The 72089-nt window shown below is 41.3% G+C and overlaps 2 protein-coding genes across 8 annotated transcripts; one reads left to right on the top strand and one right to left on the bottom strand.

Moving 5' to 3' along the window:
* Positions 1-36237: 36237 nt before the first annotated feature.
* gcm2 (glial cells missing transcription factor 2) lies at positions 36238-41327 on the bottom strand. The gene is made up of 5 exons (XM_021562632.2): positions 40709-41327; positions 40032-40284; positions 39232-39344; positions 38575-38700; positions 36238-37553 (listed from the first exon to the last, which is right to left on the bottom strand). The coding sequence occupies exons 1-5, from the start codon at positions 40802-40804 to the stop codon at positions 36633-36635; spliced, it is 1509 nt and encodes a 502-aa protein (XP_021418307.2). The 5' UTR covers positions 40805-41327; the 3' UTR covers positions 36238-36632.
* A 1586-nt stretch (positions 41328-42913) lies between these two features.
* Positions 42914-67011, top strand: sycp2l (synaptonemal complex protein 2-like). 7 transcript variants are annotated; one of them, XM_036944030.1, is made up of 32 exons: positions 42914-43067; positions 43307-43426; positions 43629-43745; positions 43856-43960; positions 44525-44546; positions 44645-44730; positions 44964-45052; positions 45234-45268; positions 45358-45500; positions 45652-45704; positions 45854-45899; positions 46112-46204; positions 46358-46418; positions 46547-46695; positions 46817-46877; positions 47767-47803; positions 47893-47926; positions 48097-48140; positions 48241-48301; positions 52207-52259; positions 52479-52524; positions 52913-53197; positions 54989-55121; positions 57123-57199; positions 57737-57791; positions 58098-58211; positions 62941-63050; positions 64578-64672; positions 64900-64999; positions 65432-65490; positions 65617-65692; positions 66393-67011. In XM_036944030.1, exons 1-32 carry the CDS (start codon positions 43062-43064, stop codon positions 66405-66407), a joined length of 2580 nt encoding a protein of 859 aa, XP_036799925.1. In that variant the 5' UTR covers positions 42914-43061; the 3' UTR covers positions 66408-67011. The 7 variants fall into 7 exon arrangements, with proteins under 7 accessions (XP_036799925.1, XP_036799926.1, XP_036799928.1 ...); XM_036944031.1 differs by lacking the exon at positions 42914-43067 and adding an exon at positions 43091-43162; XM_036944033.1 differs by lacking the exon at positions 42914-43067 and having other exon boundaries at positions 43169-43426; positions 52913-53030; positions 53148-53197; positions 58101-58211.
* The last annotated feature ends 5078 nt before the right edge of the window (positions 67012-72089 follow it).

Here is a 72089-nt window from a genome sequence, read left to right as displayed (position 1 = left end):
CCTGGCACACCGGTTTGAGTGTGTCAAGAACTACAAGGCTGCTGGGTTTTTCATTCACAACAGTTTCTCGTGTGTATCAAGAAGGGTCCACCACCCAAAGGACATCCAGCCAACTTGACACAACTGTAGGAAGCATTGGAGGTAACATGGGCCAGCATCCCTGTGAAACGCTTTTGACAACTTGTAGTCCATGCCCCGACGAAATGAGGCTATTCTGAGGCCTGAAGAGGCTGCAACTCAATATAAGGAAGGTGTTCCTAATGTTTTGTACACTCAGTGTATAGTCCCCCTCTATACTGGTTCTCCGGTCAAGGCGACATTGGGAGAATTGTCGTAACTCCGTATTGGAAACACTTCAGTGTCTCAGTGTTTGTAATTGATGAATGCTGTTCAAACTGTTGATTTAATGAGGTTGTTGTAATAACACTTCTTGGGAGAGATGGTCATGGGTCATCCTCACCTAAAAATATTTTTTCCTACTGTTGATAATCTATTCCTTTTGGCACAATATACCTGCGCAGAGCTATTATTGAGTATTATGATACATTTGTAACATTTATTAGCAGTGTATAACTCCCCTGATATTATTTTTTCCCCTAAGAGCAGTCTTCCCTCACTCCCCATCCACCCACATGAAACAACACCTCTGATAAGGGCGTCTATGTAAGCTTTTCTATTCACTTGTATATTATTTCCGTCTTATATGCTTTAAACAAAGTGAAAAATGTAATCGAATTTAAACATCTATAATAACTAAATATATCCTGGATTTCAAGAGTTCAAGTTTAGAGTTCAAGTTTAAATACTTATTTGGGTTGTTCCATTTGATTTCAATCACTTTATGACCGCACCCCGTTCGATGTGGACAAAACATTCCATACATATTTGCCCATGGTAGAAGTGGTCAGAAAGTAACTTTTTGGACCTGAATGCCAAAACATTTACGAGATAGAGCTACTCAAAGTTGACCCATTTTGCATACCCCACCCTACCATCAGACATCAATGTCTTCATCACTGGAAAATATAAACTGTTGAGTTTTATATTATTTAAAAGCTTACAAACAGGGTTGTCTTTAACCTTAAACGTCAATTATCTAAAAAAAAGCATAAACTCCGATTTTTTGGGGTTCACATACGTCACGTGAAAAAACTCATTCCATAGAGGGCCGAGTGTCTGCGGGTTTTCGCTCCTCCCTGGTACTTGATTGATGAAATAAGGTCACTAATTAGCAAGGAACTCCCCTCACCTGCTGTTCTTCATTGAATGGAAAAACTAAAACCAGCAGACACTAGGCCCTTTATGGAATGAGTTTGACACCCCTGGTATATGTTGTAGTTTAGGCACTATTTTACATAATCTGAGGTGTTTGTGTTGTGCCCTCCATCAGCTGAGACACAGCATACTCTTGAATAAAGGGTGGGTGTCATTTCAATCAAATAAATATAAATGGACCTCAATCAAATAAATATATATGCCTTCAGACCACTACAATTTAACTTGGACATTATTCAATTTGAATAAAAATTGATGATCTATATTTCTATCATTCCTATTGAAGATTGACAGTAAAAATGTAAAACGACTCCTATATTCTCATTCATGTCAACATTCTCTGATGTGTGGGTCTCCAACCCTCTTTGTGCTACCATTTGAATGTTGAAATTTAAATTGTATCCCCATTTTAGTACATTTATCAGCCAAAACATGACACCCACCCTATATTGAAGAGTATGCTGTGTCTCAACTGATGGCGGGCACAACGCAAACACCTCAGATTATATTAAATAGGGTCTAAACTACGACATAAGCTACAACATATGCGTGTTTTAGTTTACTTGTTTTTAGAAAATTTACGTTTGAGGCAAAAAAATGTCAATTTTGATTTTAAAATATTTTTTTCATGGAATTATAAAATAGTTTGACAACCTTGTTTGTAAGCTTTTAAATAATATCAAACTCAACAGTTCATCTTTTCCAGGGATGAAGACATGGATGTCTCATGGTATGGTGGGGTATGTAAAATGGGTCACCATTGAGCACCTTTATCTATTATGTTTGGGCATTCAGGTCCAAAAAGTAACTTTCTGACCACTTCTACAATGGGCAAATATGTATAGAAAGTTTTGTTCAAATCTAAAGGGGTGCAGTCAAAAACTATTCTCTCTCAAATATATTATTACCTTGGTTTTTAAATGACAACTTGGCAAGCATACACCTGTAAATTCTACTTAGTGCTACAGCTGTAGGATCTTAATTTGATCACCCTGTTGCAGGATAACTTTACTGCAATGCAGGAAATTGAAAACATGTAGTGTATTTGAGGTTTAAAAAGGCTTCAGTTTGTAATTTACACTTTGACATTTCACACTTGATTTTTCCCTTAAGAAAAATGTGGCAACCCCTACAAAAATGTCCATTATTTATAATCCATGTAATAATTCACATTTCCTGTTGCTGCAGGATTATTTTCTTTCTGTAACACATTTGCTCAAATTAAGATCCTACATATGTACTAACTAATAACATATATTAGATTACTTAAACAGTTGATTAACCTGTCTTCTGATAAGCCTGGTGCCTCCATAACACTCTATTAACCAGCATGCAATTTGGCAAACACCGGAGCTGCATGGGGTGAATAAAAGGATGAGCACGTTTTCATCTGCTTTTTCTCTATGCAGGAGTAATCCATCAATCGGGGAAATGTTCAACATGATTTGGTTTTGCATTGGTATTCATTAACCATTACAGTCAAGGGGGGGATATCCTGCAGATGTGAGGATTGGGTTTCATAGGGGCATACTTTTCCTGGGCACCTCCATGAGACACTGGGGTTTTAAGGGCCACACACACAACATAACCTTAGCATGACTTACATGGAACCTACAATTCCCTTTTTTGTTTCCATGCTCAAAGGAGCAGAATAACTCACATGTAAATTCCCTGTAGCTTGTAAAAATCTGGATTGGACAACAAATAGGGAAAGGAACAGTCTGTGAAAATTGTTTTCAGTAGTGTTTGTATTGCTAATTTGATTAAAGTCTGAATAAAACTTACTTACACTAAATTAATTTGGATTTATTTAATTGGTTACTCTTGTGTTTCTTATTTTTAAAAAGGCATCACACATTACCATAAATAATTAGACTAGTGGAAATCTGGTGGGGTATTTATTTACTGTCACAGGAAAAGTAATGATGTTTTGCCATAGGTGATTTTTGCACTTGCGTAGGAGAGGAGACGGAGTGATTCCAACGGCACTTGACACCCAGCGGGGCAAGGTGGTCACTGACTTGGATGACTTTCAAGCAAAAGGTACAGCACCTTAAGCAAAGCAAACAGTGTTTGGTTCATAATAAGTCAACATCTTCAAGCATGAAATGGACCACGTTTGTTTCCCCAACAAAAGCCATGCAGTGAGAAGGTGTCTGCATTTTACAGCCTATAGCCTAGCGCATATTCCGCAAGAAGTGTTTGACTAGCAGTACCCCAAAAACAGGTAATCTATCCACCATCTCTATCCACCAAATAACAGGACGGATCATAATAAAAATTTACAATTGTCCCCAAAAAACAACTTTCCCAATGTTGGCACTTTCAAATGTAATGGTCTGAGGGACATCAAGTAAAATAAAGATGGTTGACAAAAAAATTAACAATGAGATTGTTTGGAATAGGTGGATATTTCTCCCACTTTAATCTCCATATGTGACAAGAACTTAAGTGTAAACTTACCACATTTTCACCTGCTGAAACGCCCCAAAAAGATGAAAGAAAGTAAAGGTTTTGACTTGAGAGGGGGGCTGTTTTTTGGGGTAAAGGGGTAAAGATCACCCCTGCAGAGGGTAACACCTGAGATACGTGTTATTACCCACAAGGGAAGCACTCTCAGGGCTCAGTGACAAGCACTTCACACTCTACAGCGCTCAAAGGCCTCTGCTTGCAGTTGACAGCACACACCAGTGGTGAAGAATAGCCCCCGCCCGATGCTTATCTATTCACCCAGTTCCTCCACCTGCCTGTAGTAGTGGGCCTTCCACAGCTGCGTGGGGCTTTTTGTGTGTATGTGTGTGTGACTGCGTCAGTGACTATGTGTGTTTGTGAGTGCGTGTCAGACTGGATCCAAAAGCGCTGATCCTAGTGGGTTTTCAACACACACCCGTGGGAATAGAGCTCTCAAGGTCTGTATCCCAAGGCGTTTTCCGTTTGACCTCTAAACCCCCATATCTAACATGGCTGTGACTGTAGTAGCTATGTGTCACTGGTTCACACAGTCATTGTTTATCAAACATTGGATTTACTATACCTCTCGCTACAATTTTAGATATGTTTTGTAAGGACAAACTGAGAATGTTATTGTGTGCATAAGAAGTGATGTTTTGGGATAGATTTTAATTTCTGCTTTCTGACCTCGGAAACATTTATTCCTGAATATCTGTATTTATTTATCTAGGCAAGTCAGTTGAGAACAAATTCACAATTACGTCCAACTCCGGACGGCACTGGGCCAATTGTGCATCCCTGTATGGGACTCCCAATCAATCCCAGCCAGATGACATTCAGCCTAGATTCGAACCAGGGACTGAAGTGTCACCTCTTGCACTGAGATGCAGTGCCTTAGACTGCTGTGTCACTCGGGGGATACTTCAATGGTGTCTCCTATTTCAGCTCTGAATCTGTAAATTAGACGCAGTAGATGTAATCGTTTTCAATTAAAATGGTCAAAAATGTACAGAAAATAGCAATTTCTCAAGCAAGAACTTAGCTAGGACTGTCTGGAAGTGGTCTGAGTGGGGAGAGGAAAACTGAGAACTAGCTGTTATCGGCAGAGAGGTTTGGAACTCTTTCTTATTGGTCTATTAACTAATTTAACACCAGGTGATGTCACCAGGTAGGCCAAAACTCCATCCCACCAAAACAGGCAGAAATTTTAGGCAGTCTTTTCAAACACCTCATTCACTAAAAAGACATTATCATAATTTATGCAATTTCACACTATTATTCCAACCTCTAGTGTGGAAATATATATAAATCACATTGTTTGACTGCACTGGGCCTTTAAACAATACAATAACTGAAATCTAATGACTTTAAAAAATGTCTGAATGAAACTTAATCACAAAATTAATCACATTGCCCAGAGTTCATTGACATTTAGCTTTAGTAGTGTCAGCCAGGCAGGTACTAAGTGACAGGCTGAGGTAAATATCAGTAGCCAGGTGTGCCTAATCCTGCTGAGTTTGGCAGTGTTTATGATGCGTCTCACATTACAAAGGGTAGAATTAAGGTCCGTTGGTTGAGCTCAGCAGTAATCAGCACATAGTTTGCACTGAATACTTTCCCCTCCCGTGTTTGTATGGGTATCTCTGGTTATTTTCTTTTTTTCTCCCTCATTACACCCGTCCTCTAAACACTTGCTGGAGGACCTAGGAGTGGTCACAGACTCTTAAAAGGCTCCTGTGCTTGTTTACGTGCAACACTGAGGATCCACTGGGCACAGACGTCAGTTCAACGTCTACTTTTGATTTACATTTGGTTGAGTTATCAAATATCTCACAAAAAAATGTCACCATGTCATGGGATTTAGGTTAAAAGTTTGTTGGAAAAAATATGAAATTCCCTTATGCTGATGACTTTTTTCAAATCCAAACAGTTTTTCACGTTGATGCAACATCATCACATTTTTTGGTTGAAATAACGTGGAAGCAACGTTATTTCAACCAGTTTTTGCCCAGTGAGGACTGACTTTTCTGTAAGAATACTTTCCGCACACTGTTTTAATGTTAAATGCCCTTTTATGGACTAATATTGGTCTCTTTACAGATGTACGTTTGTATTACTTGTTATCAGGGCCAAAAGTAGATTTAATTTCTTCCCGGTACAGGACCTCCTATGTGTGTATGTGCTTTGAATATTTTTTAAAGGCCAATTAGAATTACATCTAGAAAACCTATCATTTTAAAAGGATCTCTGTGGGCCATGTAGTAAGAACTGATAGGATTTGCAAAAAGTCGTCAACATAAAAGCATTTCATGACCCCCCCCCCACACACACACACCTAAATCCAATGACATTGTTGGTTTCACTTTGAATTCACATTATTTGAAAACTCAACCAAATGTAAATCTAAACTAGAGGTTGAACTGACTGACGTCTGTACCCAGTGAGATGTAGGCTACCCGCGCATCTTTGTCCACTCAAAAATGAATTCCAGCAGACAAAATGTACTCTGTGCACCTGCCATTTGATGAAGCAAACACTAAAAAGTGTAAGGACATATTAGCGATTGTCATTATGCCTACACTTGTAGCCTGAATTGATGTGTCTACTGCTGTCCATGTGCATCAGTCTCTGACAGTCATCTCCCAGCCAGCACATAATGTTCTGAGGACCATATGTTTCTTAGAACTTGGTGAGAGCATGGTTGTCCTATGGTTATTTTGCATACAACCTTCCCACAACTTTCTGGGAATGGTGCAGGATAGTTTTCTTAGCTTTGGTACATTTTCAGCATATTTAAGGAACTTTTTTTCTTCTTGGTATTTCAATACTTTAACAGAACGTTTCATACAAGTTCAAACACGGTTACATTTCATTTCAATTTTCGTAATGTTCTAGGAACCTTCTCCAACTGGTTTGACATTGGGAATGTTCTCAAATAGTTCAGAGAACGTTCTTCTGTGGGAATTTCAGTACTTCAGCATAATGTTTCCTACAGGTTTCCTCATGGTTCTATTTAAAGTCATGTTCTCAAAACCCAACATTAGTAACGTTCATTCTAAGAATGTTGTTTAAAAACATATACAGTGGGGAGAACAAGTATTTGATACTGTCGATTTTGCAGGTTTTCCTACTTACAAAGCATGTAGAGGTCTGTAATTTTTATCATAGGTACACTTCAACTGTGAGAGACAGAGTCTAAAACAAAATCCAGAAAATCACATTGTATGATTAAGTAATTACTTTGCATTTTATTGCATGACATAAGTATTTGATACATCAGAAAAGCAGAACTTAATATTTGGAATAGAAACCTTTGTTTGCAATTACAGAGATCATACATTTCCTGTAGTTCTTGACCAGGTCTGCACACACTGCAGCAGGGATTTTGGCCCACTCCTCCATACAGACCTTCTCCAGATCCTTCAGGTTTCGGGGCTGTCGCTGGGCAATACAGACTTTCAGCTCCCTCCAAAGATTTTCTATTGGGTTCAGGTCTGGAGACTGGCTAGGCCACTCCAGGACCTTGAGATGCTTCTTACAGAGCCACTCCTTAGTTGCCCTGGCTGTGTGTTTCGGGTCATTGTCATGCTGGAAGACCCAGCCACGACCCATCTTCAATGCTCTTACTGAGGGAAGGAGGTTGTTGGCCAAGATCTCACAATACATGGCCCCATCCATCCTCCCCTCAATACGGTGCAGTCATCCTGTCCCCTTTGCAGAAAAGCATCTACAAATAATAATGTTTCCACCTCCATGCTTCACGGTTGGGATGGTGTTCTTGGGGTTGTACTCATCCTTCTTCTTCCTCCAAACACGGGGAGTGGAGTTTAGACCAAAAAGCTCTATTTTTGTCTCATCAGACCACATGACATTCTCCCATTCCTCCTCTGGATCATCCAGATGATCATTGGCAAACTTCAGGCGGGCCTGGACATGCGCTGGCTTGAGCAGGGGGACCTTGCGTGCGCTGCAGGATTTTAATCCATGACGGGGTAGTGTGTTACTAATGGTTTTCTTTGAGACTGTGGTCCCAGCTCTCTTCAGGTCATTGACCAGGTCCTGCCGTGTAGTTCTGGGCTGATCCCTCACCTTCCTCATGATCATTGATGCCCCACGAGGTGAGATCTTGCATGGAGCCCCAGACCGAGGGTGATTGACCGTCATCTTGAACTTCTTCCATTTTCTAATAATTGCGCCAACAGTTGTTGCCTTCTCACCAAGCTGCTTGCCTATTGTCCTGTAGCCCATCCCAGCCTTGTGCAGGTCTACAATTTTATCCCTGATGTCCTTACACAGCTCTCTGGTCTTGGCCATTGTGGAGAGGTTGGAGTCTGTTTGATTGAGTGTGTGAACAGGTGTCTTTTATACAGGTAACGAGTTCAAACAGGTGCAGTTAATACAGGTAATGAGTGGAGAACAGGAGGGATTCTTAAAGAAAAACTAACAGGTCTGTGAGAGCCGGAATTCTTACTGGTTGGTAGGTGATCAAATACTTATGTCATGCAATAAAATGCAAATGAATGACTTAAAAATCATACAATGTGATTTTCAGGATTTTTTTTTTAGATTCCGTCTCTCACAGTTGAAGTGTACCCATGATAAAAATGACAGACCTCTACATGCTTTGTAAGTAGGAAAACCTGCAAAATCGGCAGTGTATCAAATACTTGTTCTCCCCATAGTAAACCATGGTAAAATGTTCTCAGAACCTCCCTGCAACCTAAACATTTACATTACCAGAACAGGTACAATTTTCACTTCCATTCTCAGAACATTGAAAAAACGTTCAGTTTTACAGATCAGACAAGTTATGGCTTCGTTCGCAGAACCAATGGGAAACCAAAAAGATACGTTCGCATACCTTCCAATTAACCAAATGTGCTAGCTGGGCTCTGCCTTGGAAAATGTTCAGTGTTCTCATCTAACCACACTACATTTTGGAGCGTATAGGCTACCACCTGTTTAAGTCCATTCGCAAATGTTTAATGTGGCTGACATGATAATGATAAATAATGTTGTAATATCCTACAGTATCCTTTTATTTTAATTATTGTTATAGGCTCATGTTTTACCGGTACGGCGTAGGCTACCCCCACTATTTATTTTGCCGGGACGCTCTGCCTTTTGTACGTTTGCCCACTGACAAAGAAATGATCAGTCTATACTTTTAATGGTAGGTTTATTTGAACAGTGAGAGACAGAATAACAACAAAAAAATCCAGAAAAACGCATGTCAAAAATGTTATAAATTGATTTGCATTTTAATGAGGGAAATAAGTATTTGACCCCCTCTCAATCAAAAATATTTCTGCCTCCCAGGTGTCTTTTATACACGTAACGAGCTGAGATTAGGAGCACACTCTTAAAGGGAGTGCTCCTAATCTCAGTTTGTTACCTGTATAAAAGACACCTGTCCACAGAATAAATCAATCAGATTCCAAACTCTCCACCATGGCCAAGGCCAAAGAGCTCTCCAAGGATGTCAGGGACAAGATTGTAGACCTACACAAGACTGGAATGGGCTACAAGACCATCGCCAAGCAGCTTGGTGAGAAGGTGACAACAGTTGGTGCGATTATTCGCAAATGGAAGAAACACAAAAGAACTGTCAATCTCCCTCGGCCTGGGGCTCCATGCAAGATCTCACCTCGTGGAGTTGCAATGATCATGAGAACGGTGAGGAAGCAGCCCAGAACTACACATGAGGATCTTGTCAATGATCTCAAGGCAGCTGGGATCAAAGTCACCAAGAAACCAATTGGTAACACACTACGCCGTGAAGGACTGAAATCCTGCAGCGTCCGCAAGGTCCCCCTGCTCAGGAAAGCACATATACATATCTGAAGTTTGCCAATGAACATCTGAATGATTCAGAGGACAACTGGGTGAAAGTGTTGTGGTCAGATGAGACCAAAATGGAGCTCTTTGGCATCAACTCAACTCACCTTGTTTGGAGGAGGAGGAATGCTGCCTATGACCCCAAGAACACCATCCCCACCGTCAAACATGGAGGTGGAAACATTATGCTTTGGGGGTGTTCTTCTGCTAAGGGGACAGGACAACTTCACTGTATCAAAGGGACGATGGACGGGGCCATGTACCGTCAAATCTTGGGTGACAACCTCCTTCCCTCAGCCAGGGCATTGAAAATGGGTAGTGGATGGGTATTCCAGCATGACAATGACCCAAAACACACGGCCAAGGCAACAAAGGAGTAGCTCAAGAAGAAGCACATTAAGGTCCTGGAGTGGCCTAGCCAGTCTCCAGACCTTAATCCCATAGAAAATCTGTGGAGGGTGCTGAAGGTTCGAGTTGCCAAATGTCAGCCTCGAAACCTTAATGACTTGGAGAAGATCTGCAAAGAGGAGTGGGACAAAATCCCTCCTGAGATGTGTGTAAACCTGGTGGCCAACTACAAGAAACGTCTGACCTCTGTGATTGCCAACAAGGGTTTTGCCACCATATACTAACTCATGTTTTGCAGAGGGGTCAAATACTTATTTCCCCCATTAAAATGCAAATCAATTTATAACATTTTTGACATGTGTTTTTCTGGATTTTGTTGTTATTATTCTGTCTCTCACTGTTCAAATAAACCTACCATTAAAATTATAGACAGATAATTTCTTTGTCAGTGGGAAAATGTACAAAATCAACAGGGGATCAAATACTTTTTTTCCCTCACTGTAGAAATGGAGTCACGGTGTCCTTTTAAGTGGTAATGAAATGGCAAGGACAGGAAAAAATGAGCTATGTTTTTTTTAAGTAATCTGTTAGCCCGGATACAAATAAATAAATAAAAATATTGGGAGCAAGACAAAAAGTTTCACAATTTATGCTAAAAAAATTACTTGTTCGACATGCTACTTTTAAGAAAAACCTTGAGCCATGCTTCATTTTTTTCTATGGAAAACATTGTGGGATTCAACAGTACCATTCTTACATATGTTATGCCACGTCCTCATTCTGAACTGTAACCATCGCTTCACCTTGTCCCCCTGTATTTCCTACCACCGTCGATATACAACTTCCCCTGTCCACCCTACTACCGTCGATATACAACTTCCCCTGTCCACCCTACTACCGTCGATATACAACTTCCCCTGTCCACCCTACTACCGTCGATATACAACTTCCCCTGTCCACCCTACTACCGTCGATATACAACTTCCCCTGTCCACCATACTACCGTCGATATACAACTTCCCCTGTCCACCCTACTACCGTCGATATACAACTTCCCCTGTCCACCCTACTACCGTCGATATACAACTTCCCCTGTCCACCCTACTACCGTCGATATACAACTTCCCCTGTCCACCCTACTACCGTCGATATACAACTTCCCCTGTCCACCCTACTACCGTCGATATACAACTTCCCCTGTCCACCCTACTACCGTCGATATACAACTTCCCCTGTCCACCCTACCATCACACTACCGTCCTCATAGACAGCTTTCATCCTTCTGACTGTGCATTAGGCATCGACGTCGACTTTCATCAGAATGAACAACAAGAAGAAGATCACAACGGATGCTTATCACAATAGGGGAGAAACCATCACAACGGGTCCATCAAAGGCCTTCGAGTTGAAATCAGCCAAGGTATCTCTGGCAATCAGCTATCTGTGGGTCGGCAGGGATAATGTGGAGACTGACGTGTGCAAGGGGCCACGCAGGAAAACATCATCTAAGCAACTGTGCAAATCAACAAAACATATCAAAGCCCAGTTCCATAGAAGTGGCTCTTATTGTGGGATCAATTGTATGGTCTATTGTGCATGGGAAAAATAACATTGTTCAATGGACTCCTTTTACACCTTTAGGGTAGTTATAAGCCCCTGTTTATTTAGAAAATCTACCACAGTGTTAACATATTCATTGAATTTACAATTTACATGGAGTTACAGTATGGACATATTCTATCAGGTTTATTGCCTGCATCTGATTCTGTTGTTTCTTGTCTTTTAGTTGGAGTCCCCCTGCACAGCTGGTATCTGTGCTCTCCCTTCATCTTGAAGTTCTTAATGGCCCCTATGGCTGGAGAACTTACCCAGACGAATAACACAGTCCTCATCCATACACCCAGTACAGCCTTTTGTGTCCTAAATCTAAGAGCAGTCTATAACGGCCCAACCTAGTCTAAGGGTATCCATTACAAAACAAGGGGATTGTTTTGCAGGTTATTTTTATCTTCCCGCTTGTAATGTTGATGAAACGTGGCAAGGCTTAATCAGCAAATCTCTATTTTTCCTCATGCAAATTATTTTCTGTCCATGCATATAAATAAATCACCATATTGGGATGAAATGCATCCTCCCTCTTGCCTGTGACTCAGATGTGGCTCTGCACTAATGGCTGTTTTCCTTTGTGGGCCACTTGGTGATGATCAAAAACAGAAGGAGGTCTGAGAGGGAGGGTGCAAGACGGGGAGAAATCAAATGAGCCTAGTGGAATCCATGGTGCATGGCAGCTGGCAGATTGCTTATCGGGAACGATGCACAATATCCTGACTTTAAGATGTCTATCTGGGAGGCGGTGGCTTAAACCAGCAGCTTCATGCCTCTTAAAGAAGACAGTACATTTTTGGCTTTCGCTTCCTTCTCAGATAAGGATTCTCACGGAAAGGTGTCCTCTTTGGCCTTATCACCCCACTGCATCGGGCTGTCTCAGAATTAGTTGCCTGAGCTGAGCTATCCTGAGGGTAGGGTTCGTGGCTGGGGGGCGCTGGTGTCCTCTCAGGCAGCTAGCTACAGCAGAAAATCCTAACAGGACACATCAGTATGAAATGCAGGGTGTACAGTATATCAATAGACTAAAGCTGTCCCCTCTTCTCGTCTTCTATCCCTCATCAGCACTGATCTGAAAGCAGGGTATGTGAAAGCAATATGCTGGATGGATAGGCTATCTATTGCTTACTGGGGAGTTGCTTTCATTTTTCAATGTCTTTTCATATCAGTGCAAATGGAAAGAATACAAGGAAAGGAAGCCATTTTAGATCATTGAGATGCACCCCTGGAGTGCCAAACCAAAATATTACCCAATAGTTCCAGGAGCACAGGGGTATTTCCTGTGTGTCAGGTTTTCAGTGGAAGCAAGTGGCTGTCATGCCATCATTCAAAATAGTTCCCTGTACATGTTTTCTTTGCCTTTTTTGTAAATAACATAATCATTGTTTGAATCATACATCTCTGGGAACGCACAAGCTTCAGTGTCCATCAAACTATTCAGAGGCAGTGATGCATTTATCTGCTGACTATCAACAAACTAAAACAATTCTATGTTTCATTTGTTTTATGAATTCACATTAACTACTGTATATCTTGTTCAGATTTTTGGAAGTATACAACCAGCTAGCACATAAAGTTCTGAGAATCATATGTTTCTCAGAGCTTGGTGAGAGCGTGCTTGTCCTATGGTTATTTTTCATACAACCTTCCCACAACATTCTGGGAATGGTGTAGGATAGTTTATTGGCTTTGGATCATTCTCAGCACATGTAAAGAACTTAACCAAACAACATTATTTGCTTGGTATTTCATAATTTTAACAGGATGTTGCCAAATAGTTCAAAACGGGTTACATTTTTTTCTTTAACTGTCATGTTCTAGGAACGTTCTCCAACTTGTTTGACATTGGGAATGTTCTCAAATAGTTCAGAGAACATTCAGTACTTCAGCATAACATTTTTAGTAGGTTTCCACATGGTTCTATTTAAAGTCATGTTCTCAGAACATTAAGAAAACATTACATAAAAAACACAAGAAAACCGTAACATTCTAAGAATGTTGTTTAGAGAGTTTTGTTTTGTATAAACATATGCATTCTGTTCTCTGCATCAACAAAACTCTCTATCTTCTAAAGTGTGTTGGTCATCACATCTGATCTTAATAAGTGCGTCTTTCCTTTGAAATGGGGTCTATTTTATTTATAATTGAACTAGGTAAGTCGGTTAAGTCGGTTAATTCTTATTTACAGTGACGGCCTAGGAACAGTGGGTTAACTGCCTTGTTCGGTGGCAGAATGACAGATTTTTACCTTGTCAACATGGGGATTCGATCTAGGAACCTTTCGGTTACTGGCCCAACACTCTAACCACTAGGCTACCTGCACCTTAATAGACTAAAATTAACAGCTTTGAGTGAGTATCCTGGTGGCGCAGTGGCCTAATTCCATGGATAGAGAACAGAAAATCATAGATTAGAATCTTACTGATGTCGTACCACAAGAAACATGTTTGCATGATTAATGCCTAAGAAAATTAATTCCCATGTGTCATTTCTGTGCTTGGAGTTTAAAACAATTAACCTAAGCTAGCAGTGTTATTAAAAAGTCTTATTGAAACATTCAGTGAAAGTGTTAAGGAAGTTATTCAAAACCCTCTAAATAACCTACAGTTTTCATTCTTTAAAACCTCCCAGGAAAACTTTCGGGACCATAGTAAAACGTTCTCAGAACAACCTGCAACCTAAAAATGTACGTTCCCAGAACAGTCTAAAAGTTCACTTCCGTTCTCAAAACATTTAACTGGTCAGGAAACTGATGTCATCGTTCCCAGAACCAATGGGAAACCAAAAACGTATGTTCCCAGAACTTCCAAGGAACCAAATGGGCTGGGCTAGCTGGGCAGTATCTGAGTTCACATTAAAGTGATGCTCCAGAGTTTTTTATAATTTCAGCAAGTAGTTGTTTTGAAAAAATGTTGCACAATTGAGTAATGCGTCATCCCTTATGAATCGTTAAGTGCTTAAGATCCCGGACTGCATCTTTAACTACTGTGTATCTTGTTGGTACTTTTGGTACAGTTTCCCTAAGTTTGGCGCCAACCTCTCTATCAACCTGGAAAAGCTTCACCGGGGCGTGAACCAGGTTGTCACAATACCTCGTCTGCATTTGTCTGTGGTCTGCTAGCAGGATCATTACTCACACTGCGCAGAATGTGCATGAAGCGATATGGTCGCCGAAAGTTTATTTTGAATGCAGAAGCTACTGATGCCGAACTGTACAGGTTAGACCTGTTGAAAGTCTAATCTCCTGGTCAGCCTCATATTGACTGCCAGTTCACACCACTACTGCAGAAGAACTGCACGTAGGCACCTCTCACACTGGTGGGACCAGAGCCAAAATGGAGGGAGGAAAAAACTCATGCTGGTAGCTTTGATAAAGTATCAGTTTCTTTACATCATCTAAACAACCATGTGTTCTGAATGCATCAGCAATGTCTGGAGATAGTAAAGAATGCAACTGTATACAAACTTTCCAAGACCTAAACTAGCGAAGGTTCCAAATAAGGAACAGCCATTTTGGATCTTCTTTGTGGAACGGTTTCTTAATTTGCTATTGTGCTCCTGTATGGACTTGCGGGCATTATATCCATCAGGTTTATCAGGGTTTTTGATTTCAAAAGAATCGGAGGGACTGTTTCGGCACTATTTTCAGGTTGGCTTGGTGTGCCTCTGGAACGGAGCCAGTCTCTGCTTTAGTGTCCAAGTTCGACAATCTCAGATACAAGACAGTGGTGCTAATTAATCTACACCTACCAGAGCATGTCAGTATTTGCATTATGCAATTGCAGGGGGAGACGAGGCACTCTTTTTCATTGGGCACCAGAGGACTTCTTCAGTTTACATATTTGGGAGAATTGTCCTCCATGTCACATGCCTGTCCAATGCCAGGACTGGGTTTTATCTTAACTTTACATCTGGGAAGTTATCATCCGATCTGAAAACAGACATTTTATACTTCTCCAGTGCACAGACAGAGATTCCATCTGATTCAGAACCCTTTTTTAAAAAGCATCAAGGAACAGAAGAGTAACTTACAAAAGTAATTCAGTTGTTGCAAGAAAAGTACACTTTTAAAATTTTCATTTTTTGCTTTTGGGGAACATTTGCTTCTATGGGCAGTGGTGTAAAGTACTTAAGTAAAAATACTTTAAAGTACTACTTAAGTAGTTTTTTGGGGTATCTGTACTTTACTCTACTACTTATATTTTTGACTACTTGCCATCGTTGTAAATAAGAATTTGTTCTTAATTAACTGACTTGCCTAGTTAAATAAAGTTTTTTTAATTTTTATTTAAAATACAGTGGTACTCTATTGAACCATATACTCAACTTCACAAATACGGTATTTTTTCTTTCTATTCATCTTTCGATCTGAAACACCAGTTACTTTCATTAAGACAGTATGGGATGAAGTCTCAAAACGGTTTTTATATGCTAATAAAATAAAGTTTATCAACATTTTATGAAATGATGAGAGTGCGGTAAGAGTACCCTTATTCTGATGTATGGGGGTTTAGAATATAAGAATATAATTGAATAAAACAATGTTTACGGCAATCATCAACGGAATATATTGCCTGTAGGAAGTGACACGACTGCATAACATAGGCTACCTATGTTAAAACAGATGACATTCACCCCAAGCCTATTCATATAATTTCTAGATTGACACAGTTATGACATATAGAGAGTTGTGGAAAAAGTACTCAATTGTCATACTTGAGTAAAAGTAAAGATACCTTAATAGAAAATCATTCAAGTAAAAGTGAAAGTCACTCAGTAAAATACTACTTGAGTAAAAGTCTACAACTATTTGGTTTTATATATACTTAAGTATCAAAACTAAATGTAATTGCTAAAATATGCTTAAGTATCAAAAGTAAAAGTATAAATAATTTCAAATTTCTGATATTAAGCAAACCAGATGGAACAATTTTTATGACATTTTTTATTTACAGATAGCCAGGGGCGCACTCCATCACGCATACATAATTTACAAACAAAGCATTTGTGTTTAGTGAGTCCCTTATGTATGTAAGTAAAAAGTATATTTTCTTTAGGAATTAGAAGTATTTTCTTTTTATATATATATTTTTAAAATGTAACCTTTATTTAACCAAATAGGCCAGTTGAGAACAAGTTCTCATTTACAACTGCGACCTGGCCAAGATAAAGCAAAGCAGTATGACACAAAAAACAAAACATAGTTACACATGGAATAAACAAACGTACAGTCAATATCCCAATAGAAAAAGTCTATATACAGTGTGTGCAAATGGCGTGAGGAGGTAAGGCAATAAATAGGCCATAGTAGTGAAGTAATTACAATTTAGCAAATTAACACTGGAGTGATAGATGTGCAGATGATAATGTGCAAGTAGAAATACTGGTGTGCAAAAAAGTATGAGGTAGGTAGATTGGATGGGCTATTTACAGATGGGCTGTGTACAGCTGCAGCGATCGGTAAGCTGCTCAGATAGCTGATGCTTAAAGTTAGTGAGGGAGATATAAGTCTCCAACTTCTGTGATTTCTGCAATTCGTTCCAGTCATTGGCAGCACAGAACTGGAAGGAAAGGTGGCCAAAGAATGTGTTGGCTTTGGGGATGACCAGTGAGATATAGCTGCTGGAGCGCGTGCTACGGGTGAGTGTTGTTATGGTGACCAGTGAGCTGAGATAAGGCGGGGCTTTACCTAGCAAAGACATATAGATGACCTGGAGCCAGTGGGTCTGGCGACGAATATGTAGCGAGGGCCAGCCGACGAGAGCCTACGGGTCGCAGTGGTGGGTGGTATATGGGGCTTTGGTGACAAAACGGATGGCACTGTGATAGACTGCATCCAGTTTGCTGAGTAGAGTGTTGGAGGCTATTTTGTAAATAACATTGCCAAAGTCGAGGATCGGTAGGATGGTCAGTTTTACGAGGGTATGTTTGGCAGCGTGAGTGAAGGAGACTTTGTTGCGAAATAGGAATCTGATTCTAGATTTAATTTTGTATTGGAGATGTTTAATATGAGTCTGGAAGGAGAGTTTACAGTCTAGCCAGACACCTAGGTATTTGTAGTTGTCCACATATTCTAAGTCAGAACCGTCCAGAGTAGTGATGCTAGTCAGGCGGGCTGGTGCGGGCAGCGATCGGTTGAAAAGCATGCATTTCGTTTTACTAGCATTTAAGAGTAGTTGGAGGCCACGGATGGAGTGAAGTATGGCATTGAAGCTCATTTGTTAATACAGTGTCCAAAGAAGAGCCAGATGTATGCAGAATGGTGTCGTCTGTGTAGAGGTGGATCAGAGAATCACCTGCAGCAAGAGTGACAAGACAATTACCCGCAGCGATGAGTATGAGTCCTAATACCCATAAAACCTAGCAGTCAAACAGGGAAATGGTTCCAATCATTTTTACACCCTTCATTTTTTTTCCATAGGGTGTTTAAGAAACACTTAAAATGAGGTCTGGGTTTCGTGTAGGCTAACCCTGGCGTGACGTTTTGATAACTGTGTAAATCTCTCTAGGACAAGGTGACTTTTATCAATATATTGGCCTGTATTTACCCCCCCCAAAATGAAATGCTAATTAGCTGCTAATGTGGATATCATAAAGAGCTAGAAATGCCGTGCGGATCTGGACGAGATTACCGAATCGAGGCAAAAGTTAATCCAGACATTCTTACCATCTAATGTTGGCTAAATGTAGCAATGAATAAATTTGCTGCATTTCTTTAAATTGACACTTCTGTGAACTGTCTTGTGCAAGTTTTAAATTGACACAATACTTGTTGGCAAAGGTGTCAGCTAGAGAATACGTGCAGGAGCTTGCAGGGATTTGTAGTTTTGCATGATGTCTACTTTGACGCTAATTACCATTTTTGAGAGAAAATAGAGCTGAATATATTGATAAAAGTCAGCTTGTCCTAGAGAGATATACACGGTTATTAAAACGTTGCGCCAGGGTAAGTCTACATGAAATACAGCTTTTATTTTACGTGTTTCTAAAATCCCCTATCGAAAAAATGAATGGTGTAAAAATGATTGGAACCATTTCCCTGTGACCGCTAGGTTTCATGGGTATTATGACACCTCCACTGTGGGGCTCTATGGGAACGTCACACAGTTTTTCACAGGCACCATCAGGTTGAATGCTATAGGATTTCACAGTGGTTGGTTTTCAACTTTTGGCTCCACTTTTGCTTATGCGTCCCTGACATCCACTTCCTGGCACTTGCATTTGTTTAGAGTTGTGTCACTCACAACGCAGCGGCAACAATCACCTGACCCTACTACACTCAAATCACATGGTTTTCCCTGACTCGCATGATTCATGATGCCAACGGCTGATGTCACTACCTATCATGTTTAGATGCTGAAGATCTCTGAGATATGGCAGTGCTATGATACCTGTGGAGGGCACTGATGTTGTGATAAAATAGCTGTAAACTATTTTTATATGTGCGTCACTGAGAACTTGGAGACCATTATCAGCTTTAATGACAAGACATGATTAATGATGATGATGATGATCTTGTTATTCGCTAATTACCTGTTGAGGGATTAGGACATTCTAGTGTTCAAACGACAGAGACATTTCCAATTAAATTATTTTGCAAATAAATATTCCCTTCTTATGCACCAAACTTTCCATTGCAAGCCTCGAGGCAGACGTCTAAGTGTCCTCTCTTGGACGAATGGCAGTTCCAGGTGAGTGGCTGTCTATAAGGACGTCTCTCACAGCAGCATCCTTTACATTCCTCCTCATCACTTTGTCCTTTAGCCTTGACAGGTCATTGAGGACAGTGGAGGCCCCTTACCACTGCCTCTGTATGTATCATTGTCAATATCATTTTTGCTGTCCATTTATTAGATTGAAAGTGTGAATTAATTTAGGCAGGTGTCTTCTTCATCCAACTAGCTCCAATATGTTCATGCCTTGTACCGTATGGCTCTTTTTTCTGTTGGTAAAATAGTACCATTCATTCATACCTATCAATACACACTGAGGCAGGTCTCTAAGGTAAATAATTGACACATCGAAGCTACACCACCCTACCACCCACATGTGAGTTAGCGTACAGACTCATCCCTGTGCAACCCCTGTTTGCCCTGTTAGTGTTGGGTGTCAGCCATAAGGGGGTTGAAGGGTGATGAGAGGGGCGTCGCGGCGCTTGCTCATGAGCTCATGAGGTGCCGCTGATATGGGGATTACCCCATGGCGCTGATCCATCCCTTCCAGCTCTCTCTCTCTCTCTCTCTGCGTTCTCTGGTGGTGCATCATCATCATCGTCTTCGCTCGTGGTGCCCTTCCGCCCCGCCAAGCTACACAGACACCCTTTCACCACCTTCATCGGGATTAAATTAGAGATCAAGTAGATGCATTTGCAACTTGCTCTCCGTGCCCGAACTCTTGTGTGTACATGCCCTGGGGGCCAAACGGTGCTCACTGTTAAGAAGCAGACTATTTGTTTTCCTTTTCTTTTGATTTGTGTTTTGCTCTCGGTATGTTGACTTTAGGCTCATGCTTTAAAGCTAGACAATTTTAAATCAAAGATTTCTTACATTGAATCGGAAAGACAGTACTTAAACATTTTCCTAACTTACACAGCGCACAGTGGAGACCCAATGAATAAAATGGGTGATATGACAACAAACCTTACGCAAACCAGGAAGCAAACCATTTCCATTGCGAACATAGGAAATCGTATTGTGCCTGGATGGTTACCTATTCCTTGACGTGAGGCTATTGCATTGTGTTCCAGTTTTTTTCTTTAAACACACAACTGATTTCCCCCAGCTATTGTGGCCTACACACAGATGTTCCCAGTGTTGCGTGTCTGCGGATGACACTGACGAGTTGTAATGTTTTTATCTTCAACAAAGACAGACGAAATGCCTCATACAAAAGGCAGCTGAGAGGGCAAACAAACTGGTTGCTTCAAACACAGCTTGCACTCTCTCTCTCTCTCTCTCTCTCTCTCTCTCTCTCTCTCATTCCTCACCTGAGTGTTTGAAATACATTTAAAAAAGAAAACGGGTGAATAGCTTCTCACATTAAACGTCCTCAAGACATGGTCGTCACTCAGAGCTTACAGAACTTGGTCCCCGTCAAATCCATTAGCACGTCATTTTAGCACACAGACATAACACGGCTAATGTGCTCTGCTGCTCTCTACATGAACCAGGAAACAATGATTAACATGGATGAATGGGGGTGTGGAGGGGGGTGGTACAAGAGCGGGTTAACCTGAAAAAAATAAGGGTGTCCAAGCACAAGCATGACACACACGCATATATTCAAGCATGACACACATACGTACACACACCTGCTTGTCTTCTCGTTTTACACCAGGTATATCTCATACCTGCTGACTTGGCTGGGGTTCATTTCTTTTGGAGGGTCAGGCATGAATCAATACCCCCCACCCGGCAACAGGAGGACCAGTGGGGGCAACCCTTGCCCAACCAGCCAGCCTAATCCAGTTACAGTGATTTAGCGTTCACAAGGAGCTTATAGGCTGTTATGAGGAAGGGGGTCCAGTAGTAACATGTCACTGTTTGGTTTGTGGATCTGGAGGGGTTCACAAGGTACAAGACGATGACACCTGTGGATAACCTGGTCCCAGAACTGTTTGTGCTGTTTAGACAACTTCTATGGTTGTTGTTATGCCAAACTGGACCAGGCTATCTTGTGGAGGCCCCTACAACCTACTTACAGTTAAAATCGGAAGTTTACATACACTTAGGTTGGAGTCATTAAAACTTGTTTTTCAACTACTTTTCAACCACACAAATGTGTGGTTAGTTTAGTTTTGGCAAGTCGGTTAGGACATCTACTTTGTGCATGACACAAGTAATTTTGCCAACAATTGTTTACAGACAGATTATTTCACCTACAATTCACTGTATCACAATTCCAGTGGGTCAGAAGTTTACATACACTAATTTGACTGTGCCTTAAAACAGCTTGGAAAATTACAAAAAATTATGTCATGGCCTTAGAAGCTTCTGATATGCTAATTGACATAATTTGAGTCAATTGGAGGTGTACCTGTGGATGTATTTCAAGGCCTACCTTCAAACTCAGTGCTTCTTTGCTTGACATCATGGGAAAATCAAAAGATATCAGCCAAGACCTCAGTACAACAATTGTAGACCTCCACAAGTCTGGTTCATCCTTGGTAGCAATTTCCAAATGCCTGAAGGTAACACGTTCATCTGTATAAACAACAGTATGCAAGTATAAACACCATGGGACCACGCAGCCGTCATATCGCTCAGGAAGGAGACACATTCTGTCTCCTAGAGAGGAATGTACTTTGGTGCGAAAAGTGCAAATCAATCCCAGAACAACAGCAAAGGACCTTGTGAAGATGCTGGAGGAAACAGTTACACAAGTATCTATATCCACAGTAAAACGAGTCCTATATCAACATAACCTGAAAGTCCGCTCAGCAAGGAAGAAGCCACTGCTCCAAAACCGCCATAAAAAAGCCAGACTACGGTTTGCAACTGCACATGGGGACGAAGATCGTACTTTTTGGAGAAATGTCCTCTGGTTTGATGTAACAAAAATAGAACCGTTTGGACATAATGACCATCATTATGTTTGGAGGATAAAGGGGGAGGCTTGCAAGCTGAAGAACACCATCCCAACTGTGAAGCACGGGGGTGGCAGCATCATGTTGTGGGGGTGCTTTGCTGCAGGAGGGACTGATGCACTTCACAAAATAGATGGTATCATGAGGTAGGAAAATGATGTGGATATTTTGAAGCAACATCTCAAGACATCAGTCAGGAAGTGGTCTTTGCTTGGTCGCAAATGGGTCTTCCAAATGGACAATGACCCCAAGCACACTCCCAAAGTTGCGACAAAATGGCTTAAGGTCAACAAAGTCAAGGTTTTGGGGTGGCTATCACAAAGCCCTGACCTCAAACCTATAGAAAATCTGTGGGCAGAACTGCGTGTGCATGTGCGAGCAAGGAGGCCTAGAAACCTGACTCAGTTACACCAGCTCTGTCAGGAGGAATGGGCCAAAATTCACCCCTTATTATATGAAGCTTGTGGAAGGCTACCCGAAACATTTGATCCAAGTTAAACAATTTAAAGGCAATGCTACCAAATACTAATTGAGTTTATGTAAACTTCTGACCCATTGGTAACGTGATGAAAGAAATAAAAGCTGAAATAAATCATTCTCTCTACTATTATTCTGACATTTCACATTCTTAAAATAAAGTTAAAACAGGGAATTTGTACTGGGATTAAATGTCAGGAATTGTGAAAAACTGAGTTTAAATGTATTTGGCCAAGATGTATATAAACTTCTGACTTCAACTGTATAAGAGGAGTTGGCATCGACGCTTTTAACTTTTCACATTTCATAAATGAGGTGTGTTTTCCACCACTTTTGGTGGCGTTGTATCCTTGATCTGTGTCCTTGCAGCCACTATTCATTTTGTTTCGTTGTGATAACATGACATACATAACACTGATGGCCAACGCTCAGTTTCCCAACCTTCGTGATGATGAATCTGATGCATGTAGATACAGTAAATAGCATGGCTGTTGGCAGGGAGGACAGAGGCACACGCACACACTCATGTGCGCGTGTACACACACACACACGAAGGTCAATGTGATGAAATAGTAACAAGCTGTTCAGATCACACCGATAGAGAGGAAAAATGTGTCAGGACGTGAAAGAGAAATGATAGTGTTTATTCTCCCGGCGCCTTTGTGAGGAGACAGGCTGGACTGGGGGGGCCACACCCTTCTTCTGTCTCGGTAGGCACTGTGGGAGTTTCTCCAGTTGTGAGACATCCTGTCCGTGTCCTCAGCGTCTGCACCTGTCCTGTCTGTCCCCAGACAGTACCGTAGTCATCATCAGTCTCTGTCGACCTCGATAATAATATTTAACATAACATGTTACATAGGTATATGGGGGGTTTAGGTCTGGTTTGCATTCACTTTTTACTTTCACAAATGTATTTGTAATAAACACAATAAATACAACAATTTGATTAACTTTGATTTAGAAGGAATCATAAAGAGTATGCACACCCCAAATAAATTCTGAAAGGCTTGAAGTAGCTTTTCCAAACAGTGTTCTGTTAGCCATGCTTGGTGTTGTGGCCTGCTGCTTTTGTCTCGGCCAATGCTTGACTTGGGCAGGAGCTCACCGGAGCTGAGTACCGGCACACCTCACATGTTCTACTGCTTGAGCTCCTGTTCCTTTTATATAATATTATCTCAAAAGTATTGTGGAGATCTTGTCCCTAAATATAAATAGTACCGACACCTATTCCAGTCCTCTATGGTCTAGGCCATAGAGGACATACTATTAACAGCGGAGGTCACTTTGTGGTTTTTACGTTATTCCTGTACTCTAACTGCTAATGCAGTAGAAGGGTTATTTTTGTTTTTCAGATATTATCCATCAAGTTATGCTGTTTAAATATACCACAAACTTATGGACCTGACAGTTCTAGTTTTAAACATTCATTGTATGAGTGTGAATGTGGTTCTCATAAGTATGACAATTCTTTCCTTGTTGTAATATAGGTTGCGAGACAGGGTAACATTCAGTCTACATTTTTACAAACCGCACAAAAAGTCAAGAGCAGTTTCTTAGTCTGTATTTTCTCACCTTCCATTCACAGCAGAGGAAGTCTTTCTGGTTCAGTTGAGAAGAATGAAGTTGGCTTACTCAAAGTTTATCTTGACGCAAGACAAGTGTGGGGTTGTTTTCTGTCATAACTTGTCTGTAGTTCACCGTGGCTGAATTGATTGAGTGCTTAAATATGTGAAGAGTTTATTTCCAAAACTCTATATCCACCAATTTTTCACATTTGTGTTATTTCATCAGAAATGATTGCCAATGGGTACCTTCATGTGTGTGTAAAATATTACTGTTCTCAGATGTTTTATTTTGTCGATTTTTATGAAAGTGTTTTTTTGCAAAACGCTATATATCCATTGTTTAGCTGGATTGGAATGTTCATATCCTGTATATTTGACTGTGATGTGGTTGTCTCACAAAGCTATCTTAAGGTGGATTGCACTAACTGTAAGTCACTCTGGATAAGAGCATCTGCTAAATGACTCAAATGTCAAATGTTACATGTTATGTTTTACATACAGAACTCATATTACTGTATTGAATTATTATTATTTTAGTATCTTATTGATATTGATGTCACAAATGTATCATTTGTACAGTTCTTTATAAAAAAATTTAGTTATTTGTTACATTTGACTGTAAAAACCTAGCAGTGCTACTTATTTCTCTGAGAGGCAGATATACAGCATTTTGCAAAAAAAAATGGTTGATTATTTGTGTCTCTGGAATTAAACCATCAAGTGATAGATTTTAAACAAATACGTCTGTCATTGAACATGCCATAATAAGATAGTTAAAAAAACAGATCTTTTTCATAATTTCTTTAAACAATAAAAGCTCATTTACCAACGTTTATGAAACTGGATATATAGCATTTTGGAATGAAACCCTTCATGTGTTGGTTGTAGGTGCAGCAGCAGTCTAGGTCTAATGTCTGCAACATATTCTGGTAAAACATTTAATCATCCCTCTAAACTCATGATAAGGATCGGATGACTGATCGCTGACCCCGAGACAGTACACAAGTGAAATGAAGCAGAACAGACGTTCTTGATGCTCGGATACAGGAAAGTGTTTGGTCACGTCTCAACCAAAAAGGATTTTCAGAGTCATTAGGTCATTGATGGATTTTTTCAAGCATTGTATTCTCAATGTTAATTGTACTGTAAATTCAGCACTTGTATAATATGAAACTCGTTAATTGGATGTACAAGTTTGTTATAGGATTCCGATTTTGAAATCATAGTTACAGTACATAAGGCGCATACATATGTAGGATCTTAATTTGAGCCAGTTTGCTACATCAGGAAAATAATCCTGCAGCAACAGGAAATGTGAATTATTATGTGGATAATAAATATACATTTTTGTAGGGGTTAATACATTTTTCGTGAAGGAAATTCAAGTCATACATTTGTGGAAGTGACAAACTTCAGAAGCCTTTTTAAACCGCAAATGCACGGCAAATATTACATATCCTGTATTGCAGGAAGGTTCTCCTGCAACCGGGGGATCAAATTAAGATCCTACATCTGTATATAGCACATATGTGCATAGAGCCCTATTTCATACGCTGTTAACCACTGTATGAAAGAATATTTGAACTAATGCATAAAATTTCATTTGTTCCTAGAAACCAGGTTGAGTTTTTGATTGACATGTCCAGGTCCCATAGTCTTTTGTCAACGATCTTAGTCTGCCAGTCATCGTATTTGCTATGTATCCCATACTTAAATTCATACATTATTGGTTAGCTACATGTACTAATCAAACACTGTGTTGATGCAAATCACTGGTTTACGCTGATACAATCTGGGACCATATTCATACGTTTGACTCTTTTATCGCTAATGCTAAATTAGTAAACACAGGAAATGTAACTTTATGGGGATTAGGGATTAGTTCAGTCATTTGGAAATGAGGGCCGTGTTTATGTTCTGAGACATGAGGAAAGCCATTATTTAGACACCTCAGGGTGTTACTGTAAATGCTCTATGCTCTATGCTCTAAATACTCAGTGCTGCCTCATAGAATACCCTATGCAGGCATTTGTCACTGTTAGATAGTGCCCAACCACCTTGTCTGGTAGCAGTTTATAAGAAAAGTGATGTAAAGAGGGCCAGTAAATTAGTTGACAAACTGTTATGATTGGTAGCTTTAGCCCCATGCCATGTATTATGGTAACTAATACAAAGCCACAAATAGGTTGGCTAAAATAAAAATGACTATTTAACCTTACCTGGGAAAATGGGCTCCTTTTTGATGGTATTTCCATCTGGAATCTTTTTTCAGGGGTCGGCAGGATCTTTGGCCCAACTCATTGGTTTACAGACAAACAACCGATCCTTACTCTGCACAGGCCATATTTTTCCCACGTCCGTCTGCTCTTACCTTACCTGTGAAAATAGGCCCCATTTTGAAGCCCTTCCCTTCTCTAGTCTATTTTGAGTTAGTTCCTCGTGCCTGGTTTGAGATCATTGGCCCCAGTCATTGGTTTACAGACAAACAACAGATCCTGACTCTTCCCAGATCCCAAGAATAGATGGTGATGATACCAGTTGGACATCTTCCTCTGGCAGTTTATACTATAAATGATAGCTTTACATTCTGGGTCCTCTCGTTAAGACCCGATAATGGAGGGGTGGTCAGAATTATTAAGGATTCTTTTTCCATACTTACACAGTCATTGACATGGACGTCCAAATTTTACTTTGACACTTTTGAGTGTGAGGTCTCGGCATACCTTCAGAAACCCGTCCACATGGCCCTATACGAGATCCATGAACAAATCTTTCACTGTTGGGCTACTTTGTTACAGTTAGATGGATATTTAAACTCTCTGCCATTGTTCAGCCAATAAAAACAAATTGACACAAGGATTTTACAGATATCTGTACCGCATTTCTCTCTAGGCCTCTTTGGACTCATCCGTCAGGGCATTTATATTCCGACAGGTGTGGGGTGGGGGGGGGGAGAATACGTACGATCCTCGGTACTGCAGGTGCTAATCTTTCCCCGTCCTGGAAGGCTCAGTTGGGGTTCAGGGGAGCTGTGAGAGGGGGAGATCTGAGGCCGCGGCTGGTTTACTCCCAGCCCCGATGGAGCAAACCGAGCATGGCCGTCTGCTTTGTCCTTAATCAAACGTATTTTTCCTCCATCCCCTTGCCTTCAAGGGGCTCTCAGCTCTCTGGAAGACTTAATGGTTCCATCAAAATCTTTGGCAAAGGTAGAGGAGAGATCCGGGAGAGTTTGATAGATGCGTTCATACTGGATGAAGGGAGGGGGACTTGAGTTGAATCTGTCAGACAACCGAAACAGGGAATTCATTGTGATAACTACAAAAAATATGCTATCTAGAATATTAAAGGGTTCTTCGGCTGTCCCCATATGAGAACCCTTTGAAGAACCCTTGGTTGGTTCCAGGTGGAACCCGTTTAGTTCTGGTGTGATCATATAGCCTACCTCAAAAAAATGGTCTGAACAACAATGCATTGGCAGGTCAATTAAAGTAAGGCCAATATGCAGTGATAATGTATTGGGACTATAGCCTACTGCAAAAAAACAAATGGCTACAGTACTGTTTTTAATAGGTTAGTGTTGCATAGGCTTATGTTTTTTAAGTCATGTTTTAAAGAAATGTGAGCGGTAGATCTTGGCTTTCATATTGACTGTTTGATGACTGCCATATGAGAACCCTTTTTGGTTCCAGGTAAAACTTTTTTTGGTTCTAGATAGAACCATTTTGGGTTCCATGTAGAACCCTTTCTACATAGGGCTCTACATGGAACCTAAAAAAGAGACACTGTCTTCCAGCTGATGGGGAAACTAGTCGCACTGCATTATTTCTGCAAATTCCTGTTGTTACTCCTATGAACAGAGAAAGTGAAATATTCCTCAATATTAAAAAAGACCCAAGAGGCTAATAATAACAACGCAAGCTTATAGATACCCTTTCATACTCATTCATTACAGCTGCAGTGCTGGTTGTAGCGTGACTGGAAGTAGGGAGAACGCACATTTTGTGTGTTGACAGTGCTGAGTAAGAACTTATAAAAACTCACTCATAAAAACTGCAGATCTTTGCTGTATTCGTTGACAGTCTCCCTCTAGTCATGGTTTTAAAAGTTTTGAAATCTCACAGTATCAACTTTGCTGTAGCTTTCTTTTAAGCCTGATACGTTACTGCAGACAGGGGAATCTGAGCCATCTGATTGGCCAGCGATAGGCCTATAGCAGTGGCGGTTGGTGCCGTTTAAGATGAGGGAGGATTACTTTTTTTTATGGACATGGTCTTATTTTTATTACAGCATATTGGATGACTGTCATTCATATTCTATTCACCCAGCTCAATGAAACATAGATAGGTTTAGGCAACTGCATGACACTCACATTTTCCCTATACCCGTCACGACCTAGCCTATGAATGAAAGTTTACAACATAGGTGCACAGGTAGAGAACATTTTGAGTAATCAAGGTGACAGACAGAGACACATTTAATACCGCCTTGCACACTCTTGCATGCATCTAGCTGATCTAGGGTGTAATCATTAGTCCAACAGTTTCAAACTAGAGTTTCTATTGGACAAATTCAGTTATGTTTATCCCTGTTTCATTCCATTTGCTTCTGTTTAAGATATATTTTTCAGCAGATTTGGCGGAATGAATACACCCTTGATCACACACTTCACTTTCATAGCAGCCACATAAAAACAGCTTGATCACTTTTCTCGTTATACATATAATTATTTCTCACAACTATCTACGCGCTTTCATCCTCTCATCTTTTTCCTTCGCTTGTGGACTGCAGTGGACACAACACATCAGCTGTCTGTGGCCAGGCTAAAAGCATTTCCAAGCCAAACCTTCATATCATGACGCTAACCGCTACACACAGCCTACATCGTTGTCACGTCATAGTCAACATAGCTACTAGAACCAATGCATTAGTAAGCCTGCTACAATCATGCAGTACAGTGTACAGTCAGAAAGCAGTGTAGCAGTTACATCGGCGGGGCCCGGTGGCAATAAATGAATAAAACCAAAAGCTTACCTTGGAAGAGTTCCAGTGTTGGATAGCCATAGCCAGCTAGCTACAATAGCATCCCTCTCTGTTTGAACCGAGTGTAGGGTAAACTAGCTAGCTGCATTCGCCAGCTAATTGAAAGTGAAAATTAAACAAAAAATATACACTGCTCAAAACAATAAAGGGAACACTAAAATAACACATCCTAGATCTGAATGAATGAAATATTATTATTAAATACTTTTTTCTTTACATAGTTGAATGTGCTGACAACAAAATCACACAAAGATTATCAATGGAAATCAAATTTGATCAACCCATGGAGGTCTGGATTTGGAGTCACACTCAAAATTAAAGTGGAAAACCACACTACAGGCTGATCCAACTTTGATGTAATGTCCTTAAAACAAGTCAAAATGAGGCTCAGTAGTGTGTGTGGCCTCCACGTGCCTGTATGACCTCCCTACAACACCTGGGCATGCTCCTGATGAGGTGGCGGAGGGTCTCCTGAGGGATCTCCTCCCAGACCTGGACTAAAGCATCCGCCAACTCCTGGACAGTCTGTGGTGCAACATGGCGTTGGTGGATGGAGCGAGACATGATGTCCCAGATGTGCTCAATTGGATTCAGGTCTGGGGAACGGGCGGGCCAGTCCATAGCATCAATGCCTTCCTCCTGCAGGAACTGCTGACACACTCCAGCCACATGAGGTCTAGCATTGTCTTACATTAGGAGGAACCCACTGCCAACTGCACCAGCATATGGTCTCATAAGGGGTCTGAGGATATCATCTCGGTACCTAATGGCAGTCAGGCTACCTCTGGCGAGCACATGGAGGGCTGTGCGGCCCCCCAAAGAAATGCCACCCCACACCATGACTGACCCACCGCCAAACCGGTAATGCTGGAGGATGTTGCAGGCAGCAGAACGTTCTCCATGGCGTCTCCAGACTCTGTCACATGTGCTCACTGTGAACCTGCTTTCATCTGTGAAGAGCACAGGGCGCCAGATGTCCTGCATGGTGTTGGGCTGTAAGCACAACCCCCACCTGTGGACGTTGGGTCCTCATACCACCCTCATGGAGTCTGTTTCTGATTGATTGAACAGACACATGCACATTTGTGGCCTGCTGGAGGTCATTTTGCAGGGCTCTGGCAGTGCTCCTCCTGCTCCTCCTTGCACAAAGGCGGAGGTAGCGGTCTTGCTGCTGGGTTGTTGCCCACCTACGGCCTCCTCCACGTCTCCTGATGTACTGGCCTGTCTCCTGGTAGCGCCTCCATGCTCTAGACACTACGCTGACAGACACAGCAAACCTTCTTGCCACAGCTCGCATTGATGTCCCATCCTGGATGAGCTGCACTACCTGAGCCACTTGTGTGGGTTGTAGACTCCGTCTCATGTTACCACTAGAGTGAAAGCACCGCCAGCATTCAAAAGTGACCAAAACATCAGCCAGGAAGCATAGGAACTGAGAAGTGGTCTGTGGTCACCACCTGCAGAACCCCTCCTTTATTGGGGGTGTCTTGCTAATTGCCTATAATTTCCAACTGTTGTCTATTCCATTTGCACAACAGCATGTGAAATTTATTGTCAATCAGTGTTGCTTCCTAAGTGGACAGTTTGATTTCACAAAGTGTGATTGACTTGGAGTGACATTGTGTTGTTTAAGTGTTCCCTTTATTTTTTTGAGCAGTGTATATATAGCTAGCTCTCTCTCACTTCTCCTTAATTTTGGAACAAACTAATCTGTTCAAAAACTGTTCAACTATTTTCTTTCTCTCTTTGAGTCAACTACTCACCACATTTTATACACTGCAGTGCTGGCTAGCTGTAGCTTATACTTTCAGTACTATATTCATTCTCTGATCCTTTGATTGGGTGGACAACATGTCAGTTCATGCTGCAAGAGCTCTGACAGGTTGGAAGACGTCCTCCGGAAGTTGTCATAATTACTGTATAAGTCTATGGAAGGGGGTGAGAACCATGGATTTGGATTTGTATGGATCCTAGGATTTGTATTGAAATCAATGTACCCAGAGGAGGACAGAAGCTAGTTGTCCTCCGCCTATACCATGGTGCTATGCTACAGAGTTCTGCTGAGGCTACTGTAGATCTTCATTGCAAAATGTTTTACTCAATTATTTGATTGTGTATATATTAGGTATAGTTTTTATCTAAAAAGGAGAACTTTAATGTTTCACAGTTGTTTTATTTGATTAAATTCACAGAAGAGCCTCCACTGGCCTATAGTGCACTTGAATTGCTCTCTGGGCCTGCCAGGAAGGGAGAGTTGTACCTTCAGACATATGAAATGGTTCAAAATGGGAACACTTCGCCTACCCGGCACGCAGGGCTGCTGAATATTGAATCCATGGCGATCGACTAGGAATGCCTTGGAGATCGACCAATCAATTGCTATCAACCTGTTGGTGACCCCTGTCCTATGGGGACGAAGAACCCATTTGGAAACATAGTCTAAGAGTGTACTGTGTTCCATCCACATTTTTTTGAGATATTACTCAAAAACTGATATAGCTTATATTGTAGTGACAGTCGTTCAAGTGACAATACAATACGTTGTATCCATTTCCCAATGACCATTTAAACCCCTTTTGGGGGGCCCTAGTGGAGATGTTAAATACTGGCAGGTATATCGGACATGCTCTGCACTCTTACAAATTATACAACACTTAAGCTGCCAGACTGGGCTGTCTGCTGTCAACAGCAGTTATTGATATTACAGTCCAATGCGGCAGATGAAAGTTTAAAGGGAAACAATAGGCACAGGTTTTGTTTTTGCAGGCGTTGTGGTGACATGGACTCTAGCGCTCAGCGCCCTTTAGAATCGGTTTCAGTTGATTTATGTTAATGATACATGGCCGCCGCATTCAGCAAAGCACCTGCATTCCAGCAGCCTTTCAGGCAGAGATATCGAGGCCTGGTATAAAGAATAACCTGTCCCTAACCATCTATTCTTAACAATTATGTGACATCTTCAGACTGGCATGCCTGAGATTCTTGCTTCGGTTCACGGCTAAGGGCAAAACAACAGAATCCATCAGGTGCGACAGCTTCCTAGGCTAGCAGACTTACAGTACGTGTCTGAAGACCAGATGTGTGAACCGTGGCATGATTGTCGTTGACTGTTGTTGTTTGAAGAAGAAGCTAAAAAAAACAGTGAGAGACTTAACTTGTCGGAGATTGATGAGTTTTTAGTTAATTATTATTGTGTCACAGATCAGTTTCATCTTCATTTATGTCTGGATTTGACTGGAGGTAGCTGTGGTGTGATGAATCAGCTTTGTGTAATCTATAGGTGGAACAGAATGTGTTTCTGGGCTCTTCAAGAGCAAACTGTATAGAAGTCACTCATCAATGGTTCTCACTTAAAGGGATCAGAAAAGCTGAAAGGCTCAGCATTTGAGGCCGTGTGTGTGTGTACACGCTTTACTATACTTGTGAGTACCAGAAGTCCTCACTTGTAAAAAGGCTCATTTACGTTTATGGATTAGGGTTAGGATTAGGCAGTTAGGGTTATGGGTTAGGGAAAATAGTATGTTGATTGGGAATCGATTGTTGGTCCACAAAATGTTTATGCGCCCATCAGTGTGTGTGTGTGTGTGTTTTTTATTTATGCGCCCATCAGTGTGTGTGTGTGTGTGTGTGTGTGTGTGTGCGTGTGTGAGGTACACTCAGACAGAGAGAAAAAGGGCTGTATAAATGGCCTATTTTTCTGGCCAGGAGCAGCTGAGGCCCTGCACTAATCAGCCTGAGTGACCTGTAGAGAGAGAGAGGCCTACAGAGCTAGAGAGCACCTAGCCTGCCTGTGCTGTGTACCACTACCACTATCACTACCACCACCGCTCAGCTGCTAATGTAAAAGTAGTAGAGGGTCTGTTGAGGAGCGTAAAAGGCTGTCGCTCATGCTGTTGGAAGGCTGGTTCAGTGGGCCCACCACCTGGGACCTTCCATCTTCATTTTCACAGGAATGCTTTTTTGAAAAAATGTGCAATGGTAAAAAAGAGACATGTCAATGCAGAAAGCAAATGTTTGTTGCTTTTGAAAGGGAAAATTGAACCATGAAGGTACAATACAATGCTTTCCTACTGGTAGTCTGTGTTTACCAGCTTTAAAGCAGAAATGTGCAATTTATGTAAAAAGCTGAGGGATGGGGCTGGAGAAATGTAACCACTCAAATTTATAGAACTATGGATGCAAGGACATATTCTAATTTTTGTAAAATTTTAACCATGTTTTGAGGCTATATATTGATTGTTTACATTTACTTTGTTTACAAACATTGGAGGTAATCAAGCTTATATTTTGGTTTTGGATGGGGTGCGACAGTTGAACTAAGCTCATGAGGCATTTATAAATTAAATTCTTCAAGAATCAATGAGTACATATCATTAATGTATAAGTCCAAAAATGGATGTATAAACTGCAGATTGGCCCTTTAAGTTACTTTAGTTTTCCCAATATACATGTTCTGTACTGGGCACTGCAACCCTCGTTGTTCGCAATGCTTGCCAAGGCCCATAATGTGTTCAACAGTCAAAGGCATCGTCCCACTTCTGAGTGGCTTTTGGATCCCTTTGAAGCGCTATATGTTTGGAGAGATAACCTGGCACCTGCTTTTAAGCATGGCATATCTCTATCCCACTGTTTGTAAACAAAACCTCTTGAAGTATGATGGTGTAGGATGAGGGCTGGGGGAGGAATATAGGGGTGGCTGCAGATTCACCAACATTAATCAGGCACCCATCAGCCAGCCAGTGCTACAGCCCTGACAGCAGTACCGTGGTTCTGTACCTTCTGAGTGGAGCATACTAGCTTAGTCAACCCCTCAGTGGAATTCAAGACAGGTTTCATGAGAGAGAAAGATCAAAGGTCAAGCAGGGTTCAGAGGCCTAGAGGTTAAAGTTTGCCGTGTTTGGGTGAAGAGTAAAAATGTCACATAGGTGTGTATTATAGGTTGTAATCCATGTGTTCTGGAATGTTCCCTAATGAGGTTATTTGTACTATTATTAGCTACCACCACCACTACTATTTGTAGTACATGTACTACAATACAAATCGTTGGTAGTGGTGAAAGTTATGTTGATAGGATGATGATTATATGTTGAGGGTCAAAAACAGAACAATTTGACTTGTTTTTCATCCAGTGTGAATGTGAGTTTAACACAGCTTGAGTCAATGCTTGAAAGAAAATACTGACTACTATCCAAGTTGTAACCTACAGAAACCATCTAAAACTGGACAGTGAAATACAGAGTTACACACACATCAGAGCCTGGTTCCTCTCTAGGTTTCTTCCTAGGTTCCTGACTTTCTAGGAAGTTTTTCCTAGCCACTGTGCTTCTACATCTGCATTGCTTGTTGTTTGGGGTTTTAGGCAGGGTTTCTGTGTAGCACTTTGTGACATCTGCTGATGTAAAAAGGGCTTTATAAATACATTTGATTGATCACTCATTAGAAGAAAGCACTACAACATCAGTATGTAGGCCTGCAATTTAGTACCAGGAGGGCTGTATTCAATCTGCATCGCGGAAGTTCAGCTTTACAGCGTGATTGAAATGTAAAGGCAATGTTCCTGCTTTAGCGGAGACTGCATTCACAGCTGACGATTGTCAATTCAATCGGAAATGACCTTCACATTTCTACTGCGGAATGTGTAATGCTTCAGCATTACAGATTTAATAGAGCCCCGAGTTCATTTTTTGAGAAGTGCTAAAAAGTATCCATTGTCACAATTTCATTGTAAATACTGTACTAAACAAGTGGAAGCTGAAACTGGACTGTGAAATAAAGCCAGGACCCATGTTTTTGTTAGACATACAGTCCTACAGAGGGGAATTGTATTGTTAATTAGATGTACGGATGTACCTCACAACTAAACAAGTTAGGTTTGATGAATCACTCAAATCTCAAATGACCCAATCCTGCTTTGTGTTGTACTGCAGTACATTATTTGTGTAAGTAGGGCCTACAAATAATACACTGCACTGTACCGTGCACTGTAATATAATCTATGATTCTAATATACTATAAATCAACCAAGTCTATAATCTTGAAGAGAAGAAACAGGCTAACAGTCTGTACCCATCGTCCTGTCTATCCAGTCTCATGAGCTCTACGTTACATTTATACTTTTTTACCAACATGTTGTATATTAACGTTTATGTTGTCAAAACCTTGTATATTAGGTGTAGCTGGCCTACAAACCCAGCTTAACTACATAGAAAAGGCTACATCTCTGTACAATTAATCCAATACAAGGTAAGAGTTTTCTGAATTATTGAAACCGAGCCGTTATTAGTCATCTGTGATCAGTCTGTCTGACAAGGCTCCCATTATGTCTCCTGTCAGCACGCAGTTACACTAAAAAGGATCACACATATGGAGAAACTGATTCAGGGCTAGCACCACCTCTGTCCTTACAATAATAGAGAGTCATTTGTTTATCTAGATGGGACATCAGAGGAAAAGTCCCCGGCGGAGTCAGAGTGTTGAACTTCGAAAAGAAGCGGCGCCGCTTCCCTGCTGAACCGTCCGCGAGGAGAGATACTGTCAGCGTCAGGTATTACCGGCATTCTGGAAGGAGGGGAGAAAGACTCATCTCTTCTCCCTCTATCTTTCTCTCGTCTCTACCCCAGCGTGGAGGGAAATACTTGTCAGGGCGCCTCTGAACCACAAGATTGAAAGCGACCCGATGACAAACCTGACGATTAATTGCCCAACTTCATCCCTTTTGACACGAGCACATCCTTTTCTGAGTGAGTGAGTGTGTGTGTGGGGGGTGGCAATGAGCTTGTTTTTGACTTATGTTCCTCACCCCCCAGTATTTTAAGACAGTCGATAACAGTGTAATTACTTTGTTTAAACTGCAAGGTCTTGCAAAGGGCTGGAAGTAAATGAAGTGAATTTGACCAAACAAAAGGCAACATCCATAACCACAGCATCAGAATGTGTCAAATCTATGGTGGGAGCTCATTGAATTTTTATGTCACATAACAATGTTCACAAACTGTACAGTTGAAGACTGCATTTACAGTTGCACTGTACCACAAGCATTTTCATGATACTTTGTTGGCCATTCCCAGTCTATAGAACATTTATTTCAGTGCCATAGGAACATGATGTGATATTGTAACAGACAAAATACCTTAAGAATACATATTATTCATATTCTACAAACACATTTAATCCGATTTTTTTTTTAAATCCAAAGGGCAATAATAACTACTTTGTGGTTTTTTCTTATGCATTAAATGGGGAAATGTTGGGAACATCCTAGAAGAGTCTAGACTCAACGTAGTGTCATCACTAGCAGTCCAAATGCAATCCAACACCTCAAATATATAAATAACAATAGAGCTTTACAAACCTGATAAAAGGTGGCAGAAAGTCTGTTCCAAGCGTTCTTTCTGATCATTTGCATAACTATCAAATCACAGTCTTTGTTTTGGTGGCTTCCGCTTCAATTAGTAGTCCCCTCCGTCGTATCTAAATGGATGAGAAACCCTGTCGGGATAGCTGTTGGACGCGTAGTTGCCGTAACGGTAAGTGTCAAAGTTCTCAGCCCTCTCGATTTTAGCTGGCAGGGTTTCCGGCTGGTACGACAGCGCAGACTTGATGACCCCAGAATCTTCAGGAATCTTGAGATCGGAGTAAGAGGTGGGCGAGGTGTCCTCGAGCAGGGAGCTGCAGCTGGGCAGGCCCTTGACGTCGTAGATGTTGTCGCCGTACTTTACCACGGAGGACTTGGGGCAGGGCTGGTAGGACACTTTGGTGGTGGTGGTGATGATGGTCTGCAGGGCAGCGGGCGTGGCTGGCGCTGGGCCAGGGTACCTGCACGGGTACTCACTGTTGTAGTAGTGGTGGTTGGTGTTGCCAGGAAACTGTCCGTACTCGCCCCGCTCGCTGTACGTCCCCTTGCCCAAGATCTGTTTCCAGCCGTGGTGCTTGCTGGTCGTGTCGTAGTTGTTGCGGTCGTGGCCCGAAAGGACCCCGGTGGTGTGGGGTGTGGCCGTGCTGGTACCCAGACCCGAGCTCACCTTGCTGGGCTCAGGGGCCTCCGCCTGGGGGCTACTGGGGTCCTTATAGAGGGCTGTGTAGGAGCCCGAGCCTAAATAGCTCGGCACAGCAAAGTCGTAGCCACACGGAGGCCGGGGCATGTACAGACGGTGGTTGGCCTGCTTCTGGAGTGTGGATGGGGCCTCACCCATGTTGGTGTGGGCATCATAGGCAAACTTGTAGGGCTCAGGGTTTTGGAAGGGAGGGTAGTGCTGGGTCTGGATGGGGAAGTTGGACTCAGCGATGATGCTAAAGCGGTCTGGGCCCTCCATGCAGGACAGCTGGTGCAGGTTGGGGAAAGGAGTGCCCAGGTCGTGGTATCTCCCGGTCTGAAGAATATTTAGTACATATTAGTGATTGGCTAGGCAAAGACAGTCCACTGCATCTACCAATTTAATAAAAATGGCATGTGGGTAGTTTGTGAGTTATTTACTTTTCAGTCACATTGTATGTGCAAAGAAGGGCTTTTACGGTATTCGAAGTACAGGTTACAAAGTGCTTACTGTTTCTGCAGGTAAATATTCAAAGTACACTTGAACAAAAATATAAACACAACATGTAAAGTGTTGGTCCCATGTTTCATGAGCTGAAACAAAAGATCCCAGAAATGTTCCATACCCTCAAAAAGCTTTTTTCTCTCAAATGTTGTGCACAAATTTGTTTAAATCCCGGTTGGGGAGCATTTCTCCTTTGCCAAAATAATCCATCCACCTGACAGGTGTGGCAAATCAAGAAGCTGATTAAACAGCATGATCATTACACAGGTATACCTTGTGCTGGGGACAATAAAAGGCCACTAAAATGTGCAGTTTTGTCACACAACACAATGCCACAGATGTCTAAAGTTGAGGGAGCGTGCAATTGGCATGCTGACTGCAGGAATGTCCACCAGAGCCGTTGCCAGATAATTTAATGTTCAATTCTCTACCATAAGCCACATCCAATGTTGTTTTAGAGAATTTGACAGTACGTCTAACCGGCCTCATAACCGCAGACCATGTGTATGTTTTGCAGCGGTTTGCTGATGCCAACATTGTTACCAGAGTGCCCCATGTGGGGTAATGTTATGGCCATGCATAAGCTACAGACAAAGAACACAATTTCATTTTAGAGATGGCAATTTGAATGCACAAAAATAGTATGAAGAGATTCTGAGGCCCACTGTGAGGCCCGTTTTTTTAAAGATATCTGTGACCAACAGATGCATATCTGTATTCCCAGTCATGAAATCCATAGATTAGGGCCTAAGGAATTTATTTAAATTGACTGATTTCCTCATATGAACTGTTGCATGTTGCGTTTGTATTTTTGTTCAGTATAGATATGACTATTGAGGACAAAGTTTCTTACATCTGTCTCCATCAACCTCCTCTTCTGGGAGAAGTGTGGAGAGGACATCCTCCTCTTCACTGCACTCCTCCGGACCTCCGTCTCAGACTTACTCTCTGGTCTGGGGTGGTCATGGACCCCCTTCGCCTGCAATCACATCAATACATACTAGGATGTTACTTTCTTGAAATTAGAAACATCTTTGGTCACATTTAGGATTACTCTTAACTAAATAAATTGTAATATTTGTGAGGGAATGTTTTGCACAGAAGCTCATAACTAAAAATGGTTTGTTTATTGTTTTTTTTACTTTAATTAACTCATATCGTTACATTTCACTAATAAAACAACAAATCCATGAAGCCATGTAAATTATCATTTATTGCCTAATATCGCAAAATAGAAATACTAAAAACGTACAGTACTTGTAGGTCTGCTTATAAACGGCTAATAAACATACATTGATAAGTAAATGCATGTATAAGATCTGCTGTACTGTACAATACATTACAGTACTGTACATTAATTATTGTATGATGTATTGTATTAACAATTGATATACAATGATTATCAAACAGTTTATTAATGGTGACAGACTATTAAACAATGCTTAAAAAACGGTTAATAGAGAGACCTGCAAACTTGTTACCTCTCAATTCAGAATATGAGCCCACAAACCTGGAAGAATATAGCTTTTCCATCTATTCTCCAGAAGTTGGTGACGGGATAGCCACTGTGTCCTCTGCATGGCATCAGCTCCAGGGCAGAGTTACAGCTGGGGCACAGCTTCTCTGGAGAACAACCACCAATACACACAACCACACAGTTTTAAACAAAGCCATGTTGGCTAATAGTATAGAAGTGATTTTTGTATTCAAGAATTGTAAGTTTATTTATGAAATATTATACTGTTATGGATGTGAGGAGAAGAATAGTCTATGTGGAGGGTGGTTGAAAGTGAATACTGATGAATACATTTTTTACAATTAAAAAAATACATATTTACTATGAGGGGTATTATTTTTAATTAGACCGTTTTTCAGTCAGACCAACAATATCTGAAGTTGTTTAATAAGTAGGTGTTCTGTATGTAAAGCGTTATTGAGTTTATTTTATTGAAGCACCAAGTGTCACATTTCTATAGTGTATCAAGGTCATGACGATGTGAATGAATGAGTCAGATGTCAAGTGTTACCAGGTGTTAAGTTTAATAGTTTAATCTCTTTACAGAGTGAGTGGAATTATAGGCTATTCTCAAAAACAGCCTACCATATGACAGGCCCAATTAGTAGGCTATCATTATGAATAATTTAACTGAGCTCATTAAGCTTTGAGAAAAATTAGTGTTTATTTAGACAATAGGAAATTATTTGATTCAACATAAACAAGTGTTTTAATGTCTTCCTCGTTTTTCCGAGGAGACGGGTCGCCAGGTGTATACCATATGCATGACAGCTGTGCATAATGCATTTACTCACTTTGTTGTTTTTGTCGTGCTTTGTCGCAGATAGCCGGTCGGAGCTGGAGTTTGCTTCCGTCAGCCAGCGTGCAATTTCGGCCACAGACTACCACGCCGAGGCAGGACTTCTTGAGAATCTGACAGTTGTGGTTGTTGGTGTTTCGCATGGCCCATCCGCTCAGGTGCCGCTGTGCGTTCTTATCCTCGCCGGTGTAGATGTAACGAACATACCCATCCGTCCACTCCTGGAAAGCGTCATACTGCTTTGTGTCCTGTCAGAATTAGGGAAAAATATAGATTTTGATAGATTCATTATTTTCAAGTGCTTTTTATTAAAAAGGATATTACGGTTAAAACAAAAAACGACAGGCCAATTAATAGAATATTCCTGTAAATATTGTTAATTGTGACGAAAACCAAAGATATGGACAAACTGCAAATGAATATATGTTATTTGATATCTGAGCTATGAAAGCATAGGCTATAAGGCAAATCATGACAACATGCGTGTCAACTAATGTATCATTAACTCTGCATATCTTTACAAATGAAAACTGATTTATTCGATTCAACCGTGAAATACTTTTACTTTATAGGCTACCAAATGCTATAGAATGTTATTTTAAATAGCTGTCACTGAATATATTTTAAATGATAGCGCCAACTGGCGTATGCAAAACGTCGACATTAGCCTACCTGAGGCAGCTTTGGGTCGTTGATATCCCACGTTAACTTCATACCAAAGGAAGAAACACAGTCGGGGTCTTCAAACTGATCCGATGACTTTGACATCTTAGAATCTCACAATTTTACGGTTTTGAATTTGACTCATAGCAGGACCCACCAATACAGGTACCGTCCCGTAGCCGCGAACCTTACGAAATCACTTCCTTTGTCAAAAATAAAGCATATGACAGACAACGCTAAAAATGAAAAAGAATTAGAGAATATATGTCCAGAAGTACATGATCTTTATCCGATTTCCTCTGTCTTTTCTCGGTGTTAATCCAAAATTCCCTTGTGTCCTGGAGAGTGTGTCACGAGATGCCACCGGAATAGCAAAGTGAATGACTGTAGGTAAGGGCTGTCTCGTCTATGTAAAGGAGGAGGCAGGACTAGGAAATATGTCTAGTCTCAGCTCTGTTGAGGCTGAGCGCTGTGCACTTTCAGTTCACCTGATCCGTGGCACTGACCTCCACTTACTGCATGTCCGTTTCCCCGAACGTTTCTTTCTAGCACTGTGTATGCATGAAACATCAAAAATATTAGGCTATTATGCTGTGTCTCTATGTTGAACTTGAATACACACAGACGTCATGAAATTACCCAAGGCCGCCCACAAACGATGGGAATTGGCCTGGGCTGTTTATGTGGGTCTATATTATTATTTTTTCGATGATGCTTGCAGTTATGACAGATATATTATCTGTTGTAAATTTCAAACCTGTTGGTTAGGATTAACGAGTCCTCTAAACTCACAAATAAGCAAAAATATATGTGAATAATCTGAATGTGAAATAGCAACATTCAACGGTTACACAAGTAGCCTACATTGACAGGTGTCAACAAGTGATCTATCTGAGATCATTAAGAGTTGTTGTATGTAAACCTAAAGCCACACTGACGTGTAAACATCAAAACAGCTGGGGCTGCACATTAACAATAAACAAAGCATCAATCATTCGGCATTGTTAACGAATGTCATGTTTTAGAGATTTTTGTAGGCTACACCAATGTCTTTACCTATTGTTTTATTGTGGAATGTTGTTCACTTTTCTTTTATTCGGGAATCAGAATTTGGATATTTTCCCGACAGCATTTGGCAGAGTATAATACACATTTGAAGCATGTCAGGGATTTGTTTGCATGTTTCCATCCGTCAAATCGGCACTGTTACGACTTGAGGCTGATCAAAACATAGGCTACTGTATACGGTTAAATGTACTTTTTTCGATTATTATTCTCCTTCATGTGAAATTAAAATCTATTGCTGTCCATTAGGCTATTCATTGAACGAATTACCAGAATACCTAAATAGAACCACTGGCGTAGCACCCCCATCCAACCCAAACATATAACAAAATGTATTATTTATATATATTTATTTAATCATTTGTTTGGGGTCGCCCCAGAGGTAAGCCCCCGCCCCTCAAACTCCAAAAAAAGTGTTTACAATACAAAATAAACTGGCCATAATGGATATTAACTGGAAAAGGATCTTATGTAGTTTCTTGCAATAGCCCTCTGTGACTAAGGAATATTTCTCTCAAAACTGTGATTCCTATAATATGTGTCTGGAGATTTGGTCAACTGTCAGATTTGTCCAAAATTAAACAGTAATGAGTAGGGTCAGCTATAACATAATTATTCATGTCCTCGTTACATGTAGTGTTGATAGATTTAAACAAACAATATTGTAATCACCAAGGTCACAACCATAAACTGTCAGCCCCATCTGACTGATAGGTTAAACTAGAATATGCATTTTGCACAATGTTACATTTAATTAGGTTTTAAAGTCATACAGCAACTGAGGAAAAACAAAATTGCTACTGTGTATACCACTTGAATGAAGTAGAAAAAAAACTCAGTATGACAAACAGTCAGATTTTTTCTTTAACTTCAACTCCGTCACATTGCTGAAAGATCTGATAGTGGTAAAAATCCCCGATAAAAACTATTTTAACTGTGAAAGTCCCATTTTAATTGATCAAAATTCGAATGTTATGCACAACTTTAGATGTTTGTTTGACCATTATGTATCCTCCATATGCAAATAAGATCGAATGGCTTCACACAAAAAAACGAATGTTTTTCCGCCTAAAAAAGACTTTCAAACACAATAATGGATTCAGATTGCTGTTATCAAGAAAACGTTCACAGTTTCACTTAGTTTAGTTTGAATTACCCGTAACGAAAAGGAGATTACAGCATGTATTTATTTGGACAGATTATGGTCCTTCATGCTCGTCTTTTCTAGCGATAGTTCACTAATTAGATTCACCTGTGGCAAAATTGTCCCAATAGCTACACTCGCACACCGCTAATTATGAACGTAAGTTTGTTAATTTTTTAACAATTATATGCAATCGTTTCTTCGTGAATTATTGCCTAGCTGCCTAAAAAACGGCAATATTATCGTAAAACATGGTAAATTATGGAAATGTATTTAGATTTGCTTATGTTAGTGAATAGGACCCCACTGAAGAGACCAGCGGTGTAACGCTAATTGTAGGCCTATCTATTACAATCATATTGATCAAAACGATGCGTATTTTTCACATTTTCTATCAGTTCGAAATAATTTTGGAGGATGCTTTCGTCAGCAATAATGTTGGAGCCATCACAGCAGCACTTCTGAGGGAGAAAGCCTCCAAGTCGTTGGTTAACAGATTGAACAAAGTCGCTAACAAGGTAGCCTATTTTCTCACATCCACATCCATCAAATTACATTTAACCCTTTGTGGGTATGAAATTCCTGCTTGAAGTAGCCTATCTATGTAAAACAAGGATCAGTAAAACCTTACCAAAGCACATTGGTTCCACAATAAATGTGCTGACCAGTTTTGTTAGAATTGTGAACATTCTCTTCCCCGTTCTCCTCTGTGGATTGCAGGAACTTGACAGAAGTGTGTTCAAAAGTGTCACTTTGCTTTTGAGAGCAATTGAAGATGTATGCCAGTATGATGAAGACTGCTTTAACTGCCTGGCCAGGCAAGGTCTCGTTTACAAGATAAGTATCTAACACATATATATATATTTTTATCTCCAACGATATTTAACATTTAAATGTAATCTATCGGGTTCTGATGGGTCTATTTGACTGTGTTTGTTCATTTCCACATGTTGACGTGGTTTGAAAGAGCTGCAGACTTTCTGAAAATGGAAGAATACAAAGGCGTGAAGGACCTGCCCAGCCTAATTGAGACCTTTTTTGATTTTTTCCTGGTAAGGTGTGAGTTGGCTAAATTTTAAATCAACCCCCTAGCCCTACCCACTCATGTAGATCGGAAAATATTGGATGTCTAAACAGTGTTAATTACTTCACCTTGCCTTATGATAGACTGGGTGAGTAGTTTGCCATTTGCTATCTAGGTTAGCAAAATTACAAACTTTCTCAACAGTTTGTCCAGAAATCCTGATTTGAAGACTCCTGGAATAAGCAGGAAATCCGTGAATTTTGGAAAAGTTACAGGAATTTTGCGACGCTAATAATCAAATAATTTCAGATCTACATAAGTGTCTAGGGCAGAGCTCTCGAACCCTGTTACTGGAGAGCTACAGTCATGTAGGTTTTTGCTCCAACCCTAATCTAGCACACTTGATTCTAATAATTCGCTGATAACCTGAATTAGGTTAGTTACAACTGGAGTTGGAGTGGAAAACCTACAGGAGGGCAGCTCTGAAAGAACAGTTGGAGAGCCCTGGTCTAGGGTTGATTTAGAATACATTTCCAGTGTTATTCACTGCATCAGCCAACTAAATACTGTTTTTTTTCACCTCATTTTTCAGCGTTTGCCTCCTTCTGTTGAAGGTGAGCTTTTTTTCTAATTTTGATCATTCTACAATTGCCATCCCTTGCTTTGTTTTATGCTGGTAGCTACAGTAATGCTGTTTGTTTTTTGGGGAAAGACAGAGGTGAGCTCACCAGCGTCTTCCTGCTGCATGTTGGAGTGGTTGGGACCGACCCAGACGTCACGTTTAGTCTGAGATTAGAGGTAAGGCTGTACAGTCATTGAGAGCGATGTTGTTGGTTCAGAAGGTTATGAAGAAATACACTTTGTTCATTAAAAAGGGAGACTGTCTAATAGAAAAGCAGGAATAACGTTACTAAAGAACTGGATATATTTTTCTAAACATTAACATCCTGCAATTCTATTGGATGTTACATTGTTCTTGTCTCCAAAATGATAAAAACGAATACTTCACTGTTTTCTTTCTATCCATTCAGGCTATAAGAACGATTAACTCGATCCTCGACAATACCACAAAAGAAGAGAGGAGGAAACTGAGCATGTCCAAAGACCATTGTCTACTCCTGTAAGCTTTCAGTCATGACAGATTCCTGTAAATACGAGAACATGGAGAGGAGGCCTTTCCAACATTGAATTGGTTGTCTGAGGATGCATTGCCCCCTAGTGGATAGATTTAGTCTACATTGCATTTTTACTTTCTTTCGCAAGATCGTGTTCATGAAGTTTGACGTTTTTTTTCCCCCCAGTGAGCAATTTGCAAAAGTCATTCTCAATGTGGGCGGTGAGTGACACTTCAGTTTTTTTATGGCATGCAATTCACTGTATGAAAAATGCATAGTTGACTGTGACTTGGGTAATGGTTTTGTTCAGACTATGAGATGCAGGTGGCCCTATCCGAAGCACTCTGTCGAATGACCATAAAGAGGTCGAGGAAAGAGCTGACCAGCAAGTGGTTTGCCAACCCAGTTTTTGCAGAGGGCTTCAACGCAATAAACGATACAGAATTTGAGATAGTAAGTTTCTCTAAGTCGGGGTTCTAACCTCCCCCATAAATAAATCAAATGTTGATAGTGGCATTCAAAGAGGACTGTTATTTGGGGTAAAACATGCATGGCTTAACTGTCAGACTAGCCTTGATTTTTCTTCTTCTCTGTTGCAAAATAGGACTGCAGAACTTTTCTCAATGACTTGAACAGCTATTTTGGAGATGAAAGAAGGGGAGTCCACACTATTTTTCTCTACATTTCAAACACCCACTTCATTATTCTCATTTCATATTATTTAAATAAAAATATATTATTCTGTAAAGAATAAATCACATCAAACACAAGTTTCACATGGTAAGATAATGGCCTGTTTCTCATAGGGTGTTCACGTTCCCCTGCATCTGTGTGTTTCTTGACACCACTGAGGTAAGACCAGCAGTAGTCCCAGGATCACTGCTCCACAGTCATAAGGGGACATGGATGACACTCCAGATAATAAAGATACATGTGTGGCACTTACAAATGTCTTATTTAAAGCTAACTGTGTCTTGTGTCATGCATGGGTACCTCCAATTGGGTCTGATATTCCCCTCAGGCAATGGTGTGTAACACTTACAAATTAATGTCTTTGTCTTCAGCTGTTCATGCCAGAGGATGAGAAACTGGAACATTTCTGGGTGGACTTCAACCTAGGAACGTCCTGTATCAGCCTCTTTGTCAACAACCCCGAGGTGAGACTGACCAGACCACACACACCAGTGCACGTCAGCGATACATGAATGTCAGTGATGTTTACTTTAATGGGTTGCTCCTAGATTTACAATGTCCTAAGTGAGGCTTTTTAAATTTGTTTTCCCCCTCTGCCATGTCGTCTGGTGCTACAGGGTTCACTGTGGGAATCAATCCATTTGCTAAGAGCAGACGTCTTTAGGTTTAGTGTGTGTGGTGAGTGGAGAATTCATCTTGCATCATTAGCCCTTCAGTTTGATGCTGAAATGAGAATATGGGACTTTGCCTTTATCTGAGAAGTAACAAGCTGTATTTTATATTGTTTACCATGATTCTCCTTCCAGACTGTGATAATCAGACCATTCTGACTGTTCACCTGTCCAATCCCCTCACCTATCGCATGACCAAGGGAAAGATGGTCCAGATCCTCTTCGATTCCAAGCATGACATCCTGGACGCTGCCAAAAGGGTCTTTGAAAGCAAACGACTACTGGTAACCCCTAACATGACAGTTGAATTATGAGGACAATGCTTTACCAATAAAGTTACGAGCATGAGATGCCCATTGTTAAGTTATGAAAGTAGGCTATGCCATATTCTTCCCTTTCCCACAGCAAAGTGTACGTTCAGATGACCAGCCATCGATACAACACGTCATGGAACCTTTGCAATCAGATATGTTCAGTTCTTTAATCTCATAGACTGTGATGTATCAGACCAGATCACATAGGTTATGCTATATTAATTTCCACATTAAAGGGATGCTTTGGGATTTTGGCAATATTTGTTAACAGATACCCATACACTTCCAGTCAGTAGTTAGCATTGGCTCGCAAAACTACCTCCAACTTCCTTCATACTGTACGTAGATACAGTTGAAGGCAGAAGTTTACATGCACTTAGGTTGGAGTCATTAACTTGCTTTTAATCCACTCCACATATTTATTGTTAAACTATAGTTTTGGCAAGTCGGTTAGGACATCTTCTTTGTACATGACAAGTCGTTTTTCCAACTGTTTACAGACAGGGAAATAATCTATCACAATTCTAGTGGGTCAGAAGTTTACATAAACTAAGTTGACTGTGCCTTTAAACAAAATAGATGGCATCATGAGGGAGGAAAATTATGTGGATATATTGAAGCAAGTGTCCTTTGTGTGTGTGTGTCCTTTTAAACGACCTTGACTCTGGGGGTAGAGGTAACATAGTAAATGTAAATCCAGGACACACCAGTATGGTGTGTGTGTTAATTTTGTGGATGTTCATCCATTTTGTTTAATTTGTTACCAATTTGTTTTGGCTAAGTTAGCTAGTTAGCTATGGTTATGGGAAGGATTAGTTAACATGCTATGTAGTTACAAAGTTGCTACAGTTGTCTGTGAGATTCGAACACACAATATTTGGTTTGCTAGACTTCACCCTACTTTTGTTTTTGCTTTAAGGAACCCGTCTTATGTAACCGATCATACTAATTTCAGTGTTTCCATTTACTATGTTAAGTGTAGTCTGAGACCAGGCTGCTCTAAAAGAATGTATGAATTCATGGAATGTATTTCTCCATTAGATCTTGACGTGCTAGCTGCATTGGAGACCTCATCACTGTAAGTACCCTATGCTTTATTTGGCAGTCTATATGGTTATTTATGATACATTGGGTTTTTAAGATGAGCAACTGATTGTTTCCGCCAAGGTCCCCTACTCTGGCAACTGCAGGCAGCACAGGGGTAAGCATTAAAACACATGAAGGGGTAACTTAGCCATATTCAGTGGGGCTCCTTCAACCTAGTCCCACAGTGTCCAACTCTGTCAAGCTATATCATTATGGCACATGGTAATAAAGAGTTGACTGCTGCACAAATAGTATGGGAGTACTAATGACTGTTTTGTCTTATAGATCCCTGCTGTAAACCAGACCAGTCTGGCAACAACTCTGTCTCAGTGAGTGATCACAGCAAAAAGTGTTTCAATGGTTCACAAATACTGCACTCGTTCTATACTGTCATATTTCCGTCAAGTAATTGATTTTCTCTAATCACAGGGAAAGAATTGAAACTTCACCGGAGGACATATTCGAACTGTGTGCCAGCTCTGACACTGAGGTTTGCTATTTGAGTCTTGTCATCTTATGTCTGCTGTGATGCTATTTGAGCAATGCTTTCAATGAGACAACTATTAATCAAGACAGTGGATCTAATGACTGTAGATGCATTTAAAAAATATACAGTAGAAGTCGGAAGTTTACATACACCTTAGCCAAATATATTTAAACTCAGTTTTTCACAATTCCTGACATTTAATCCTAGTAAATATTCCCCGTTTTACGTCAGTTAGGATCACCAATTTATTTTAAGAATGTGAACTGTCAGAATAATAGTAGAGCGAGTGATTTAATTCAGCTTCTGTCTTTCATCACATTCCCAGTGGGTCAGAAGTTTACATGCATTCAATTAGTATTTGGTAGCATTGCCTATAAATTGTTTAACTTGGGTCAAATGTTTTGGGTAGCCTTCCACAAGCTTCCCACGAGAAGTTGGTTGAATTTTGTCCAGTTCCTCCTGACAGAGCTGTTGTAAATGAGTCAGGTCTCTAGGCCTCCTTGCTCGCACATGCTTTTTAGTTCTGCCCACAGATCTTCTATGGGATTGAGGTCAGGGCTTTGTGATGGCCACTCCAATACTTTGACTTTGTTGTCCTTCAGCCATTTTGCCACAACATTAGAAGTATGCTTGGGGTCATTGTCCATTTGGCAGACCCATTTGCAACCAAGCTTTAACATGATGATGTCTTGAGATGATGTCTGATGTCTTGAGATGCTGCTTCAATATATCCACATAATTTTCCTCCCTCATGATGTCATCTATTTTGTGAAGTGCACCAGTCCCTCCTGCAGCAAAGCACCCGCACAACATGATGCTGCCACCCCCGTGCTTCACGGTTGGGATGGTGTTCTTCGGCTTGCAAGCCTCCCCATTTTCCCTCCAAACATAACAATGGTCATTATGGTCAAACACTTCATTTGTGTTTCATCAGACCAGAGGACATTTCTCTAAAAAGTACAATCTTTGTCCCCATGTACAGTTGCGAACCGTAGTCTGGCTTTTTTATTGCGGTTTTGGAGCAGTGGCTTCTTCCTTGCTGAGCAGCCTTTCAGGTTATGTTGACATAGAACTCGTTTTATTGTGGATATAGTTACTTTTGTACCTGTTTCCTCCAGCATCTTCACAAGGTCCTTTGCTGTTGTTCTGGGATTGATTTGCACTTTTCACACCAAAGTACGTTCATCTCTAGGAGACAGAATGTGTCTCCTTCCTGAGCGGTATGACGTCTGCGTGGTCCCATGGTGTTTATACTTGCGTACTATTGTTTGTACAGATGAACGTGGTACCTTCAGGCATTTGGAAATTGCGCCCAAGGATGAACCAGACTTGTGGAGGTCTACAATTGTTTTCTGAGGTCTTGGCTGATTTTCTTTTGATTTTCCCATGATCTCAAGCAAAGAGGCACTTAGTTTGAAGGTAGGCCTTGAAATACATCCACAGGAACACCTCCAATTCACTCAAATTATGTCAACTAGCCTATCAGAAGCTTCTAAAGACATGACATAATTTTCTGGAATTTTCCAAGCTGTTTAAAGGCACAGTCATTTTAGTGTATGTAAACTTCTGACCCACTGGAATTGTGATAGTGACATAATCTGTCTGTAAACAATTGTTGGAAACATTGTGTCAGGACATCTTCTTGTGCATAACTGACTTGCCAAAACTATAGTTTGTTAAAAATATATTTGTGGAGTTGTTGAAAAACGAGTTTAAATGACTCCAACCTAAGTGTATGTTAACTTCTGACTTCAACTGTACATTCAATACGCTTGGTTGGTACTCCCCTCTGTATTTATTTGGACAGTGATGATAAAATTGGTTAATTTGTCTCTATACTAAGCATTTTCGATTTGGGAACAATGTTTCATGAGGCAACAGTGCAGAATGTCACATTTTTTTATTTGAGGGAATTTTCATGCAAATGTTTAACCATTTTAGCGTCGTTAGGGAGGGATTGGCCGGTAGGGATATCCTTGTCTCATCGCGCACCAGCGACTCCTGTGGCGGGCCGGGCGCAGTGCATGCTAACCAAGGTTGCCAGGTGCACAGTGTTTCCTCCGACACATTGGTGCAGCTGGCTTCCGGGTTGGATGCGCGCTGTGTTAAGAAGCAGTGCGGCTTGGTTGGGTTGTGTATCGGAGGACGCATGACTTTCAACCTTCGTCTCTCCCGAGCCTGTACGGGAATTGTAGCGATGAGACAAGATAGTAGCTACTAACAATTGGATACCACGAAATTGGGGGGGGGGAAAGGGGGTAAAATAAAAATAAAAACAGGTGGTGACCATGAACCCGATGGTCACTGACATAGCTCCAGAGTTCCTCTGTGGAGAAGGGAGAACCTTCCAGAAGGACAAACATCTCTGCAGCACTCCACCAATCAGCCCTTTTTGGTAGAGTGGCCAGATGGAAGCCACTCCTCAGTAAAAGGCACATGACAGCCCGCTTGTAGTTTGCCAAAGGGCACCTAAAAACTCTCAGACAATGATAAACAAGATTGAATGCTCACGTGACAATGCCCACGTGCACAAAGCGAGGCCCATACAGAAATGGTTTGAGATCGGTGTGGAAGAACTTGAATGGCTCACACAGAGCCCTGACCTCAACCCCATTGGACACTTTTGGGATGTATTGGAACGCCGACTGCGAGCCAGGTCTATTCGCCCAACATCAGTGTCCTCACTAACGCTCTTGTGGCTGAATGGCAGCAAGTCCCCGCAGCAATGTTTCAACATCTAGTGGAAACCTTCCCAGAAGAGGGGAGGCTGTTATCAGCAAAGGGGGACCAACTCCATATAATTGCCCATGATTTTGGAATGAAATGTTCAATGAGCAGATGTCCACATACATTTGGTCGTGTGTGTGAATTTTGTACGTGTGTATTTTGACATTAACTTAGTATCTGGTCCCATATTTCTAGCACTCAATGACTAGCACTTGGATGCATTTGTAGGTTGTTTCTGATGTTTTTGTTTTGCCCAAAAAGAACTGAAGGGTGAATAATGTCTTGTCACTTTTTAATTGTAAATAAGAATGGAAGACCTTTCTGAACACCTACATTAATATGGATGCTGTCATGGATAATTAATTAATCGTGAATGAGTGATTATCCATAATCATGGTAGGTAGCATCCAAATGAATGTAGATGTGTTCAGTGACCTCTTCCATTCTTATTTACAATAAGTGACTCCAAAATGACACTACATTATTAACATTAACATAATCAGAAACACAACCCAAACTGAAAATGCATGTAAATAAGTTATTCACTAAGGGAATTTGTCCAAATGCGTATGAAAAAATGGAGGGACTAGATGCATAAAGTGCTTTCATTTCTAAACGGTAAAATGGATATCTATGAAAATACCCTCAAGTAGGTGACATTCTGTACTGTGCCTCGTATGAGAAATGTTATCTCAAATCCAAAATGCTGGACTATAGAGACAAATGTAGCTTCACTGTCTCTAAATAAATACGGAGGGGAGTGTCCAAGATCATAATGAAAACCTGCAACCTTCTGGAGACCACAGGAACACTGCTTGTGCAGTCAGATCATGTCACTGAAAACGTCTGTGATGTCTTGGGCCTCGGCATCACCATCACTGCATGTGTTAACGTCTGACTGCCTCAGGTCACTGTTGAAGTAACTGAGACTATTGGTGCCACGTATACAGACTTGTCACATGTCAGGAAGCCAGAGAGTATTACATTCTTGACTGCTTTGAAGAGGTACCAGGTCAGTTTGTAGATAGAGAAATGTATATAGACTACTTATTGTCGACTGGCTATTGTGTATGTTTAGTGTGTCAAGTACTAAATGACTTTCCTCAAGGGCATCTGTTTGGCTATATTTCCCTCTACATTTAAATATCTCTGTGTGTGTGTGCTGTTTGTCTGTTTTGCAGGTGGCCAGAGCAAAAACGAGGCTCTTCAGCACTCAGTCTCTCTCCTCTGGCGGGTAAGGCCACAGTCCCAAACACTTGTCCAAAAGACCTCTACAGGACACTTAACAGTTCTGTTCCTGTTATATTAGTCACAGTTGTCTGAAACTGTATCTGTAGTTGATGTTGTCCCTTGATAATCGTGTGGTCACTACTAGTTGCAGAGGACTAGTGCAATTACAGTTCATTGATTGTCAATCAATCTCCATGTCCTTCTGTGTCCTCTTCTGCTTCAGGTCAACACACTCCACCCCAACCAACAAGGAGAAACGGAAGCAAAAGGTTTGCATAACAATTTTCACTATTTGATCAAAGTATAATGTTATTGCACTCTGAATGGGATTCGCTGCTAACCATTTGTGAAATCGTAGCTATTTTCCACCAATTTCATTCATACTGAAGCCCAGTGTTTCCTAACTCCAGTCCTCCAGGACCCCCAACAAAACACATTTTGTTGTAAACTAAAACACCTGATTCAACTTAAGGGCTTGACGATTAGTTGACTAGTAGAATCAGGTGTGCTTGTCCGAGGCCACAACAAATATATGTATTGTTGAGGGTATGGGGGACCGGAGTTGGGGAAACACTGCTGTAGCCAGTGGCGTTGTTTTGAAACTGTCCTATTCATATGAATGAATAAGGTATTGAACTTTATTGATATCCTCTGTAGTCTAAATCAAAAGACTCTCCTCCTCCCCCTGCTGAGGCTGGCAGCAGTGTGATCCTGTCCCAGCGGGCCAAACACGACTACACCAGGAAGAAGCCCAAAACCAAGAGCAAACTGAAGAGTGAGCATGCCACGTCCCGACTCCCCTCACACCCACTCATTCTGTTTGAGTGCTCTGAGCTGCGTTGGTCTAGTAGACACCCTGCTGTAGCCCGTCTCCCCCTCACTCTCTCTACAGTTCTACCCCTGTCCTCTCCCAGCAGTGCAGACGAGGCCTCCCCTGTCAAGGTAACACATCTCTCCTTTATTCTAGGTTAGTAACTTCATAGCTAATGGCAACCATAGCCCTATTTCACCTAGGCTACCAGACATTACCACCCCTTAGAACAGACTGTCATTAACATGTTGGGCAGTTATCAAAATGGATAGAATGATTTGGTATGCCACAGTGATTATTTTTTATAGGTACAGTATGGGATCTACAGTTTGCTGCTTCAGTGTCTTTAGATATTTTTGTCAGATGTTACTATGGAATACTGAAGTATAATTACAAGCATTTCATAAGTGTCAAAGGCTTTTATAGACGATTACATGAAGTTGATGTAGAGAGTTAATATTTGCAGTGTTGACCCTTTTTCAAAACCTCTGCAATCCGCCCTGGCGTGCTGTCATTTAACTTCTGGGCCACATCCTGACTGATGGCAGCCCATTCTTGCATAATCAATGCTTGGAGTTTGTCAGAATTTGCGGGTTTTTGTTTGTCCACCCGCCTCTTGAGGATTTGATCACAAGTTCTCAATGGGATTAAGGTCTGGGGAGTTTCCTGGCCATGGACCCAAAATATTGATGTTTTGTTCCTTGGGCCACATAGTTATCACTTTTGCCTTATGGCAAGGTGCTTCATCATGCTGGAAAAGGCATTGTTTGTCACCAAACGGTTCCTGGGTGGTTGGGAGAAGTTGCTCTCTGAGGATGTGTTGGTACCGCTCTTTATTCATGGCTTGTGTTCTTAGGCAAAATTATGAGTGAGCCCACTCCCTTGGCTGAGAAGCAACCCAGCACATGAATGGTCTCAGGATGCTTTACTGTTGGCATGACACAGGACTGATGGTAGCGCTCACCTTGTCTTCTCCGGACAAGCTTTTTCCTGGATGCCCCAAACAAACGGAAAGGGGATTCATCAGAGAAAATGACTTTACCCCAGTCCTCAGCAGTCCAATCCCTGTACATTTTGCAGAATATCAGTCTGTCCCTGATGTTTTTCTTGGAGGGAAGTGGCTTCTTTGCTGCCCTTCTTGACACCAGGCCATCCTCCAAAAGTCTTCGGCTCACTGTGCGTGCAGATGCACTCATTCCTGAGCAAGCTCTGTACTGGTAGTAGTTGATCCCGCAGCTGAATCAACTTTAGGAGACGGTTCTGGCGCTTGCTGGACTTTCTTGGGCGCCCTGAAGCCTTCTTCACAACAATTGAACCGCTCTCCTTGAAGTTCTTGATGATCCGATAAATGGTTGATTTTAGATGCAATCTTACTGGCAGCAATATCCTTGCCTGTGAAGCCCTTTTTGTGCAAAGCAATGATGACTGCACGTGTTTCCTTGCAGGTAACCACGGTTGACAGAGGAAGAACAATGATTCCAAGCACCACCCTCCTTTTGATCCTTCCAGTTTATTTGAACTCAATCAGCATCACTGAGTGATCTCCAGCCTTGTCCTCGTCAACACTCACACTTGTGTTAACGAGAGAATCACTGACATGTCAGCTGGTCCTTTTGTGGCAGGGCTGAAATGCAGTGGAAATGTTTTTGGGGGATTCAGTTCATTTACATGAAAAAGAGTGACTTTGCAATTAATTGATATTCATCTGATCACTTTTCATAACATTCTGGAGTATATGCAAATTACCATCATACAAACTGAGGCAGCAGACTTTGAAGATTAATATTTGTCATTCTCAAAACTTTTGGCCACTGCTGTAGCTCTAATAGCATAGGTCCAGTTCTTGGTTTGCCTCTACCTCGGTGTGATAGGAAATGTTGTTACTGTTTGACAATATGACATCCCCTTTCTGTTTTGAACAGCACCGTACACCAGCATGCAGATCAGCGGGGGGAACACCAAGTACAAACATTGCAGAACGGCTATTTGACAAGCTCAAAGAGGAAGAATCTCTGGAGTTTCCTCCTCCGTCCAACCTGATATCACGAGATTCAGGCAAGCTATACAGTTCCTTTGGAAAGTATTCAGACCCCTTTTTCCACAATTTGTTATGTTACAGCCTTACTCTAAAATGGATTAAATAAGTAAAAATCCTCAGCAATCTACACGGAATACCCCATAATGACAAAGTGAAAACACATTTTTAGAAAACAAATACCTTTGTTACATAAGTATTCAGACCCTTTGCTATGAGACTCAAAATTGTGCTCAGGTGTATCCGGTTTCCATTATCATCCTTGAGTTAGCTCACTGTTCCCCGGTAGGCCGTCATTGTAAATAAGAATTTGTTCTTAACTGACTTGCCTAGTTAAATAAACATTACAATTTATTTTTTATTTTTTTTAAATCTACAACTTGATTGCAGTCCACCTAGGGTAAATTCAATTGACTGGACCTGATTTGGGTAGAGGCCCACCTGTTAATATAAGGTCCCACAGTTGACAGTGCCAGAATGTCTGAACAAAAACCAAGCCATGAGGTCGACGGAATTGTACGTAGATCTCCGAGACAGGATTGTGTCGTGGCGAAGACCTGGGGAAAGGTACCAAAACATTTCTGCAGCTTTGAAGGTCCCCAAAAACACAGTGGCCTCCGCCAAGACTCTTCCTAGGGCTGGCCACCCGGCCAAACTAGCAATTGGGAAGAAGGTCCTTGGTCAGGGAAATTACCAAGAACCCGATGGTCACTCTGACAGAGCTCCTCTGTGGAGATGGGAGAACCTTCCAGAAGGACAACCATCTCTGGAGCACTCCACCAGTCACGCCTTTATGGTAGAGTGGCCAGACGGAAGCCACTCCTCAGTAAAAGACACATGAGAGCCCGCTTGGAGTTTTCCAAAAGGCACCTAAAGCATCTCCGACTATGAGAAACAAGATTTTCTGGTCTGATGAAACCAAGATTGAACTCTTTGGCCTGAATGCCAAGCATCACGTCTGGAGGAAACCTGGCACCATCCCTACGGTGAAGCGTGGTGGTAGCATGCTGTGGGGTTGTTTTTCAGGGACTGGGAGACTGGTCAGGATCAAGGGAAAGATGAACTGAGCAAAGTACAGAGATCCTTGATGAAAACCTGCTCAGGACCTCAGACTGGGGTGTAGGTTCACCTTCGAACAGGACAACGACCCTAAGCACACAGCCAAGACAATGCAGGAGTAGCTTCGGGACAAGTCTCTGAATGTCCTTGAGTGGCCAAGCCAGAGCCCGAACTTGAACCCGATCGAACATCTCTGAAAATAACTAAAAATAGCTGTGCAGCAACGTTCCCATCCAACATGACACTGTTTGAGAGGGCCTGCAGAGAAGAATGGAAGAAACTCCCCAAATACAGGTGTGCCAAGCTTGTAGGGTCATACCCAATAATTGATGCTGTAATCACTGCCAAATGTGCTTCAACAAAGTACAGATTAAAGGGTTTCAATACATATGTAAATTTGATATTTATTTTTATAAATTAGCAAAAATGTCTAATTGGTTCTTGCTTTGACGTTATGGGTATTGTGTGTAGATTGACACAAAAAACAATGATTTAGTACATTTTAGAATAGCTTGTAGCACTACAAAATTTGGACATTTGGAAAAAGTCAAGGGGTCTGGATACTTTCCGAAGGCATTCATCAGAACAAGGCTGCATCTGAAATGGTACGATATTCAATATAGTACAGTTGACCAGGGCTCATAAGGGCAATGTTAACTATGGTTGAATTGATTTTATTTTTGTCATTTAGCAGACACTTTTATCCAGTGTGACTTACAGGAGCATTCGGGTTAAGTGCCTTTCTCAAGCTTGGCACATCGGCAGATTTTTTTTCACACCTGACACCCACATCGTACATTGTGGTATACAGACCTGTTTCTCATGGATTATGGGGCTATAGTTAGACCTGTAGCTGATGTGAAACCTGTATGGGATTTTCCCTTCAATACAGGTATACAGCATGTCAAAATAAAAGTCCCATACAGGTCTCACATTAGCTAACAACATTGCATTCCTTGTAGGCTTCCGTGATGTGACTGGGGAGGACTGGGACGAATCTGTGTTTCCCCGAGAGGAACAAGATGCATCTACACCTACTGTAAGGTACTCCGTAGTACTTGCCTGGTGCCAGATCTGTTTGTGATCTTTAGCCAACGCCATAGACTACGACCATAAGCATTGGCACAACAGCACAGACAGATCTGGCACCAGACTCATGATACAACACAATAACACATGTTTCACCTCTCCAATAGGAGAATCCCTCTCCTATTCCTAAATCTTCTCTTGGAAGATTTACTAACAGAGAGAACCTCCATTTATACCCTGGTGCTAGTTATTCTATTGTTTTGTTGGGTGTTTACTGTACTGTTGTTTCTAACTAATGTGTTATAACATGTATAGATTTTCATTATATACATGTAATCTGTTATAATCAGTGCTTGAATTGGAAAGGAGCTCACTGGAGCTGAGTACCGGCACCTACATCTTTCTACTGCTTGAGCTCCTGTTCCTCTAGAATATTAGCTCAAAAGTATTGTGGTGCTCCTGCACCTAAATATAAACAGTACTGTCACACAAAATGAGTACCAGCACCTATTTCAGTCCAGGCCATAATGTAAAATTATTATTTCAGGACCATGTTCCCAATCAGGAGGCTGGAATTCATAGGAAGAGGCCTTGGGCCTCAGGTATGTCTCTGAAGTCTCTCTGTAATGACTTGACATGTACTGTTGACCAATCTGGTCTTTTAAAAATTCTAAAAGAGCATCTGTTTTCAAATACTTACCTTGGTAGTATTCATTAGGCATCAAACTGAATTTAAAGGACTACCTGAACTTGTCTTATAACAAAAGTTTGTTCGTTTTCAGTTGCAAAATGTTTTCAGATGATAGAACACTTGATAAAACATGGCCCTCACTGAAGGAGAAATTACCATAAAGGTGTGGACTGGAGCTGACCATGGTCAATGGCCATGTTGTGGTCATATTACTCAGCAGAGTGTGCCGACTCGGGAGGTGCAGCGGAGAAGAAGAGTGTGCCGCTAGAAAGTGATCCAAGGCAAAGACCCAGGGCCTTCTTTCCTTCAGAAACTCTCGAGGAGGCTGCTGGTAATACATGCATACAGTTGGAAGTTTACATACTTAGGTTGTAGTCATTAAAACTCGTTTTTCAACCACTCCACAAATTTCTTGTTAACAAACTATAGTTTTGGCAAGTCGGTTAGGACATTTACTTTGTGCATGACACAAGTCATTTTTCCAACAATTGTTTACAGACAGATTATTTCATTTATAATCCACTGTATCACAATTCCAGTGGGTCAGAAGTTTAGATGCACTAAATTGACTGTGCCTTTAAACAGCTTGGAAAAATCCCAAAATTATTCATGGCGTTAGAAGCTTCTGATAGGCTAATTGACATAATTTGAGTCAATTGGAGGTGTACCTGTGGATGTATTTCAAGGCCTACCTTCAAACTCAGTATCCTTGGGAGCAATTTCCAAATGCCTGAAGGTACCATGTTCATCTGTACAAACAGTAGTACGCAAGTATAAACACCATGGGACCACGCAGCCGTCATACCGCTCAGGAAGGAGACGCATTCTGTCTCCTAGAGATGAACGTACTTTGGTGCCAAAAGTGCAAATCAATCCCAGAACAACAGCAAAGGGCCTTGTGAAGATGCTGGAGGAAACCGGTACAAAAGTATCTATATCTATGTCCTAAATCGACATAACCTGAAAGGCTGCTCAGCAAGGAAGATGCTACTGCTCCAAAACCGCCATAAAAAAGCCAGACTATGGTTTGCAACTTCACATGGGGACAAAGATCGTACTTTTTGGAGAAATGTCCTTTGGTCTGATGAAACAAAAATAGAACCGTTTGGCCATAATGACCGTTATGTTTGGAGGAAAAAGGGGGAGGCTTGCAAGCCGAAGAACACCATCCCAACCATGAAGCACGCACGGGGGTGGCAGCATCATGTCGTGGGGGTGCTTTGCAAACCTGACTCAGTTACACCAGGTCTGTCAGGAGGAATGGGCCAAAATTCACCCAACTTATTGTGGGAAGCTTGTGGAAGGCAACCCAAAAAGTCTGACCCAAGTTAAACAATTTAAAAGCAATTCTACCAAATACTAATTGAGTGTACAGTCATGGCCAAAAGTTTTGAGAATGACACAAATATTAATTTTCAGTCTGCTGCCCCAGTTTGTATGATGGCAATTTGCATATACTCCAGAATGTTATGAGTGATCAGATTAATTGAATAATAAAAAGTCCCTCTTTGCCATGCAAATGAACTGAATCCCCAAAAACATTTCCACTGCATTTCAGCCCTGCCACAAAAGGACCAGCTGACATGTCAGTGATTCTCTCGTTAACACAAGTGTGAGTGTTGACGAGGACAAGGCTGGAGATCACTCGGTCATGCTTATTGAGTTCGAGTAACAGACTGGAAGCTTCAAAAGGAGGGTGGTGCTTGGAATCATTATTCTTCCTCTGTCAACCGTGGTTACCTGTAAGGAAACACATGCCGTCATCATTGCTTTGCACAAAAGGGCCTCGAAGGCAAGGATATTGCTGCCAGTAAGATTGCATCTAAATCAACCATTTATCGGATCATCAAGAACTTCAAGGAGAGCGGTTCAATTGTTGTGAAGAAGGCTTCAGGGCGCCCAAGAAAGTCCAGCAAGCGCCAGGAAGACTTTGAGGATGGCCTGGTGTCAAGAAGGGTAGAAAAGAAGCCACTTCTCTCCAGGAAAAACATCGGGGACAGACTGATATTCTGCAGAAGGTACAGGTATTGGACTGCTGAGGACTGGGGTAAAGTAATTTTCTCTAATAAATCCCCTTTCTGATTGTTTGGGGAATCCGGGAAAAAGCTTGTCAGGAGAAGACAAGGTGAGCGCTACCATCAGTCCTGTGTCATGCCAACAGTAAAACATCCGGAGACCATTCATGTGTGGGGTTGCTTCTCAGCCAAGGGAGTGGGCTCACTCATAATTTTGCCTAAGAACACAGCCATGAATAAAAAATGGTACCAACACATCCTCCGAGAGCAACTTCCCCTAACCATCCAGGAACAGTTTGGTGACGAACAATGCCTTTTCCAGCATGATGGAGCACCTTGCCATAAGGCAAAAGTGATAACTAAGTGGCTCGGGGAACAAAACATCAATATTTTGGGTCCATGACCAGGAAACTCCCCAGACCTTAATTCCATTGAACTTGTAGTCAAATCCTCAAGAGGCGGGTGGACAAACAAAAACCCACACATTCTTACAAACTCCAAGCATTGATTATGCAAGAATGGGCTGCTATCAGTCAGGATGTGGCCCAGAAGTTAATTGACAGCATGCCAGGGCGGATTGCAGAGGTCTCGGAAAAAGGGTCAACACTGCAAATATTGACTCTTTGCATCAACTTCATGTAATTGTCAATAAAAGCCTTTGACACTTATGAAATGCTTGTAATTATACTTCAGTATTCCATAGTAACATCTGACAAAAATAAATCTAAAGACACTGAAGCAGCAAACTTTGTTGCATTAAATATTTGTCATTCTCAACTTCTGACCCACTGGGAATGTGATGAAAGAAATAAAAGCTGAAATGTATCATTCTCTCTACTATTATTCTGACATTTCACATTCTTAAAATAAAGTTGTGTTCCTAACTGACCTAAGACAGGGAATTTTTACTGGGATTAAATGTCAGGAATTGTGAAACACCTTAGCCAAATACATTTAAACTCAGTTCATGTAAACTTTTGACTTCAACTGTGCATATGTACAAGTTGAAGGTTTGGGCACACCTACTCATTTCAAGGGTTTTGCTTTATTTTTACTATTTTCTACATTGTAGAATAATAGGGAAGACATCAAAACTATGAAATAACACACATGGAATCATGTAGTAACCAAAGAAGTATTAAACAAATCAAAATATGTTTTATAATTAAGATTCTTCTCGAAGCCACCCTTTGCCTTGATGACAGCTTTGCACACTCTTGGCATTCTCGCAACCAGCTTCATGAAGAATGTTTTTCCAACAGTCTTGAAAGAGTTCCCACATGTTGAGCACTTGTTGGCTGCTTTTCCTTCACTCTGCGTTCCAACTCATCCCAAACCATCTCAATTGGGTTGAGGTCGGGTGATTGGAGGACAGGTCATCTGATGCAGCACTCCATTACTCTCCTTGGTCAAAAAGCTCTTACACAGCCTGGAGGTGTGTTTTGAGTCATTGTCCTGTTGAAAAACAAATGATAGTCCCACTAAGTGCAAACAAGATGGGATGGCGTATTGCTACAGAATGCTGTGGTAGCCGTGCTGGTTAAGTGTGCCTTGAATTCTAAAGAAATCAGACAGTGTCACCAGCAAAGCACCATCACACCACCACCACCATGCTTCATGGTGAACCACACGTGGAGAGCATCTATTCACCTACTCTCCCACAAAGACAGTGGTTTGAACCAAAAAACTCAAATTTGGACTCATGAGACCAAAGGACAGATTTCCACCGGTCTAATGTCCATTGCTCATGTTTCTTGGCCCAAGCAAGTCTCTTCTTATTGGTGTCCTTTAGTGGTTTCTTAGCAGAAATTTTACCATGAAGTCTTGATTTTACGCAGTCTCCTCTGAACAGTTTATGTTGCTGTGTCTGTTACTTGAATTCTGAAGCATTTATTTGGGCTGAAACCTGAGGTGCAGTTAATTGCCGATTTCTGAGGCTGGTAACTCTAATGAAGTTATCCTCTGCAGCAGAGGTAACTCTGGGTCTCCCTTTCCTGTGGCGGTCCTAATGAGAATCAGTTTCATCATAGCGCTTGGTTTTTGTGACTGCACTTCCGTATTGACTGACCTTGATGTCTTTAAGGTAATGGACTGTTTCTCTTTGATTATTTGAGCTGTTCTTGCCATGATATGGACTTGGTATTTTACCAAATAGGGCTATCTTCTGTATACCTCCCCTACCTTGTCACAACACAATTGGTGCATTATGAAGTAAAGAAATTACACAAATGACCTTTTAACAAGTCACCTGTTAATTGAAATGCATTTCAGGTGACTACCTCATGAAGCTGGTTGAGAGAATGGCAAGAGTGTGCAAAGCTGCCATCAAGGCAAAGGGTGGCTACTTTGAAGAATTTCACATCTAAAATATATTTTGACTTGTCAACACCCATTTGGTTACTCCCTGATTCCATATGTGTTATTTAATAGTTTTGATGTCTTCACTATTATTCTACAATGTAAAAAATAAAAACCCTTGCATGAGTAGGTGTGTTTAAACTTCTGACTAGTACTGTACATACAGTGCATTCAGAAAGTATTCAAACCTGACTTTTTCCACATTTTATGTTACAGCATTATTCTGAAATAGATTAAATGTTTTTCCTAATCAATCTAAAACAACCTTATTTACATAAGTATTCAGACCCTTTGCTATGATACTCGAAACTAAGGTTAGGTGCATCCTGTTTCCATTGATCATCCTTGAGATGTTTCAACATCTTGATTGTGGTCCACCTGTGGTAAATTCAATTGATTGGACATGATTTGGAAAGGCACACACTTGTCAGAGCATAAACCAAGCCATGAGGTCGAAGGAATTGTCCGTAGAATATTTGTATAAATTAGACTTCTGTATTTCATTTTCCCAAAAATTGCTAATGTTTAAAGAAAACATGTTTTGAGATTTTATTTATCCAATTTTAAAGTCCGGCTGTAACACATTAAAATGTGATATGTCGAGGGATAAGAATATTTTCTGAAGGCACTGTATGCTACTGGTTGTGCAGGCGTTCATTCCAACCCCATCTGTTTCATGCTTTCCAGAATCAATGAGCAGAGTGCTGAATGAGGAGGTGGAGTCTGAGATGGAGATGGGCTCTGGAGTCATCGCTGCTTTCCAGACCTTCAAGAGCCAGCTGAGAGCGCACTTCTCGGTGATCACATCACACGGACTCGTGCAACACAACATAAACTCAGCAAGAAAAGACATGTCCCCTCACTGTCAACTGCTTTTATTTTCAGGAAACTTAATGTGTAAATATTTGTATGAGCATAAGGTTCAACAACTGAGCAACTGAACAAGTTCCACAGACATGTGACTAACAGAAATTTAATGTGTCCCTGAACAAAAGGAGGGGGGGGGGGGGTCAAAATAAAAAAAATAAGTCTATCTGGTGTGGCCACCAGCTGCATTAAGTACTGCAGTGCATCTCCTCCTCATGGACTGTACCAGATGTGCCAGTTCTTGTTGTGAGATGTTACCCCACTCTTCCACCAAGGCACCTGCAAGTTCCTGGACATGTCTGGGGGGAATGGCCCTACCCCTCACCCTCCGATCTAACAGGTCCCAGACATGCTCAATGAGATTGAGATCCGGGCTCTTCGCTGGCCATGGCAGAACACTGACATTCCTGTCTGACACTGACATTCCTGAGTACAGGCCTTGGTGTTACGCTCATTCCTTCGACAATAAACTCAAATCTGACCATCACCCCTGGTGAGACAAAACCGTGACTCGTCAGTGAATAGTACTTCTTGCTAGTCCTGTCTGGTCCAGCGACGGTGGGTTTGTGCCCATAGGCGACGTTGTTGCCGGTGAGGACCTGCCTTACAACAGGCCTACAAGCCATCAGTCCAGCCTCTCTCAGCCTATTGCGGACAGTCTGAGCACTGATGGAGGGATTGTGCGTTCCTAGTGTAACTCGGGCAGTTGTTGATCGGATGTACCGATCTTGTTCAGGTGTTGTTACCTATGGCCTGCCACTGTGAGGACGATCAGCTGTCCGTCCTGTAGAGCGGTCTTAGGCGTCTCACAGTACGGACATTGCAATTTATTGCCCTGGCCACGTCTGCAGTCCTCATGCCTCTGCAGCATTCCTAAGGCACGTTCACACAGATGAGCAGGGACCCTGGGCATCTTTCTTTTGGTGTTTTTCAGAGTCAGTAGAAAGGCCTCTTTAGTGTCCTAAGTTTTCATAACTGTGACCTTAATTGCCTACCGTCTGTAAGTTGTTAGTGTCTTAATGACCGATCCACAGGTGCATGTTCATTAATTGTTTATGGTTCATTGAACAAGCATGGGAAACGGTGTTTAAATCCTTTACAATGAAGATCTGTGAAGTTATTTGGATTATTTTGAATTATCTTTGAAAGACAGGGTCCTGAAAAATTGACATTTCTTTTTTTGCTGAGTTTTCAATCATGGTCCCTACTGTTACCCTGGTCCTGGAGAGCTCTAGTTTGCTCCATTCTAATCTCCAACCCAGAATTATCTTGCATGCGCTGACAAACTACTTTCACCAGACACCAGCCTGCCATTAACACACGATTCCTCCAATCGCTTACCCATCAAGACCTTTAAAACTAGACACTAGGAAACAGTTGACTATGGCGCTATTTGATAAAGGTTACTACCATTCATGTTTCAGATGACTAATCCCCCTTTCCTATTGTTCCTACAGTCCAGGTACAAGAAAATTGAAGCCCGCTCCCTGCAGTCTCTGATGGACTGTCAGAAAAACGTCACTTCTCTCCTGGGTGCTGTCCATGACAGCAGGTAAAAACTATCACTTGGACCAGTCTTAAATAATAATGGATTCAGTAATAATTGATGTCATTTAGATGACTCAAGTCACTTTCCACTTGGGAACTTGCCTCATCCATGGGTGCAGTTTATACACAGTGATTGGAAATGCCACCCATTCTTGTCTTATGATTGTTGGAAGGTTCCGCAGAGGTTGGTTGAGGATGTGGTTTACAGTGACAGTCTTCCTGTTTGTGCAGGCTGGTCCACCTGGAGCGCTTCCAGGCCACCGTAGTCCAGGAGCTGGGCCGCCTGGAGAATGACTGCATCTCGCTCAAAGAGATTGAGTGTGAAACTGTGGTCTGTCTTCTGTCTCTCTGGCTAGCACACCGTCCTCATTGAAAAGCATTACTTAATTTGATGTTACCATTACTTAAACCTGGGCCGCGTTAGGGCAAGCAAAGGAAAAGATTTGTTACAGAATTACATGTCTTATGGACAGGTGGTTCAACTTCTGTTGTCTGCCTTATGGTGCCTAATGAACACGACCCAGGCTGCCTTATGTTCATAATGAGATTTGTGGCTGATGTATGTACTGCAACGAAGATGACTTGGAAAGTAGGGCAGGCAAACTGCACAAGAACCAGTTGACAGTACCTCCTTTCTCCCACTAGGGTTCACGTTTGCTTCCACTACATCATAATGCTTTCTGGCCCACTCCTAGGAGTTAGGGTTTGGTTCAAATTGATTCAAAGGGTTCACATTGTTTTGTTAACCCCTTTAATTTTTCAGAACTTTTGGCAGAGCGAGTCTCAGTCCGTGCGGTCGTTCTGTGACCGACAGCAGCAGAGGTAAGCAAGCACTAAACGGCCAACTGACCTAACCTCAATGCAGGGATACAGTACATATTACATCACATGTATCTAATAATAATAGCCATGTCAGATTGAAAGTCATGCTCTCCCATGTCCTTCCAGGTTAGAGTCGCTAGGAGAGCCCAGAGATGGCTGGAGAAGCAGCATGTCACAGAGGGAGGAGGCGGCAGCACCACCGGTACACTTCTGACCCACACAATGTATACCATGCATCACATGACACATCCCGTGGAATAGTCTGTCCACCCTGCCCTTGGACATCATTCTTGTATTTTCAAATGGCAAATTTAGATATTGTATTATAACCTATAAACACAGACATGGGTCACCCATCAATTGTTTTTTTGGGACGATGTCTGTGAAAACAAGAGTAAACACTATGTACACTGCAAATATAGCCTGGGTGATGCAGAAGAACCCGTCACCTCTGTAGTCGTGCTCTTGGTTGTGGTGTGAATCATGGTCAGAGTTGCTGTGTTACTGGACTTCGGATGTACTCAGGCTCCCCCAGGATGAGTTACAGCCCACACTGAACCAAGCAGAACTGAGCCAGCAGCAACACTCCGTAACCCACCTGACTCCTAGAGTATCAAAGACAATATTCCCAGCCTGAGTACAGTCAGTGTAGAATATGGCTGTTTTGGATTACTAGGTCTGGCAGTATTCCTGTAACAATATTGAACATGGGATTACGTTGACGTAAAGGGATAGGTGACTTTTAGAAGTTGGGAGATTCTGCATGTGGCTAAATAACCAGCCAATGATCTTATTGTATTGATGGAATTTCAATATCATATGCAAGTTGAAAATAGTTAGACTTTTTTTTAAATCTCTTTTTACAATTACAATAAAGATGACTTCTCTCTTCCTCTCCCCAGGAACCTCCAAAGTAGAAAGCCGGTGACAAAGGAAATAGATAAGACTCTCCAGGTCCTGATGAAACCAACACCACTTTGGACCTTTATGCTGACATTGAACCATGAGTGACGTCGTACAGACGCGTAATGGCTGATAGACCATGACCAAAGTTCTCACACAGGCAATGACCTACCTTGCAATTTTTTTTTCTGCCATTGTTCAAAATACACTCAATTAGAGAAAGGATAATAATAGGCTGATGAATTTCAGGGACTTGGTTAGACATCAGAGAGCAAGGCAGACCATGCGTGTTTATTCTTTTTTTAAATAACTTTTGTCATGTTTGTCGATAGCCACTCAGACATTCAGTGATTGATTGAGAAATGCAATGTATGAAGTCTACGAAAGTCGTCAGGAAAGCCTGTAAAATATATTTTTTCTAAAGAACCAGTCAAATGTTTACTATGTTTTGCACCCATAAACTTACATTCAAATACAGTGGGATATATCAGGTAGGTTTAGCAGTGTTTCTAAGGCATCATTAGTTGAACAATGATTTGAGTGAATGCTCTGGAGGGATATTTTTGTTGAGTACATACCGGAGGCTATATTCAATAAAGGCATAGTTGTGGCCAAATATATTGGCACCCTTGCACTTTTCTTAAATAATTCCCTCTAAAATAAGTTAACTTTTGCAATGTTCAACCCAGTGATATTTGATTTTTTTAACATTCCAGAATTGTTAACATTTTTTGTGAACTTGTTTATAAAAATAAATGTGTTTAGAAAATACAGGCAAATGGCATGGACAAAATGATTGCCACTCTGGAGCTAGTACTTGATTGCTCAGTCTTTGGCCAAGATAACGGCAGACAAATGCTTCTTGTAGCTATCAATAAGCTTGCTGCACCTTTTCTACTGACAATTTGGCCCACTTTTCAGCAGCAAATGGCTCTAATTTGTCAATGTTTGAGGGATGCCCTCCACCAACTGCTGTTTTCAGATCTCTCATAGGTTTTGGATGTGATTCAGATCTGGACTTGTCACTGGCCACTTCACAACAGTCAAGCATCTCTTTTCCATTCCTGGGTGCAGTTTGTGTGTTTGGGGTCGTTGTCGTGCTGGAAGATCCACAACCATTAACGGAGACCCAGTTTTTTGGCTACTGGGTTGAACATTGGACTCCAACACATAATCTGCTGATTTCATGATGCTTTGTGCACATTCAAGGCCCCTAGTACCAAAAGCAATGTAACCCTGCAGCATTATCAAACCCCATCTTTGATTGTACGGAGGTGTTCTTTTCATTGAAAACTTGATTTGGTCGTCAGTACACAGCGCGGATCTGAAATTGCCATAGAACTCATTTGTTTCTTTGGTCCACATAACATTGAAGTGTTTAGTAGTTTTAGTTAAAGCAGGATTTCTTGTCTCCGTCAGCAGTGTGGTCTTCCTATGTTTACCATCAACCAAATAAAGTGTTCAAAGAAAAGAACACCTTTCCTACAATTTATTAGAACGAGGCTTGATAATGCTGTGAGGTGTGCACGACCTCGTGAAATCTCCCGTTTGAGTTCAAAGTTCAACCAAGTGTCCAAAAACGCTCTTTGAGCAGGACAACCTAAAACACAAACAAAAATCTCCCTGGAATGGTTCAAGAAGAAACACTGGACTGTTCTGGAGTGGCCAGTGAAGAGTCCAGGACATGGTTTCCCAAAAGCATCTTCAGGTTAAGTTCATTATAGAACTGATGGTTCTAACGATTTGAGCCTTTAGATGCAAAACCGGGCCCAGATTCCAATCCATCAAATCCAAGATGGCAGCATGTCAAGTTGTTTGTCTGTGACTATGAGATTGTTAACCGACTAATAACCTATTAGTTTATGGTGGAGCAAATCTACAATTTCCTTGTGTTGTGCAAACGATTTAGTTTTACTGGTGTGAAGCTCGCGGGTCTCCTTCAACTCGGATACACTTTTTTATTTTTTTATTTTATTTTTTTACATTTCTTTTTCGCTATTTGCACTTGTTTACTTGACGTTTACCAAAGTACCCCTATCTGACTGGCCTGGGTTCTATCCTCAGATTTCCGTTAGCGGGGTGTCTCGTCCAAGCTGCTCCTCTTCGCTCTCCACCTGCCTGTCAGAGGCAGCTCAACAACCCCCAATCTACTCCCGTGCACACACTCGCATACAGGCTGATACATGCACACAGTCCCTCCTTACCTTTCATTCGTCACCATTTCTTACATCGCTCAGAGAAAATGACAATTTTCGTGGTATTGCTTTATGCACTGACTTTACTGAACTCTGGAGAAAACATTGTCGCTGGGTGAGTACGTCTGACAATGTGCTCTCCCGTCCATTAGACAGTTTGTCTGCGAGAACTCGCTCTTTTTCACTCGGTCCAAGTGCCGATGCATTTGTGGCATGATGTGACCAGTACGAACTTGTCACAACCAAAGTCTAATGGTTTTAAATGACTGTTTTGGATTGTCTGGAAACTCGTAGAATTCACTTGCAGTAACTCTTTTAAAAAAGAGAAGCGGTTCAAGGTTATTACAGAGGTGCCTAGTTATTTTGTTTATCAGGCAACGTGCAACCTGGTCCTTATATGCAATGTCTCCAAACCCCCTCTGATTTTGAATCTAGATCTGGTTTTGGTGATTTTCATTTCAATGAACGTAGCCGGTTGTCAAAATGATGGGGTTAGGATTTGGCCAAAATCAACAGATGCTGATGCAATTGTGTTTCCTGAAACCTGGCTCAGCAAGTTTGTTCTTGATAAGGATATTTGAAATGTTCACACTGATCGAGTTAAGGTGGTGGTGCGGCTATACATGTAGACTAAATTCATTGTAAGTGTGCCAAAGTCTGAAACTATTTGTAAACCGTTGGAATTTCTTGTTTTGAATCCTGAGGTTTCAAAAGGTCTGTTATAGACCCACCTCCTGCTACAGTGCCTTGCGAAAGTATTCGGCCCCCTTGAACTTTGCGACCTTTTGCCACATTTCAGGCTTCAAACATAAAGATATAAAACTCTTTTTTTTGTGAAGAATCAACAAGTGGGACACAATCATGAAGTGGAACGACATTTATTGGATATTTCAAACTTTTTTAACAAATCAAAAACTGAAAAATTGGGCGTGCAAAATTATTCAGCCCCCTTAAGTTAATACTTTGTAGTGCCACCTTTTGCTGCGATTACAGCTGTAAGTCGCTTGGGGTATGTCTATCAGTTTTGCACATCGAGAGACTGACATTTTTTCCCATTCCTCCTTGCAAAACAGCTCGAGCTCAGTGAGGTTGGATGGAGAGCATTTGTGAACAGCAGTTTTCAGTTCTTTCCACAGATTCTCGATTGGATTCAGGTCTGGACTTTGACTTGGCCATTCTAACACCTGGATATGCTCATTTTTTAACCATTCCATTGTAGATTTTGCTTTATGTTTTGGATCATTGTCTTGTTGGAAGACAAATCTCCGTCCCAGTCTCAGGTCTTTTGCAGACTCCATCAGGTTTTCTTCCAGAATGGTCCTGTATTTGGCTCCATCCATCTTCCCATCAATTTTAACCATCTTCCCTGTCCCTGCTGAAGAAAAGCAGGCCCAAACCATGATGCTGCCACCACCATGTTTGACAGTGGGGATGGTGCGTTCAGGGTGATGAGCTGTGTTGCTTTTACGCCAAACATAACGTCTTGCATTGTTGCCAAAAAGTTCAATTTTGGTTTCATCTGACCAGAGCACCTTCTTCCACATGTTTGGTGTGTCTCCCAGGTGGCTTGTGGCAAACTTTAAACGACACTTTTTATGGATATCTTTAAGAAATGTCTTTCTTCTTGCCACTCTTCCATAAAGGCCAGATTTGTGCAATATACAGGATTGTTGTCCTATCGACAGTCTCCCACCTCAGCTGTAGATCTCTGCAGTTCATCCAGAGTGATCATGGGCCTCTTGGCTGCATCTCTGATCAGTCTTCTCCTTGTATGAGCTGAAAGTTTAGAGGGACGGCCAGGTCTTGATAGATTTGCAGTGGTCTGATACTCCTTCCATTTCAATATTATCCCTTGCACAGTGCTCCTTGGGATGTTTAAAGCTTGGGAAATCTTTTTGTATCCAAATCCGGCTTTAAACTTCTTCACAACAGTATCTCGGACCTGCCTGGTGTGTTCCTTGTTCTTCATGATTCTCTCTGCGCTTTTAACGGACCTCTGAGACTATCACAGTGCAGGTGCATTTATACAGAGACTTGATTACACACAGGTGGATTGTATTTATCATCATTAGTCATTTAGGTCAACATTGGATCATTCAGAGATCCTCACTGAACTTCTGGAGAGAGTTTGCTGCACTGAAAGTAAAGGGGCTGAATAATTTTGCACGGACAATTTTTCAGTTTTTGATTTGTTAAAAAAGTTTGAAATATCCAATAAATGTCGTTCCACTTGATGATTGTGTCCCACTTGTTGTTGATTCTTCACAAAAAAATGCAGTTTCATATCTTTATGTTTGAAGCCTGAAATGTGGCAAAAGGTCGCAAAGTTCAAGGGGGCCGAATACTTTCGCAAGGCACTGTATCGGTGATGCCTTTACTTGTCTGATTGTACTTGTCTAAATGTATTGTAACGACCCTGTGTTTATAAGCACGGAAATCAACTCTTTCGCTCGAGCGTGTTTTTGCGGCACTGTCGATAGGGCGCTGGGGCTCGAAGGTCGAGGGTTCGAGACCTGCTCCCTGCCTGTTTCATTACAGTATTGTAATTCTATGAATCTTACCCAGTTGATAAACTCACCCACCCACCCAAATGTCCAGAGAAATCTACCCTGATTGATTTGATATTGACAAATGTTCCACATAAATATTCTGCGGTTGGTGTTTTTTGTAATGATTTATGTGACCATTGTGCTGTTGTTGCTGTTCCTAAGATTCCTAAAACAAATCCACGCTTTATTCATAAAATACATTTTTAGAGTTTTAATGAGCAGGCTTTCTGTCATGATTTGTTTTATTGTGACTGGAGAAAGATTGAGCTTATTCCTGACGTGGAAACTGCCTGGAAGTTCTTTCATGAAGGTTTTTCCCCAAATAGTAAACAAACATGCCCCACTTCGCAGGTTCTGAGTTTAAAGGGCAGGATAATCCATGGTTTTCTTCTGAGCTGTTTTGTATGATTCACAAACGTAATCTAGCCTGGGCTAAAGCAAGGAAATCATGTTCTGATTGGGTTCTTTTTAAACAGCTACGAAACAAGTGTTATTTTCTTCTCAGGAAGTCTGAATATTTTATGTCTGTTACCACTGATAACCTGAATGACCCTAAAGTTTTGGAAGTCTATTAAGTCGGTCTGGTAACAGTAATATTAATGAATTACCATCACGTGTATTGAAGTACTCTGTTGCTGTATATGACAGCTGAATTGTTTCAATGAGCACTTTGCATCATTTGGTAGGCTGCTTAATTCAGTATCCTCTGGCTCTGTACAACCCTGTGTGCATAAACCAGTGAGAGTTGGTCAAACTTTTAGCTTTTTGCTGCAGGAGGTACATAAAGCCCTGAAATCCTTAGATCAGAGAAAGCCTGCAGGTCCTGATCTTCTTGATCCCAGCTTTTTAAAACTGGCAGCTGATTTCATAGCTGAACCACTTACGTATTTGTTCAATCTAACCCTGGAATGTAATGAAATTCTAAAGATCTGGAAATCAGCATTTGCCCTAC

This window comes from Oncorhynchus mykiss, chromosome 15 (genome assembly GCF_013265735.2).
Source record: "Oncorhynchus mykiss isolate Arlee chromosome 15, USDA_OmykA_1.1, whole genome shotgun sequence".
Lineage (NCBI taxonomy): Eukaryota > Metazoa > Chordata > Actinopteri > Salmoniformes > Salmonidae > Oncorhynchus > Oncorhynchus mykiss.
The sequence above is the reverse complement of the archived record's forward strand: the minus strand, read 5'-3'. Positions and strand labels throughout refer to the sequence as shown.

Coding starts and splice junctions, on each gene's coding strand:
- gcm2 (XM_021562632.2), bottom strand. CDS start 40,804: ATGTCAAAGTCATCGGATCAGTTTGAAGACCCCGACTGTGTTTCTTCC. Junction 39,345..40,031: donor AGCACGACAAAAACAACAAA/GTGAGTAAATGC, acceptor GTTGTTCTCCAG/AGAAGCTGTGCCCCAGCTGT. Junction 37,554..38,574: donor GGAGGTTGATGGAGACAGAT/GTAAGAAACTTT, acceptor AATATTCTTCAG/ACCGGGAGATACCACGACCT.
- sycp2l (XM_036944028.1), top strand. CDS start 43,280: ATGCGTATTTTTCACATTTTCTATCAGTTCGAAATAATTTTGGAGGAT. Junction 44,731..44,963: donor CGTTTAGTCTGAGATTAGAG/GTAAGGCTGTAC, acceptor CTATCCATTCAG/GCTATAAGAACGATTAACTC. Junction 58,212..62,940: donor AACTCTCGAGGAGGCTGCTG/GTAATACATGCA, acceptor CATGCTTTCCAG/AATCAATGAGCAGAGTGCTG.